This window comes from Lonchura striata, chromosome 5, assembly GCF_050655825.1.
Source record: "Lonchura striata isolate lonStrDom1 chromosome 5, ASM5065582v1, whole genome shotgun sequence".
Taxonomy (NCBI): Eukaryota; Metazoa; Chordata; class Aves; order Passeriformes; family Estrildidae; genus Lonchura; species Lonchura striata.
Genome location: NC_140707.1, coordinates 73,935,744 through 74,007,832, shown reverse-complemented (window position 1 = coordinate 74,007,832; position 72,089 = coordinate 73,935,744). Strand labels below are relative to the sequence as shown.

Genomic DNA, 72,089 nt, shown 5'->3' with positions numbered 1-72,089 from the left:
CCGGTATCTATATGAAGTCCTTTTTAGACCCCTCCCCAAATTTGTAAGTGATTGGTGCTTATAGAGGCAAACAAAATGAACTTTTAAGTTAAGCCAACTTGGGTGGCTATTTGTGTCACAACAGTCTCTGAAAAAATGATGACAGCACTTAAAAGTCACCAATAGTAATAATAATAACAACAGTAATAAAGTATTTTGCTGCTATTTTGGCAGCTTATGCTGCTTCTTGTACTTACTGCTCAATGCCTTGCTATTTCAGTAGTTCACTATGAAGCAATAAAGCAAAAGCCTTAAGGCTGGCTTGCTTAGCTTACAAGAAGCTCTGTTCCAATTTGGAGAAAAAATAAAACTTGGAGCATTATCAGTAAAACAGAGATTCTACCCATACCCATTAAAAATGCAGTATTTGCTCTGCAGACCTGCAAAAACTTACTTTAAAAGGTTAACTGCGACCTTTCATAAACCCAGTCTCATTTTAGCAGAAGAGTTTCCTGCTTCTCTGTGACTGTGAGATGTATCTATTAAGTTCCTTTCAAAGGCCTTGCCTGACCTATTCATTTTGCAATTGAGAGCCAAAATAGCTCAATATCAAATATCTGCAAGCACGTTAGTACTTTTGGAAGAGTGGAACTGCTCGATCAAATCCTCACGCTGACCACACTGTTTCAAAATGCAACAATGAATTATGTCATTATGTCTCCATTTGGAAAGGATTATAATGTAAAATTAAGACAAGAGCCTGCCCTACTCTGAAGGCATGGGGACAATGGGGATTTGAGTCCCCAGTATGTAACTACTGTTGCAAATGGAAGACATCTATCAAGAACAGAGACGTGCGTTTCTGCACGAGATACAGTGCCCAAGTCCCAGACTTCATTAACCTTAATTAAATGGTCTTGAAACCAAAATTTTTCCGTAGCAGTTCAACGGCATTAAAAGGGCCCTCCCTCTCTGTAAACGGTTTTGATACATAAACATGCAAGCACTCCCAGAAGGGCCACATCCTTAAGGACTGCTACTATATATTTACTTTATGAAGACACTGCCCCATCTGCTGGGTCAGCCACGCACACGGCCCCACTGCTACGCTTGAGTGTGGCACTGGAATAAAACTTTTCTTGTGTTCAGGAACAAAACCCCGTCAGTCAAATCCACAATCATTCCAGCAGCAAGTAGGGATGCACCAAACTGCTCGGGTTTCCATCCCTGTTTATTCTGGAAACTGACCACAAACTCCTACGGAGATTTTGAAGGGCACAAGGGCTTCTTGTGAAAGCACAAAGGAAAGAATAAATGACTAAACTGGTATGTTCAGAAGAATCGGTGGGAGGTTTGTACCTAAGCACATAAAGCCACAGCCTCCTTTTTCAACATGTACAATCGTAGAATCAGAGAATGGTTTGGGTTGGAAGGGACCCCAAAGCTTTTCTCATCCCATCCCCTGCAGGGACACCTTCCACTAGAGCAGGTTGTTCCAAACCCCATCCAACCTGGCCTTGGACAATTCCACGGGTGGGGCTGCCTCAGCTTCTCTGGGCAACCTCTGCTGGGGCCTCGTCACCGTAACAGGGAAGAATTTCTTCTGTATATAGGATTTCTTTAAGCTTTAAAGTCCTAAAGCAGAGGCCACCTCAGGCAGGCATTTACAGATGTAAAGGGTCCTTCTCAAAGGAAACCGTAAAACATGTTCAATGTTCATTAACCTTTCATATGCTGCTCACCAATTACAGAGTGTTTTGAAGAATTTTTTAATGAACGTAAATTTTAACCAAAAATACTGCAAAGCCATTATTAATACTGTATGTAGGCACAGGGTACCTGACTTGTAAAGCTGCCAGAAACCAAAACTCTTCTGATAAGATTTGCCACATTTTTTTCTTTAAATAAATACATTTTAAAAATCATCAAATGTCCCTGCTTTATTTCACCACGGCAACAAAACAGACGACACAGTCTCAAGTCTGTGCTTCTGTTTCCTATTACATTAATTTCTCCCACCCTGTTTCTCCCTCAAAGCAGTGAACGTGCAGGCAAAGTAATCCTGCCATTGCTCCAGCTCTATGGAGGATACAAACCTGCCTGCAGCCTCTGTCCCTCTGCTACTAGGCAGTCACTGCTGCGCCCAGGCTCTTTATTCAGCGTTGTAACAGAAACACTTTCATTTTTTTCTCTTAAAAAGACACCTAACATTTCACCAGATGGTATCAGCACTTCCAAATGCCTGTAAACCAGACTCCCCAAGCCCAGCCCATTAGCAGCTGCTCTGTGAGTGGCAAAGGAATCCACAAATTAATCGCCTACCTTACACCGCTTCTCACCTGGTATTGGCTACTTCCTTTCCTCAGGCTCTGGCAAGAAACCCAGACATGAATCAATTCCCCAACCACAATGACAGCCATGAAAAGCTATTTAGGCTGCTGACAGTTCGGCCCGTATCATTGGGCAGTCTGACTGAATTAGGATAGAGAATTTTAGGCTCCCCACACTCTTCTGAGCAGAGGTAGGGTGCGTTATGTTCCTGTCTTGTGGAAACCTGGCACGTGGCAGAATGGGAGTTGGGTTTGTGCATCCTTTGCTGCTTACTCCTCTCCTTACCCCCAAAAACTGGACGTGGAGCTGCAGACATCCTTTTTACCTTTGTACTGGGGAACAAAGAGGTGGCAGATCCCCACCATTAATAGCCTGTGCAGACAGACCAACAATGAAATACAACTGTACTGGGTTTGCAAGGCAAAGCTTTGGTAGCAGGGTGGGGGGCAGAGCGGCGGCTTCTGCAAGAAGCTGCTGGCAGCTTCCGCCATGTCTGGCAGAGCCAGTCCCTGGCAGCTCCAAAGATGGATGTGCTTCAGGACGAGGCTGAGCCCATGAGAAATGGTGGTGGTGCCTCTGTGATCATGTGTTTCAGAAAAAAGAAAAAAATAAGTTTCTGCACAGTTGTAATTGCAGCCAGAGAAGAGTGGAGTGAGAGTACGTGAAAGGAACAACTCTGCAGACACCGAGGTCAGTGAAGAAGGAGGGGGAGAAGGTGTTCCAGGCACAGGAGCCTGGTGAGGCAGCTGTGCCCCTGCAGCCCATGGAGATCCATGGGGATGCAAAGATCCACCTGCAGCCTGTGGAGGAGACCCATGCCAGAGCAGGGGGATGCCTGCAAGGAGGCTGTGACCCCGTGGGAGGCCTGTGGAAGGAGGAGCCCCTGCTGGAGCAGCTTGTCCCTGAAAGGCTGTACCCGTGGTAGGGTGGCCCACGCTGCAGCAGCCTGAAGGGACTTTCACCCACTGGAGGGACACAGACTGCAGCAGTGTGATGGGGAGTGTTGCCTGTGGGATGGACTCGCACTGCAGCAATTCACAGGGATCTGCTGCCTGTGAGACGGACTCATGCTGCAAAAGTTCATGGAGAACTGTCTCCCATGGGAGAGACCCCAAGGAGCAGCAGGGGAGCGACTGCTTTCCCTGATGAACTGATTGTCACCTCCATTGCCTGTGTCCCTGCACAGATGGGGTAGGAGGTAGAGCTGGGAAGGAGGGTGTGGGAAGATGATGTTTTTAAGGTTTTATGTTGTTTCTCATTATCCTGCTCTGACTATTTAGCCATGAATTCAATTAGTATCTCTAATAAGACTCTCTTTTGCCTGTGACAGTATTTGACGAGCGATCTCTCCTGGTCCTTATCTCAACCCTTTTTTGTATTTTCTCTCCTCTGTCCAGCTGTGGCAGCGAGTGATAAGAGAGGCTTTGGTGGGTGCCTTGCATCCAACCTACTACATGGGAGCCTGCTCCTGGATCATGGAGCACCTCCTGCCCCACTGCTCTGGGAATTACAGCCTATTGGAAAGCACTTGCTAGCACAGCACTATGTAGAACAAAGATTAAATATTCCTCTTAAGCGTTTCTGATAGCCACCAGCAGAAGAATGACATATTCACCACCCCATCCAGCTGCCTCGAGATGTTGGCAATTGGTGGGTTACACTGATGGAAAAAATATTTACCCTAAAAATCCTGCAATGCACCAGAGCAGAGAACTAAGCACAGAACTCACTCACAATGGCTGGAGACAAAAGAGCTACAGCTAAAGCTATCACAGCCTCTAGTCATCATGCACACCCTAAAACATGTCTCATCTATGGCAAGAGACCAGAAACAAGCCTGGCTGCTGGCTGTTCTTGCTCTCCAGCTGATTCTCATTGATGTTTGCCTTACATAATCCCACTTCAGGGCCTTAGCTGGATTTCCATCTGGCCATCACTCTCTCATGGCTGATTCCTTCCATTTTAAACCTTTGCTCCATCCCTGTGACATCTGCTGTTTTGTAATACCCCACACCCATCCCGAGCGCCTCCTTCAGTCCGTGGACAAGCCCCCTGTCATCTGCTGAGCTCCTCTGCCACATAAGCCTCTCTGCATTCACCTTCACCAGAGGCTGCTTCAGTTCTGGCTGGACAGCTGCACACACATTGCCTCAAGTAGCTCCTCACTCATCTGTGTATGAGTATCATCAGAAACAACTATTAAGCACCCAAACTGCTTTTAATTGACCAGCAGTAACTCAGTGTTTCGCTCAGTACTTATAAAAGGTCACAGTTCTGTGTTTTCCAGTTCTGACTGATAGCACCTGTAACCCCCAGAAGTGGCAATATTGCTCAGCTGCTTTTCACATCTCTCTTTAGCACATGCTATTAAGAGACCATTTACCTAATCAATTACACATTGAAAAGTATCTCTAGTGTCTAAAGGTACTCTAAAAGCTGGATGCAATGGAGGAACTACTTCCTGAAACTGATGGATGTGCTAAATCAATGACTGGTCACTGATTAAAGGCTGGAGCACTCACCTTGAGCTTTAACACTTCAGCTGATCAGCATGTGCACATGAGTACATATCGATGCAAAGGATTGTCTTCTGCTTCAACTGACAAACTGCTGGATAGCTTTTAAATTAAAAAAATCAAAAAATAAAATAAATAAAATCGGTATTCCTCCAGACCCAGGGGAACAAACAAGCCAGACCTTCCGGACCCAAGCCCCAGGCCCTGCCAGTAACACACACAGCACTAAGGGATGCACAGCACGGCTGGGTGCTTAGGTTACCAACTTCTGAACTCAGGAAAGAAAGGAGGAAAAGGCAAACTTCTGGATTATTTAACAGAGTAATTTCAGCAACGATCACTCTTGGTAACTTAATGGAACAGAGGAGCAAAGTCCTCTGCCCAGAGACAAGAAGTGACTGTGTATGGCTCAGCTCACGGCCACATAACACACTCTGACCTCAGTCTGCTGGAGCATCCTCCATATGGGGACAGCAGGGGCAACCTGGATGGCTGGACTCACCCTTGACTACCAGCAAAATGCTGAAACAGTCCTGACCTGGTGCTGTGCGAAAGGAAACACTGCCAGGAAGCATTGACGGGATCAGTTCTGAAAGCAAAGCAAGGTCCTGGCCTCATGCATTGCCCTGTTTTAACCACACAGGCAAACAGCTAAGAAATGTAACTATTTTCTGCTTAAAAGCCGCAAATTCCTTGGAGAAAAGGAAAACTCAATCTGACAAAAAGAAACACTCAGGCAATGGTGAGAATCTGGCACATACCGGATAACAATCATTGCCCAAACGCTCCCAGAGAAAACTGAAATTAAAAGTCACAAGGCAGATGCAGAATAACATCTGTTGTGAAAATACATTATTCAGCCAGCACTGGTGGCGGAGACTTTTGGTGCAGTGCAATCTGCACACCCTGGTGACCACATATGCAGCAAGATGTGCTGCTTGGCATAGCCAAAGAGAGAGCAGCAGCCTTGCTTGGGAGGCATTTGGGAACCAGTGCCCTTACAGGTCAGAACTACTTGTTATGCCACTCTCACTGCATCGCAGCCTTCTGGAACTCGAGTAACACAGACCAACCCTGCCTCGGGGCATGCAAGAAATCATATGGGGACAAGCTGCAGACAAATGGGCCACTAGTCCTTGCCACATGCATCACCAATGGCACAGCATATGCTCCCGGTTACACTGTGGGTCACATTCTGGATGGAGATCTGCAGTCCTCCATCAGCCTTAGAAGAGACAGATGCACACACTCTACAGCCAATCATCCAATTTGCACCCATCTTCGAGACAAAATCACAGACCACTCACAGACAAACCTATGGCAGCGAAGTTACATTATGGCTTACTTAGTGGAGAAGAGGCCTCAGGAGTTGTCACCAGCTCTCTACAGCTTTTGTTTGCTCTACAGCACTGTTTGCTTGTCTAAGCCCACCCAGCACATGCTCTGGACAAGACCACAGTGGTCCTTGGAGCAGCAAGTGCTGCCAGGAGCTGGAGCCTTCCTGTAGCGCAGAGCTGCTCGGGAGCTGCTGCTCTCCCTGCACCACAGAGCCCTGTCCTGAAGCCTCCTGCTCCCGTGCCTCCATCTGCCGTGGCCGTGCCCAGCCCTCGAAGGAAAAGCTCACAGCTCTGGCTCTTACGGCACTGCAGGAACTCGCACACGAGGAGGAGGAAGCACGGGGCTCTCTCACCTCCAGTGCCCGCCTTGCTCCAGCATGTCAGTCCTGCAGGGACAATTATTCAAAGTAAGGAACTTACTCGGAGGCTTCAAATACAGTGCTTAGGATTCTGCAGAAGCTGAGCAGCCAGTTCATTCAATAAGACCCAACAAAAATAATGGTATGCATTTCTTCCTTTTATAGGTTTACGGCTAGAGGTGTCCAATTCCCACCTAAGTGACTCCCCTGGGCATAGGCCAGAGCAGTCTAATAAGCTCCTGTGGCTTTCCATGAACTGAACAAATGAAACAACACAAAGATGAGTGTACCTCAAGAGCTGTTTATGGAATACATTTGAGCTGGACTTAGTTTATCTGCATCCACAAATGCTTTAGGACTGTCACATTACACTTGCAGGCAAATACACACACGCAGAGAAAGGCATGTGCAGCCCCATGCAGAGATCACCTATGAGCTGCCAAAGAATAAGATGCCATGTTTAATATCCAAGAGAATAAATCTTCTTGTGTTTTTTAGGCTGCCTGCTGAAGTTGTTGCTGACCTATACACTTTAGGCTCATCTAACATTGCTGGGGAATTGATGACTTTTAAGTCTGAGCATTCAAGACTTTTACCCAGCCTTGGGTGTTTTCTCATTTATGTTTTAAGAAAGTCCATCTTATATTTATCTTCAGGCAGCTACTCAAAAAGAAAAAAGGAAGGCACAGCCCTCCTTCAGTGCATCCAGACTGTTTTGAAGAGACATCCAAGTAAAGCTTTTGAAGAGCCACAAACATTAACCTGACTGCTGTTACCCACTTGTGAGGATTTGTGACATTGCCTTTCAGTGACACTTCCCTTTGAAATCATTAATGAGCATCCTCCAAGATGCTGCACCCCTCCAGGGTAACTGAATCTACTCCAAGAATTTTCTCCTTTTCTGAAATACACTCGAATAGACTGAGCAGACATGTCAGCTGTACCTTCTGGAATTTTTTTAAGTTTTACTATTTCAGGTAGCAACACCATTTTCATCACCAGTATCCATCCCTGTGAGCCAGAGAGCAGCAGATCACCTGTCTGTCTTGAAACTTTGCAGCTACTCTCGAGGAGGCTGAGCTGCCATGAGTCCCAGAACACGTGAGCCCTACAAACTGACATCAGGAACCTGGACTGGTGACTTTTCTTTCCCAGGGAAAATGGCCAAAGCACGTCCCCGGGGACCCCTGGCCCTGAGCTGGGACCTAACAGCAAAGAATCCATACATCCGAGGACATACCTGAGACCGAAGTTGTCCCCACCTCAAACTTGTGCTGCCCTGAGAGTCCCAAGGGAGCCCTACAAACTGACATCAGGAACCTGGACTGGTGAGTTTTCTTTCCCAGGGAAAATGGCCTGGGACTTCGGGTGAGGCTGACTGAAAAAAATCCGAACATGGAAGGATATGTTCAGACCCCAGCTGCCCCCACCCCAAACTTGTGCTTCCCTGACAGTCCCAAGGGAGCCCTACAAACTGACACCAGGAACCTGGGCTGCTGAATTTGCTTTCACCATGTAGATATCCCTCATTTATTCCCAGGGCCCTGCAATCCCCCTGGGTTGTCTGGTCCCAGGTTTCCTTTTGCCTCCCTAATGTCAAAACGGCCCAGGATTTCTCCCAGTCCAAATCTCCCACCCCCAAGTACTCAGGGTTTTTTTTTTTTTTTTCATTCCAAATACATGTTGCAAACTGACAGTACTAAGCTTGGGGCTTGATTTTTTCTGTGCTGGAGAAATCTGCCACCATATAACCCTAGCCACAACAACCTTGCTTTGCTCAGAAATCACAACCTTCAGACCAGCATCATGGCACCTTACCCACTGGCCCTCCACTGGCACCTTCCCAAAGCACTCCAGTAATACTCCACATTTTCAGTGGGCATCTTGTCAGACCCTCATCCTCACCCTAAAAATGCACCAAGGAATTCAAAAAATAGCCATTAGGAAGGTATAACAATTCTCTAAAAGTCACCAGAGAAAGCCTTCAAAATTCCCCTAAATATTCCTAATAGCCCTGCAAAAAAAAAAAAAAACCACTCAAGGAAGCCTGCTCAGCCTCCAAACCCCTTCCTGTTGCTCTCTAGCCCACAGATGTCATCCCTACCTTTTAGCAGCGGGTCCTGTTGTCCTCTGAGGGTTCTGGCGTTGTCCTGGTGCGAGGGTCGCTGCCCTGTCCCACTGGGAGGCTTCCGGTGTGGTCTCGCTGTCAGGCTTGCTGTGCTGTGCTGCTGTTGTTGGGGCTGAAAAGGGAAAAGGCTGCTTAGGGTGAGGTACGGGTGGCGTGAGGGGTGCCGTACCTGTACCCTAACTTGCCTCCTAAGCTGTACCCTGTAGCCCTGATCTCCACTGGACTGTCCAGCCCTCAAGGCCTCACCCTTTACCCCTGACCCCTCCCTCTGCCCCCCAGCCCTCAGGCTCTGGCTGTCACCCTCAAGCCCCCTCTCAGCTGCCCCTCAGCTCCTGTGTGCCACCCTTAATCCCTCTCCTCTGCCCCTCAGCCCCCAGCTTCTCTGTGCCACCCTCCAGCTGCCCCTGCCCCCCTCAGCATCTCTCTGTGTCACCCACTGTCCCCCACCCCTGTTCCCCCTGAAGCACAGCCTCCGTCACCCTCAAGGCCCCACAGTGCCCCTCAAGCAGCCCCTCAGCCTCTATGCCATGAAAAGACCCTAAAACCCCATAAAAATGCCCTAAAAAAACCCCTCATCTTCAAAATGCCTTAAAACCCCCACAAAAACATAAAAATAGCCTCAGAACGCCCTTAAAATACAATAAAAATACCCTACTTTAAAACACCCCTAAAAGCCCCCAAAGAAGCTTTTAAAAAAAAATCCCTACATATTCCTAAGAGCTCGTAGAACAGCTCCATAATCCTTAAAACACATCGATAAGACCCTAAAAACCAGCGCAGCGAGGGAGGCTGGAAGATGCGAAGCCGCGCTCCCGGCCCCGGGCGCAGCGCGGCTCCGGCAGGAAAGCGGCTCCTCCGGCAGGCAGAGGCGGCGCCGCGCCGGCAGACCCCCGCCCGCTGCCCCCGGCCCGGCGGGGCCGGCACCGGGCCCGGGGGGCCCCGGCGGCGCCCGAGCCCCGCGCCCGGAGCGGACGGAGCGGCGGCACCGGCCGGCACCGGCCCCGCCCGCGCCGCCTCCCCCGCCCGCCGGCCCGGCCAAAGCTCCGCTCGGCTCCGCACGGCTCGCACCGGCGCGGCTCCGGCGGGCCCGCGGCAGCCCAGCCGCGCCCAGCTCCCCTTCCGCCCCGGCCAGCCCCGGCACTGCCGGCAGGGCTCCGCGCCGCACCCTTCGCTGCCGGGCCGGGGGCAGAAGAAGCGCCCCGAATGCAGCGGCACAGCCCGATCCCCGCCCTGCCAGCGCTGCCACGGCTGCAGCTCCCTTCCTCTGCAGCCCCGACTCTGACGCCACGCTCCGGCGCTCACCTCCCTCCAACAAGGGAAAAGAAACGTAGGCTTCCCTTCAATCGCGTCCTCTAGAAGAGAAGAAAAGAAGCGCCTTGCCTCAAATGATGGCAAAAGGGGGCTTCTTACCTCAATCCAAACACCTTAAAAGGCGGGACCAGAGGACTGCCCCCTCCAATTCAACCTCAGGATGACAAAATCTCAAAGGGAAAGGGGAAAAGTCCCCGCTACAAAGGCGCACCGGCTCACCTCCTTGGCTGCTGCTTCTCGGCACGAAGACTTGTCCCTCGGCTCCACCTTTGAGCAATGCTCCACGTATCCAGGTGGGGATCCAGGTGATCCCCCGGACCCTGTCCGAAGCGCTCACCGTCCTTCCAGGAGACAGCCCCGGGAACCCCCAAAAACTCCTCTCCTCCAGCAGCTCCGTGCAAAAGAGATGTGAGGAAAACCCCCTAAATCAGCCACCGAAGGAGCTGCCCCCTCCTCATCATCCTCACAGCTCACACCTGGGGCTGCTCAGAGCCCTCATCATCCTCACAGCTCACACCTGCCGCTGTTGCCACTCTCCAACAGCGTCTCTCCATCTCCAGCACGCATCCCAATTCTCACAGACACAGATCCAACAGAAATCTGCTACGGGTGTCTGCTTTTCTTAATCCATCTGATTACACAATTAAAAAACATATACACCAAACATCCTGATCCAGTTTCAGTCACAAGCCCAGCCCCAACATCCATGTCAGAGGCATAAAAGGGATGTGGCGGCAAGAACTCCACAGTCCCTGTGCCAGCCCTTCGGATCCTATGGAGTGTGCAGCCCCCTTTCCCAGCCCTGCAGTGATTACAGCAGCCGCCCTACAAATCCCCTTTCCCAGCCCCAGTGATTTCAGCTCTTCACCCACAAGCTTTATTTAACTGCCAGCTCTCTTCTTTAGCTCCAGCAGTGCCTTTCTCCATCTTCAGCGTGCAGGATCTTGGCCTTGGCTCCACCTCTGCAACACTTCAGCTCGTGCTCCAGGGTGTCTAAGCCCACCCCACCATCAATATCCCAGTCCTGCAGTGATTTCAGCTGCCACCCACCAATGCCCAGCCACTGTGCCTAGCCCGTATTATTTCAATTCAAAGCCCAGAACCCCGCTCTCAGCAATAGAATTCTTTTTCCATTTTCAGACACAATCCCAGCCCCACAGTGACTTTGCCCCCAGCCCCACAGGTGCCGTCGCAGACCGAGAGCATATCACTGCATTGCCGGGATTTTCAGGCGCAATGTTAGAGCCCCCACGTGCGCACTACACATCCTGTTCTAGTTTCAGTCACAAGCCCAGCCCCAGCATCCATGTCAGAGGCATAAAAGGGATGTGGCAGCAAGAACTCCACAGTCCCTGTGCCAGCCCTTCGGATCCTATGGAGTGTGCAGCCCCCTTTCCCAGCCCTGCAGTGATTACAGCAGCCGCCCTACAAATCCCCTTTCCCAGCCCCAGTGATTTCAGCTCTTCACCCACAAGCTTTATTTAACTGCCAGCTCTCTTCTTTAGCTCCAGCTGTGCCTTTCTCCATCTTCAGCGTGCAGGATCTTGGCCTTGGCTGCAGCTCTGCAACACTTCAGCTCGTGCCCCAGGGTGTCTAAGCCCACCCCAGAATCAATATCCCAGTTCTGAAGTGATTTCAGCTGCCACCCACCAATGCCCAGCCACTGTGCCTAGCCTATATTATTTCAATTCAAAGCCCAGAACCCCGCTCTCAGCAATAGAGTTCTTTTACAATTTTCAGACACAATCCCAGCCCCACAGTGACTTTGCCCCCAGCCCCACAGGTGCCGTCGCAGACCGAGAACATATCCCTGCATTGCCGGGATTTTCAGGCGCAATCTTAGAGCCCCCACGTGCGCACTACACATCCTGTTCTAGTTTCAGTCACAAGCCCAGCCCCAGCATCCATGTCAGAGGCATAAAAGGGATGTGGCAGCAAGAACCCCACAGTCCCTGTGCCAGCCCTTCGGATCCTATGGAGTGTGCAGCCCCCTTTCCCAGCCCTGCAGTGATTACAGCAGCCGCCCTACAAATCCCCTTTCCCAGCCCCAGTGATTTCAGCTCTTCACCCACAAGCTTTATTTCACTGCCATCTCTTCCGTTTCACTTCCTCCTCAACACCTTCCCAGCAGTGCTACGTAACACTGCTTCTGGCTCTCAGGGCAGGATCTTTGCTTTTGCTTTAGCTCTGTATGGTTTCAGTTCAGCTCTTGAGCCCATATTCCTGCCCCATCCTAACCATCCCTCCCCCAGTAACTGCTCTACACTCTCTATCAGAGCCCTTGAAGCAATTTCAGCTCCAGCCATGCAATTCCCATCCCAGCTCCATATTCCCTATCCCAGCTGCACAGGGGTTTTACCCCGAACCCTACCACATTTCTGTGTCCTCCGGCCCTGCTGCCTCAGCTCCAGCTTCTCAGCTTCCTACTGCCTGCATCTAAAAGCTGCTCCTGCTTCTCACTGCTGCTTGGAGCTGTTGATAAGGGCAGAAATCAGTTACTGTCATAATGTCAATGCCTCTTGCAGCTATCCCACCCACCCTAATGGGATCCCAACTTTAGGGACCCTTGAGCCCTGAAGCCAAACATCTACCTTCCCCCACAGCCTGGGTTTCAGCCGAGCACCTCCCCAAAGGCCCCCTCACCTCCCCCAGGCAGCCCCAGGGGCTGGGAATAGCCACCGGGCCCCTGCTCCCACATCCCAATAGGTGCCCTTGTGCTGCTGCGTGGGCCCTGGAACCCTCCGAGCCCCCACATCCTCAGCCTCTGCTTGGTACCACGGGGCAGGGGCTGGGAACCCCCAGGCATCTCCTGCAGGCCCTGCACTGCAGCTCCATGCCCCTCTCCCAGGGCATTTATCCAACTCCAGCCCCAGCATTTCCACTGCTCCACATTGTTTTGGGCTTGACTCGTGCCAAAGTCCTTATTCCACACCCTGAGCCTTTATGTCTCCGGTGACCTCACAACCCGTGATTCAGCCCCAGCCGCACAACCCTTACTAAATCAAAATCGGAAAAACAAAACAAACAAAAACAAATTAAACTTAATAAAACGAACAAAACAATGAAGTAATGCAATATAGATAAAATTATTAAGTAAAATCAAAATCAAATAGTAAGAAAGCAAACAACCAGCTTTATTCCCAGTATTCTCAATGTTACTTTAAATCCAGAAAGCGCGAAAGGGCTACTCCCCAGTGACAGCAGCCGGTCCCCCCTGCGCCACGCCAGGCCCCGCACCAGCCTCTGGCCGCCCGAGCCGGGCAGGGCGCGGCGCAAACAACTGGACACCGCCGGCCCCCGGACGCCGCCGCAGGCAGACGCGGGAGTCGCGTGCGTGCTCACCAGCGCTCCTCGGATCGGCAGCCGCGGGGGACCCGTCCCGGCGCAGCGGCGCTCCTCCTCGGAACGAGCTTCCGCAGCTCCCGTCGCCTCCAGCCCCGCCGCCGAACTGACGCCCCCGCCTCCCCCACGCACGCTACTTATGCCTCAGAGCCGGGCCAGCCAGCCAATCACAACCCGAGGCAGCGCCGGCCCCACCAATCCGAGCCCGCCCATTCCCGCCGCGCTCGGCTCGCGACCACCCCGCGCTCCCCTCACGCGCCGCTCCCGCCGCCGCCATTGCAGGGGCCGGGTCCGCCCGCTCCCCGCCGTCAGCCCGTTTCCCTGGGAGAAATCCCGGCCGGCGCCTGACGGGGAGCTCCCGCCCGCCCTTCCCGGCCCCAGCGCCTGCCGAGGTTGCGGCAGCAGGGATAGCGCTCCGCCGGCTCCCAAAGCGGCGCCGGGAGCGGCGCCTCAAGCGCACGGGGGAGCGGGGCCAGGCTGAGGAGTCGGGCCGCGACTGAGCGGGCCGAAATCGCAGGAACCGCGCCCGGATTGGAAGGGCGGCCGGGATTGGACAGGGCGGAGAAAGGCGGGCCGGGATTGGCGGGGCTCGGGAGCTGCGCGGCCGGGCCCGTGGCAGCATGGGGCGGAGCCCGCGCTGCTCGAAGGGCCCGCGGGCGCCCCGGGTCCCGCTCGGAGACCCCCTGTCCCCTTCTCGGCCCGTGCTCGTGCCCGGCTCCCGGCGAAAAGGGCCCCGCAGAGCCCGAACTGCAGCCGCCCGTCGGCACTCGGGGCAGGGGAGAGGCGCAGCCCGGCATTGGTTCCGGGCGGCAAAGGCGGACTCCGCGCTAGCAGCTCGGATCGGGGAGCGGCGGCGACGCGGCGGGGAGGCGACTCGGTGGCGGGGAGTGGGGAGGGCGCGCAAAAACAGTGAAGTGCCCGCGGCCCCCTGCCCGCCCTCCGCCTGTTGCGAGCCCGCTGCTCACCCTCTTTCTCCCGACACAGTCGTCGGATGCTATAGAGGGGACAATAATATTGACGTTCACATTCATAGATCAGCCTTTTGCAGCACAAGTATTTCGATATGGTACAACTTACTTTTAACTACTTTGTATAGTATAATTTTTATAATAAAACCCCTACCTACTACCAAATAGAAAATAAAAATCCCCTTTATTCTAAACTATATTTAATTATTTCTATATTTCTATTTTTGATTTTTACAAGTACTTATCTATCACAACATATTGAGGTACTATATTTCGATATATAATATTTATGACACGTAATGTGTTATAATAAGACACATACAGTAAAATATGCATTACGTACTGTATTGATTCCTATTGTTTTGTAGTATTCATATATCCACATATATTAATTATACATTTCTAGATGGATATTTATATGCATATAAACATATAAAATACTCTACAGCAAACAATATAATACCTAATAGTAATGGATAGCATTATTTATGTTACATGTTTAATTTATATGTTTTCCGTTTATATTTAAAATTGAAGTTTTATATTCCCATTTTCATGTTTATGCATTTGTTTTGTTTCATTAGAGTTCTAGTTAAAACACTGCAGTTATAATCGAATTCCTAAAAATAAAATGCCAAAACAAACAGCATCAAATTCCCACCAGTACCGTCCAACAAATTCAGAAAGGCTCCACCAGCCAGCCAACTACCAGCAAAAAAACCCGCACTACACTCCTTTCACTAGCAGCTCTTATCACGTCACAAAAACGAAACAAACATTTTAAAAAAGACAGATAGAAACCCACACAGCAAATCACAAAAACCACTAAAAAGAAAAGAAAACGCCAACTAACTTACCATACTCCAAAACCATACAAGAGACCCCCAACGTTTCTAAAAAAAATAATAACCAAAACTCTACCACTACGCTAACTCATAAAGAGAACCCAATGCTCTATAAAATTAACTAAAAAACCCCACCAAATCATTACAGATATTAAAAAATCGGAACCACGAAGAAACAAAAAAATCACCACCAAATAAAATAAATACCTAAAGAGATCCACCACGGAAATGCCCATGTTCCCAAAAATAAAACTAATAAAAAAAACCAACAACCAAATACATCAAACTACAAAAAAAAAAAAAAAAAATTAACAACAACAAAATAGGTATTCCTAACTCAAGAAACAAAAATTGCCTCAAACCATCAAAACACAAATACCACCTAGAAAAAAAAAACACGTCGCCAAAAGAGCAATGTAACCACAAACAATATTTCCCAAATTCTCTCCAACAATAAAACATACACGGCAACCAAATAAGCCAAATGAACGAAATCCCTATAATATAATAAACAAGAATGCAATCATCAATATTAAAAAAACCTCACCGATTAACTCCAGGACACTCCCCTCAAGCCCACCAAAACAAATACTACGCACTCGCTCGAATAAAAGCCTCCACAACCGTATTAAAAACCTACCCTCTACTACATGCTACGACCCAGAAAAAACATTGGAAGCCTTTAAAAACACATCCTTTAAAAACATATGAACCGATCAAAAAGAAATCCAACAACACTCCACCCAAAAACAAAAACCGTGCCACGAGCACCCGAAGCAAGAACCGTAACAACCAAGAAGCGCCCGGGGCCCTTCTGCTACAGCGACGCCGATCAAAAGCCACCGATCCCAGGAGCTCCTCAGGAGCACCTCAAAACCACCGCAGCGAGGGAGGCTGGAAGATGCGAAGCCGCGCTCCCGGCCCCGGGCGCAGCGCGGCTCCGGCAGGAAAGCGGCTCCTCCGGCAGGCAGAGGCGGCGCCGCGCCGGCAGACCCCCGCCCGCTGCCCCCGGCCCGGCGGGGCCGGCACCGGGCCCGGGGGGCCCCAGCGGCGCCCGAGCCCCGCGCCCGGAGCGGACGGAGCGGCGGCACCGGCCGGCACCGGCCCCGGCCGCCCTCGGCCCGCGGAGCCGCCTCCAGCCCTCCCCTCACTCACAGACACCGTCCCGCTCGCCGCTCGCTCCCGCCCCTCGCCCCTCCCGCCGCTTCGGCCGGGCTCCGGCTGGGGGGCTGCAGTACCGCCCTGTGCCCACAAGGCGGCAGCACTTGTCCAGAGGGTCCGCGACACGATGGCGGCCCGTGGGGACCTTGACGGAGAGAGGCGTTTTTTCGCCCATGCCTGTCGGCTCCCGCCAAAAACCCGCACGCTCGCGGTGCTGCTGACCGCACAGCCCGTGTGCACGGCACCACAACCTCCGCGGAAAATCCCGTCGGGGGGCGCCGGCGTTGCGCGCAATTCAGGCAGTGTAAAAAACAGACACGGGTCCTCGAATTTCAACGTCCTCGTTTTCGCGCCCTCTCGAGAAGGTCAAGCGAGGCCGCGCCACGCCACTCCCAAGATGGCGGCCGCGGGCGGCGGGCTGCAGTACCGCTCTCTGCCCACACGGCGGCAGCACCGCGCCGTCCCCGCCGGCACGGCCTCGGCAGCGAACGCCCCAAAGCGTCCGCGCGGGAAAGAACGGAACAAAAAGCCTGCCTGCGACCCGACAGGAACCGAAAGAAAAAAGCTTTCCTCTTAAACTGCATTGCAACAAAGCTTGTTTTTATATTTTTCAGATTTACACTCACAGTCGGATTGGTAATGGATATTGATGGAAAATTGTATTTTTATCATTTCTTACATTTATTCCTATTCTATTTTATTACATTTTATTTTTTTATACATATCTTATTAGATTGCTTATATATTTCTATAGTTAGATTTAGATTTCTAAAAGGTTTATATTGCTTAAAAAAAAACCCCTGCCTCTATCCAAGTAAAAATCTTTTAAACAAAACCCTTTATTTAAACTCCATTTAAATGTATCTCTATTTTTCGCATTTATACTCAAATGTATATTTTAAATGTAGATTGATGTATGATGCTATCTATAGTCTATCTCTTCCTAATACTCATTTTTATTTCTATTTCATATTTCTATATATACACCTGTAGACATTGATTATATATTTCCATATTTAGAATGATATCAAACTAAAATGTATATTCATATCTTTTCCATTAAAGCCCTGCCTCCAACCAAATAAAAACAAAAAAAGCCCTTTCTTTAAACGATTTCCGAATATTTTTATATTTCTTTCATCATTATAGTCACATTTGAACTTCTACTTTATATTGATGTATTTATGAATATATTATATATATATATGTATAATAAGGTAGCGAGATAGATAAATTATTTTTTAAATTCTATTTCGTACACACTGCTAATACTTATATTTACTTACCGTTGAATTTTCATATAGATCTTAACGTATTTAGGATATATTTCTATACAAAGACTTCTAATTTTATTTTATTTCTAGTCATAATTTTAGTAATAAAACCCCTACCTACTACCAAATCGAAAATAAAAATCCCCTTTATTCTAAATTATATTTAAATATTTCTATACTTCTATTTTTGATTTTTACAAGTACTCATCTATTCTATCACAACATATTGAGGTGCTATATTTCGATATACAGTACTTATGACATGAAATGCGTTATAATAAGACACATACAGTAAAATACGCATTAAGTACTGTATTGATTCCTATTGTTTTGTAATATTCATATATCCACATGTATTAATTATACATTTCTATATGGATATTTATGTTTATAATCGATATTTATATGCATATAAACATATAAAATACTCCATATCAAACAAGGTTATACCTAATAGTAATGGACAGCATTATTTATGTTACATGTTTAATTTATATGTTTTCCATTTACATTTAAAATTGAAGTTTTATATTCCCATTATCATGTTTATGCATGTGTTCTATTTCATTACAGTTCTAGTTAAAACTTTGCAGTTATAATCTAATTCTTAAAAATAAAATGCCAAAACAAACAGCATCAAATTCCCACCAATACCGTCCAAAAAATTCAGAAAGGCTCCACCAGCCAAACAACTACCAGCAAAAAAAAACCCGCACTACACTCCTTTCACTAGCAGCTCTTATCACGTCACAAAAACGAAACAAACATTTTAAAAACCCTATAGACACCCACACAGCAAATCACAAAAACTACTCTAAAGGAAAAAAAAAAAAGCCAACTAACTTACCATACTCCAAACCATACAAGAGACTCCCAACGATTCTAAAAAAAATAATAACCAAAACTCTACCACTACGCTAACTCATAAAGAGAACCCAATGCTCTATAAAATTAACTAAAAAAACACACCAAATCATTACAGATATAAAAATATGGGAACCACGAAGAAACAAAAAATTCACCCCCCAAATAAAATAAACACCTAAAGAGATCCACCATGGAAATGCCCATGTTCCCAAAAATAAAACCAATAAAAACAACAACTAAATACATCAAACAACAACAACAAAAAATTAAATTAACAACAACAAATTAAGTATTCCTAACTCAAGAAACAAAAATTGCCTCAAACCATCAAAACACAAATACCACCTAGAAAGAAACACGTCGCCAAAAGAGAAATGTAACCACAAACAATATCTCCCAAATTCTCTCCAACAATGAAACATACACGGCAATCAAATAAGCCAAACGAATGAAACCCCTATAGTGTAATAAACAAGAATGCATTCATCAATATTAAAAAAAACCTCACCGATTAACTCCAGGGCACTCCCTCAAGCCCAGCAAAACAAATACTACGCCCTCGCGCTAATAAAAGCCTCACAAACCGAATTGAAAAACGACCCTCTACTCCATGCTCCGACCCATAAAAACCAGTGTAAACCTTTAGAAACGCATCCTTAAAAAACCTAAGAACCGATCAAAAATAAATCCAACAATAACACTCAACCCAAAAACAAAAACCGTGCCACGAGCACCCGAAGCAAGAACCGTAACAACCAAGAAGCGCCCGGGGCCCTTCTCCTACAGCGACTCTGATCAAAAGCCACCGATCCCAGGAGCTCCTCAGGAGCGCCTCAAAAGCAGCGCAGCGAGGGAGGCTGGAAGATGCGGAGCCGCGCTCCCGGCCCCGGGCGCAGCGCGGCTCCGGCAGGAAAGCGGCTCCTCCGGCAGCAGAGGCGGCGCCGCGCCGGCAGACCCCCGCCCGCTGCCCCCGGCCCGGCGGGGCCGGCACCGGGCCCGGGGGGCCCCGGCGGCGCCCGAGCCCCGCGCCCGGAGCGGACGGAGCGGCGGCACCGGCCGGCACCGGCCCCGCCCGCGCCGCCTCCCCCGCCCGCCGGCCCGGCCAAAGCTCCGCTCGGCTCCGCACGGCTCGCACCGGCGCGGCTCCGGCGGGCCCGCGGCAGCCCAGCCGCGCCCAGCTCCCCTTCCGCCCCGGCCAGCCCCGGCACTGCCGGCAGGGCTCCGCGCCGGACCCTTCGCTGCCGGGCCGGGGGCAGAAGAAGCGCCCCGAATGCAGCGGCACAGCCCGACCCCCGCCCTGCCAGCGCTGCCACGGCTGCAGCTCCCTTCCTCTGAAGCCCCGACTCTGACGCCACGCTCCGGCGCTCACCTCACCCCAACGAGGGCACAGAAACGTAGGCTTCCCTTCAATCGCGTCCTCTAGAAGAGAAGAAAAGAAGCGCCTTGCCTCAAACCATGGCAAAAGGGGGCTTCTTACCTCAATCCAAACACCTTAAAAGGCGGGACCACAGGACTGTCCCCTCCGATTCAACCTCAGGATGACGAAATTTCAAAGGGAAAGGGGAAAAGCCCCCACTACAAAGGCGCACCGACTCACCTACTTGGCTGCTGCTTCTCGGCACAAAGGTTTGTCCCTCAGCTCCACCTTTGATCGATGCTCCACGTATCCAAGTGGGGATCCAGGTGAACCCCCGGACCCTGTCCAAAGCGCTCACCATCCTTCCAGGAGACAGCCCCGGGAGCCCCCCATAAACTCCTCTCCTCCAGCAGCTCCATGCAAAAGCGATGTGAGGAAAACTCCCTAAATCAGCCGCCGGAGGAGCCGCCCCTCCTCCTCATCCTCACAGCTCACACCTGGGGCTGCTCTGAGCCCTCCTCATCCTCACAGCTCACACCTGCCGCTGTTGCCGCACTCCAACAGCGTCTCTCTGTCTCCAGCACACAGCCCACTTCTCACAGACACAGATCCGACAGAAATCTGCTACGGGCGTCGGCTTTTCTTAATCTGTCTGGTTACACGATTAAAACACATATATGCATTGATGGTCATTGAGAGAAAGCTTCCCCCTGGAGAAAACAGTCCTTTTGCTGGCACACTTTGATACACCTTCGCAAAAAGCAGAATCAGCACCAATTCCTAAGACCCCTGCCGAGGAACTCAGCCCTCCTTGGGACACCCAAAGCAGCAGACCTCGAAAAAGGAGGGGAAAAGTCAAGCTTGGAGGGGAAAAAGAGGATAGAAGTACAGCAGCCTTTAAAAATGCCTGCACGGAGCAATAGTGGGAACCAGTCACATTTCTTCTTTCCTTGCTTTCTGTGATGACATAAATAGGAAGTAAGAAAACATTAAACAAAAGGCAGAGCTAGGATTTGACAGGTGTTTATTTTGGCAGGCTGCATGGCAAACGCCTCTTCCGGTACTGCGACGCCTTTTGGGGAATGGCAGAGAACGGAGGAAAAAGGTGCCGGGAGCCCTTTCTGTTCCCTTCAGCCCCTTGCTCCGCTGGTTTCAGGGCACTCGCTTGGTTCGTTCCTAGAGAAAAACGCTAGGGCATGATTTTCAGAACTACTGCTCATCCCCAGTCGGAGTTTCCTACATTCCTGGGTACAAATGAGTGGATTGAGAGAGGGCTTCTTTCTAAATGAATTTAGCCATAGCTTCCTATTCTTTACCAATAGCTGTGAAAACGAAACACTTGCCCGGTTTTAGTATTCTACACACACCCCTCCCTGGGAATTTTGGGGCAGCTTTGGGTCCCTCTGCGGGACGGCACCCAGCGTGACCCCCTCCCCTCATTCGCCACCCACCCGCTCCTCCACCGCAGTGTGCGTCCCTCTCCTGGGGACCTTAGGGTGCCCCAAATGCCATCAGAGCCCCGAGGCTTCAGCCCCTAACCCTGACCCCCGAAGAAGGCACAGGACGAGTCCAACTGCCCCGGACAGCAGCCCAGCACTCCCTTCCAGCCCTTCCCACATCTCCATCCCCCAGAAAGGGACTCCGCCGCAACAAGAAAGGGGGGGCAGTCCCCAGAAGGCTCGAAGCTCCTGCCCCGCCTCGCTGTCGCGGGCCAGGGGCAGAAAGAGGGAGTGGCAGCAGAGAGGATACAGGAAGAAAAGGAAGAATGGGGTGCAGGATTAAATTGAAAAAAGAAAAGAGAATAAAAGTGACTAAAAGAGACTAAAAAATACGAAAAGAGATGAAAATATATGAAAAGAGACTAAAAGAGACAAAAAGGGAAGGAAAGGGAAGAAAAGGGAAGAAAAACCTGGGATTGGTAGGAAGACAGAAAGGAATTAAAAAAAAAACCAAGAACAGGGAACTGGACACAAGGATATCACAAGGAACAATGGCATGGGGAGCACCATAGAGCCATCAAAATTTAAATGGAACACGAGTGGGACATGGAGAAGGACAGAGAAAAAGCGTGCCTAACACATGGCAAGGACAGAGGGATACAGAGACAGAGGGAAACAAGGAGCCAGAGGGAAAACGACTATGGCACATGTCAGTGGGGAGAAGATGGGCAAGATGCTTCTCCTCCAGTCACTACACAAGTGCAGCTTCCCTGCAATTTCATGTTTAGTGTCTCTTCCAAGCTCAACAGGTGAAGAAACAGGTACTCCAAACATCTCTTTCCTTTGGCCATCACAGACCCACTGGGTGTACCTGGAATCCCGGGATGGATCTAAACATAGGAGTCCCACTTGCTACTCTCTCCACCTTTTCTCTAGCTTAGCCCTGGGCTGGGAAACAAAAGATAACAAACATGTAAAATACATCCTTGAGGTGTCTTGAGGATGCCCAGGCCTGGGAGAAAACCCTTCCCACCAGCCTCTTGGCCTTTTCCCACTTAGAGGACCTGTGCAAAAGGACATCCAAATCCCAGGTGGACAGCCTGGGGTGCTTTCTGTACACCGAACATCACAGCCCTGATTACCAGGAGCCTAAAGATGCTCTGGATGCAATTCCCAGCCTCAGTGAGCCGTAGTGAGACAAATCCGGCAGAGAGGATAAGAGGAGCCCTGTGTCCCTCTGACTAACCCCACGGGCAGGACCAGGGACACTGTGGCGCAGGCCAGCAGGGTCCCGCCGAGGGGTCTCAATCCTCAGTCCTGTCGTCTGCCTGAACCCGACTCCGACGCCGACCCCGCGGTTTCAGCGCGACTGCCCGCGGCGTTTCCCGGTGTGGGGAGCACGGTGGTGCGGTCAGCGGCATCGGGGGCGGGGGGGAGGCGCGTGGGCGGTGTCAGGCAGCGGCGGGACCGGCTCTGCCTCGGCCACGCGGCTCCTGCCGAGGAGTCCCCGGGAAATCCGAGGCACGTCACCGGGGCGCGGGGAGTGCGGGGGCTGCGGGGACGATGGAGCGGGAGATGCGGGCGGTACCCACAGGGCGGGGCCCCGGGACAGCTGCGGGACCGCGGGCTGCGGTTCTGCCCCTGCCCACCCCCGTGTCCGCCGGAGCGCGGCCAGCAGCGCAGATCGCGGGGGTCGCTCTCCTTCGGCCGCCCTGCTCCTGCCCTGCCAGTGGCAGCTGCGCCAGGACGGGGAAAATCCCCTTGGCTCGGGCAGCTGTGCAGTCTGCCTCCAAAACTGCGCACTCTTCGCTAAGACCCTGTTGAGCCATACGAGTGGCTGAGGGTAGTGGGCTTGCTCAGCTGGAGAAGAGATTGAGCTAAGACCTCTTTAGGGGTCTGCGTCTTCCTCCTGAGGGCCAGCTCTGATCTCTGCTCTCTATGAGCAGGGATAGGACCCAGGGCACGGCTGGAGGTCTGTCAAGGAAGGGTCAGGCCAATTATCAGGGAAAGGTTCTTCCCCCAGAGGGTGCTGGCACTGCCCAGGCTCCCGGGGGAAGGGGCACGGCTCCGAGGCTGCCAGAGCTCTAGGAGCGTTTGGACAGCGATGTCAGGGATGCCCAGGATGGGATTGTTGCGGGGGGGCTGTGCAGGGACAGGAGTTTGACCCGATGATCCTTGTGGGTCCCTTCCAGCTCGGGATATTCCAAGGTTCTATTCCGTGACTGCTGCCGGGAAGACGCCGGCTTCAGACGGCTTCCCCTGGACCCGAGGGCTGTAAGCATTGCAGCCCTTTGCCCAGCGAGGTGGCTCAATGGTGGCTCAGTCCGCACGGCTGTTCCTGAGCCTGTCCTTCGGGTTCTTCTCCTCGTAATAACCCCGCAGCGGGACCGGAGCCCGGCTGTGCCCCGCACCCGGCTCGATTCGTTTAAAGCGCAGCTCCGCCCCACCTCGGCCCAGCGCCCGCCGCCCGGCACCTCCCCTCCGGGGCGGGCGGCGCAGGGCCGCGGGGCCGGGAGGAGCGGATGCCGGCGGCGCCGCGGGGCCGGCCCGGGGCTCGGGGATCTCGGGCGGGCTCGGGCGGCAGGCGGAATGGGACGGCGCTGCCCGGCGCGTCCCGCTGCGCTCTGCGGGAGTGCGGCGGCCCGGCCCTGGTAGCCCCGCGGCTCGGCCGTGCCCTGAGGCCGCCCGGGCGCGGCGGGGCCCGGGAGAGGCCGGAGCTCCGGAGGTCGGGGAGCTGCCGGGAAGGGGGGGCGCAAGGCCCCGCTCCGGAGCAATCCTTCGCTGCGTTTTCCCGAGCCTTAGCACGGAAAACTGGGCTGCTCTCGCATTTGTTTATGGTTTGCTGCAGTGTGAGAGTTTTGTGGGGTTTTTTTGAAGATCTCACGCGTGTGTGGCTGCTGGGCAGCATCACCAGTACAACATTTCGATGTTTCAGCCGCCGCAGGGCAGGGTTTAAATTCAAGTGCATGCCAACATAGAGATAATACTGGGAAAGGTAGTGCCATGCTGCTGGTTTTGCCTGTGCAGCATGTGATCTGCCTTTATCCATGTCAGTCCGTCTTGCTTCATCTGAGTCATGTTTGCACTCTCAGTCATGTAAAGTGAATAATGCCCATCAAATGCAGCTGTAACGTAATAGAAAGCACTGTTGGGAATCTAATACAGGAGTGGTGCTGCTTTGCTTCCCTCCCCTGCTAGGAGAGGTTGTTTCATGTGTAATAGTTGGCTCATCTTTCATGTAGTCAGTCCTTAAGTGTAAACTCAGCTTCTCTACTGGAAGATGGAAAGATGCATTTACTAGAGGCCAGCCAAACCATGTAGATTAATGGGAAATGGAATAATCCATCAATGTGAAAATTTATCTCAGAGTTTATACTGCTGTGTATTTTGGTTTTGGTTTGTTTGGTTGATGGTAGATACGCATTCTGACAAGTGCAGGCTGTTATTTCTAAATAAAATTTCCTCTCTGGTTGTAACTGCAGAAGATATTAATGCTACTTCTAAAACTATGTCATTCCCATTTAGGGACTTGCCTGGAAACAATGTACTGTACATATTTTACAGTGAATAAATAGTTGCTTAACATTTTTTTGTCAGTTTTCTGGCTATTAATAAGCAAACAAATATATCTATTTAGATATACAAACAATTTGCAAGAACAAATTTTAGTGTCTGTGTGATAACTTTGGTTCTTACTATTTAGTATTGTTGATGATTTATTTCAGTCATTAATGGGCTCTTTTTTGCTTGAGTATGGCACAGGGAACATGTAAATAGAACAATAGAAAGCACTCTGCTTAAAGGCTACTGATTACATTTATGTTTGAATACTGAGTGCTGAAGGTAAGTATTCTGGAATATTGGCCAAAAAGTGCAGTAGTCTTATTCACAGCAGTAGTCATGAACAGCAAAGAAAAGGGCATGGGCAGAGTCTGATAAGTTTATTCTTACTGGAAATAGGTACCTGCCAAAACTGTTTTTGTTCTGGGGTTGACTCATGGGTCCTGCAATGGTATCACCCTTCCTGGTGTGCCAGGTACTTGTCCTTGCTTTGAGAGGATGACCTAGGTGACAGTGGCAACTGGCATGGCTCACATGCATCCCGATCTCACATCACCAACACCTGGAGAAGGTTAATGTGGCTCTTGCAATTAAGTGACAGCAGCGGCAGTCAATTTGGTTCTCTCTTAGAGAACTGGCCTCTGGCATAAAGGCCAGTGTGGTCACTGTGGCTGCAGTCATCCCTGCTGTCACCAGCACTGTCAGTACATAGTGGCAGTTTTGTACTGGACCCCAGGACACAGCTGCTGTGCTACAGTTGGATCTACATTTTGTGTGTTGTCACATGTGACTTCCATGCTTTCTATCCTTGGGTACACACCAACTGCAGGCACAGGCCACAGGTTCTCTGGCTGCACCCCAAGAGGGCCTGGTGTGCACACAGAGTCCATGTAGAAGTTACTGCTGACTGATTTAAAGAAAAAATGAACAAAACTCCCATCGCTCTTTTTGAAAAAAAGCACTCCACAAAATTGAATTTTGTTTTCTTTTTTTCCCATGGATGGTGTAAAGAATTCATTGTTAATATAATACAGATTGAGCAAAAGGATTGAGGATCAGAGCAAAGCTTTCTGACTTCTGGGTCCTTGCCCTGAGCACCAAGACTATCGCTGTCCCTGTAGGGCCTGGCTGTTTTGATGCCCTGTGTGCAGCACAGCACAGGAGGAATAGTGACCTTGTTGCCTGAGAGGACCCATTTTAAAGGAAACACCAGTACTTTTCCTTTCCTAAATGTCTGGGACCATGCACACAGCCCTGCACAGCTCTGCACCTGCTGCTGCTGTCTGTCCAGTCTAGCACAGGCATAGGCCAGGTGTCCTTGTCAGAGAGCCTCTGGGACTGTCTTAGCAAAATTGGAGTTGAAAGGGATGAACACAGAGAGATGAGAGGAGTGCCTGGCTCCAAACTGAGGGACAATTTCAGCTGAATTCCTATGTGGAATGGGAAGGGGAAGTTAAGAACATGCTCAGTGTCTCATGGAATAGCATGTGTTGCTTTCAGCAAGCATTTACTTGAGCACTATAAAATGTTTTGTACTTCTGGTGAGTGCTGTGGGTCCTCAAAACATGGCTGGCTCCCACACCACAGTTCAGTAATGACAAGTTTATCAGTACCCATTTGCCATTGTTTATTGTTATCCAGGCAACTGAGCAAGAAACATCCACAATGGCATTTCAGGACAGCATGTTTCTTTTTAGTTGAAATCAAAAAGGTCTAATAGAACTTCTTCTTTCCTCTCTCCAGCATCTTTTTTTTTCCTTCCCCTAAATGTTCTGCTGTTCAGAAAACCAGACAGATTCTTATTTTACTTTGCAAATCAGGATGCTTTCCCTGATTTGTCCGTTTTTCCTTCCATGGAGAGTATTCAATGTGGCGTGTCTTCCTCTCTCTGGTTTTGTTTTTTAGTTTAGTTTTTCTTGTTTTGTTTGTTTGTTTAGGAATAATAACTGTGAAAGTGAGTTTAAGAATGGTCCGACATGAAACTCAATGTGTTTTTATTGTGGCTCATTTCCGTAACTAACTAAACTGCTGAAATACTGAGCTTTGGAAATACAGACCAGTGAACTTCAGTTCTCAGGAAAATTGTTGCTTGAAACAACAGTTTACTAAAAAGAGCTTGGAATTCTTACATGTGAGTGAAAATATTCTGCTCCAGGTTGTTTGATTAGCTAATAAAAAATGAGTATCTAAAAGGTCTTCATGCTCTTTTGCACAAGCTTTAAGAAAAGTTTTAGGATGGAGCAATGTGTGAAAGAAGGAAAGGAGGGAAAAACGACCTGCTAAAGTCAGTTGAAAATTTTTTAAAAAAATCCTACTTCAAGATGTGCGAAGCCTCATCAATTTTACTGATAATAAACCTAGGCTATCTCAATGCCTTTTGTTTTACTTCCTTCAAGCTTGCCTCAGTAGGTGAGTATCATTTGCCAAAAAAAGTTTGCTTAACTTTGGTGATGAATATTCTTTCCATTAACAGGAAAACTTAAGAACCTGATTCATGTATTCATGGAATATTTTGAGTTGGAACAGACCAACAAGGATCATCAAAGTCCAGCTCTGAAGTGAATTGCCCACATGTGACTGAACCCATGACCTTGACATTATCAGCACCTTGCTCTAATCAGCTGAACTACAGTTGATAAAGAATGAAACCTGGACATAATTTGTATTATTCCCATACTGTGCCTTATAAAGTACAACTTGATTTGAATCACACAGTTGTCCTATTTCTCCAAGGAGCCAGGAGTGTTTGCGTGGTGTTTTGTGAGAGCCTTAGCGAAGTGGACAGTGTGTAAAACACCGTGCTGGGGTAACGGGAGGGATATGGTCTGAGAGAATACAGCAGTGCGGGATGTCTGATAGCTCTGTTTGGTTACTGACTGCTTTTGTGTGCGCTGATCTGTGCGTGCTGATCTACACGGGCAAGGCAGAAGGAAGCTGGTTTGCCCGGTTGCTGAGCTGGAGATGGCTGTACCCCCTGCGCTCCAGCAGTCTCTGGGAGCACGTGGAATGTGCAGGAAGGCAGGCACAGCCCAAGGGGCTCCCCACAGCAGTTGCTCTGTTGCTCTTGCAGAAGCTGCACTGGATGAGCCAGATGCATGTTGGTGGTGATAGGGATGGGTTTCTGTGTAGTAGTAAAATAGATTTGAAGTTATTAATTAATAGGCTAAGAAAAGTAGACCCTAAACCTAGGATCATCATGCACAACTTAGCAAAACCTTTCATTCCCGTAGTATGAAGTACCATTGTACTGGAAATGGAAACTGAAGATAAGGCAAGGTCTTAGGGAGAGCAAGTGTGGTCCCACTGTGACCAACTGGCCAAACAAAAATAGGTTTTGACAATCTTAGCTCCCTGATAGGATTACTTAATCATCAAGAAGATGTTCAGATTCTCATTCCCAAGAGGACAATTATTAAATTAAATTAAAGGACTTGTGCTTCAGCATTGCATAATTCTGTTTTGTATCTGAGATTTCTTGTTCTGTGATTAAATTTTCTAATAGCTGACAGTTTAAGGAAAGATTTAAAAACAATTTAGCTTGTTTCTGAAAAAAGATATAGTCCTTTTACCTTTACAGTAGGCCTAGTTTTCACTTAAGCTAAAAAAGATGATAAGACACCATCTGCAGCAGCCTTTATTAGGTGAGAATCAATTATATCTAAACTTTTCCTGATAGAGTTTGTAAATTTTTCTAGTGCAAGTTATTTAACTCCATCAAAGAATCAAAGGAGATATCCATAGTTTGAGCCACCTTGAGCCACTGCCTTTCCCTCATGGCATAGCTCCCACAAAATCTGCTTATCCTCATGGTGGATGCTTGTTCTCTGGAGAAGAGAAACAGAAGGCTGTTCTGGGTACTGTTGTCAGCTTCACTTTTTTCACAATTCTAATTATAAAATAGGTCTGAGGGAGCTACAGGGCTACATCATGTCCTCCTGAGCACTCTGTGCAGCCTAAACCATGGCTAATTGGCTTCTGACTGCTAGATCCAATTGCAACCTAAAGGATCAGTTTAATTAAATGGGAGATTAGCAAGAGTACGTTTTCCCCAGAGATTTTAAAATTCTAATGTGATTTTTACACAGTGCATTCTAAGCCAATATAAGCAGCATTAATTTAGCTTTTCTGCTTATTTTTAAATGTTGTCAGGGACTCATTATAGATCAAAAGTAAATGTGTATTTGTAAGCACTGGGTTATTTCTATAAGAACTTTTGTATCAGCTGCTTATTGTTAAACTGTGGAAATTAGATTTTGCTTCATGAAATTTTCATGCAGTTTTCATGAATTTCCTAGGGACTGATCAACAGATCTTTCAATGCGTATCCAGCTGACATAGTCGAGGCTTTTGAGTCTTAAGTCCTATTTACTATCTGAAAATCCACAGCATTTTAAAATAAGTGTTAATATACATTGTGAAAAATCTATAACCTCCCTGAACAAAATCTGGGATAGATACCAAGTGTTTACAATTTGGTAGTTCTGGAAAGGGAAGGATTTTGTTTGCAACTCTATCCCTCCTTGACCCATGCTGTATTTGTCTGCCTGTCTCAGCCTTGTAAGAATTGCCAGCCTTGGCAACAATTCCATACTGCAAAACTCTCTTCTGGGTTGTTTGATAAATTTCTAAACTATCTTGGCACTATTTAAGGTAATATCCACTAGAGCTCTCAGCTGCTTTCCTCTTATGCCTTCTGTCCAGCTTAGTGAATCCTCTCAAACTCACACTGAAAATTCCTGCCACCTGGTTCAAGACTTTTGCTCAGGGGTCCTTTGGTGTGATGCCTGATTCCCTCTGTACACTAAAAAAGGGTCCCAGTACTTGCAGGTGTCTGACACAGCAGAGCTCCCTCTGAGTGCCCAGAAATAACTGTGAACCGGTCATCACAGAGGCTTTAGCATCCAACTTATCCCTGTGGGTTGTGAGTTGAAATGGCACCTTCTCCCATCTCGTCCCCCACACATCCCACTTTGTACAAGCAGCCTGACAGAAAGTATTGCAGCAAATGTGTAAGAGTCTTCTGCAGATGAAATATGTACTGATCCAGGGTCCTTCTGAGTCAGGTGCAGACACCAGCTTTCCAGGATGTGCAGTAACCTACCAGGTTCTGTATGGCAGCAAATTCAACTTGGGGCACCCTGCTCTAACGTTATTGTAAAGGCAGTGAGGGATTTTACAGTTTAAATGAGACTACCTTGAGTAAAATGAATACAAACATTGTGGCTCAAAGCACATAATTGCAAAAGCAGTGTCAGAATCTAAATAGTGCAAACTGTATTGGATTACTATAATATTACAAGACCAAACAATTTTTCTTAAGTAACCTATCTTCATTTTGTATTTTTTCATTTGCATATCTGGATAATTTGCTTGCTTTTTTTGCAGTTGATTTGTCTGCATTTACTGCGCTGCTTAAACTGATTTGTCTTCCTCTCTTTTTTTGTCCCACCAAAAGAAGTCACTGAAGAGGTCACTTTTGGTTTTAAAAAATAGGGGAAAGCAGAGTTTACATATTATTTTGTTGGACTGTGTGAGATAAAAGGGATTGCTTTTTATCTTTCAGTGGTAGATAAATCTAAAGTGTACACTTCAGTTATGTAAACTGCTTTTTCAAATTAATATTGAAATGCATTTTAGAGAGCTTGTATAACTTCTTATCTACCATCAGAACTTGAGGATTTCTAAATATATTAAAGAGTGAATGGTAATTAGGTTGCTGACCTTAAAAAGCAATTATTTCAAAAAAGTAACATTTTCCAAAAACATTTTATTTTCATTATCAAGGTATTTCTTTGAGAGAAAGCAGAGAAAATCTTATATAAAATAAGGCTTACAATGTTTTATGCACATAATAAATACAAAACAATGGCTGAGAACTTACCAATTGCCTTGGTCAATTTTGGTGCATTTCACAAAAGGAGATGCTATTTTTAAAAACACTTTTCTCTAATGCAGATGAGACCATAAGTGTATAAGCTTAGAAACTATTAGACAGTGTTTCTTTAGTCCATGGAAACAGGGAGAAAGATTAAAAGGGTTTTCATATTGAGTTTCATGGTGCTTCAACATGCCACCAGTCACATTTTGATAAGGCTCTTGAAGCTTTGTGAAATTTTGTGAAATTTTCTGCTGCTTTTGAGAGTATAATTCTGTTAAACGATATGATGGTTGCCTTGTCTTTCCTGGAAAATAGATTCCATTTATTTAAACTGCCCCAAACACACATCTCAAACACTGCCTAAATTCACCCTTGACATCCCAGGGTGGCTGCTCTGCATCCTGCTATGAACAGTGCAGCTGCTGCTGTCATGCAGCTGAAGCTCTCCTGCAGCTTTGCATGCACGTTGGGCACATTGTGCAGGATGGTTCTGAATGCAATCTCTTCACGGCTTTGTGCTTGCAGGAGCAGAGAGCACCACTGGTGCTTTGGGAAGGCCAGGTTTGTCCTGCTTGGTCTGGTACCTGATCCTTCTCCTGGTCATCCCAGAGCAGACAAACATGGAGTGTGATATATAGCCCCTTCCAAAGAGGAATCTCTGGCCAAAGGACTGTTTTTTAGACAAGGAATATCACTTTTCACTTTCATTCATCACCTCTTTCACAGCTTTTTCTTGTGTCCAAGCCCTGTCCACTTCAGCCTCCCCTGATGCTTTGATGTATGCCTCAAAGATGTCCAATAAAGGGACCTGGAGCGTATAAGGCCCCAAAACCAAACATGGCTTGAAGAGCCTCTTAAAAGGGCTTATGGCTTTTTAAAAAATATACTCTGAGTTAGACACGCAGGAAAAATACTGACAAGGTATTCTCAAGAAGTCAAACAACAAAAAACTTTACTGGCAACTTCAGAAAACCAGACAACTTTGACAAAAGGTTTAGAGTAGCATTCAATCAACATAAAACACTTAATGGAGCATTAATTTAGTCCATTCAACTTAGCAAACTCCAAACCTATCCTATTTTAAGTTACTCATAACTCTGAGAAGTGGTAATTAGAAGAGCGAGAAGGAGAGACAAGATACAGAAAGGGACAAATATAGCTGCCACTCCTGTGTTCCAGCAGTGTCTCAGCTGATACAAAATCCAAGGAAAGGCTGGGTCAAGACGTATGCTCAACTCCTGTTCTGGTTTAAGTGACCTTTGGCTTTCCCTGGGTCCTTTTCCCTATTTGTTGGAGAACCAGTCCTGGGAACTACCAGGTGAGCTGCTACTTTACATCATAGAATATCCCCATCTGGGAAGGACTTGAGAGGATCGTGGGGTCCCGCTCCTGACTCCGTAGAGGGCAACCCAGAAGTGAAACCCTGTATCTAAAAGCATTATCCTTCCTCAGCCTTCCCCTCCTCTCTTACCATCTTCTCCCAGCTCTTCCTTTTGACAGTTTAAAAGATTAGTAATAATTACATTAATTAATTACATTAAATTACATTAAATTACATTAAAACTCATCACAAATACTTGGCAGGACAATATAAAAATCTAGTTTTTTCTCTAAAGCAGATTTTTTTTCTTCATGAACAAATGCTTTTGACAACAAATATAATGAAAAACCAACACTGTAAAATGATAGCCTGTTCTTACCACAGAAGAGAAGTTTAAGAACTTGGTATATTTTACATGAACTTGGTTTAGTTTGTAGGGAAACTGGTAGCAAAATCCCTCAGACTTTATAGTTTGTGTTAGAACGTTTAATATCTCCTAGCTAGGCTACAGGAAGGTAAGTTGATTGCAAAGCACTGAAGGATTTGAAATTTGTTTTGCCCTTCTCTAGATGCATTGTTTTGTACTCTTCACTTTGACATTAATTGCCTCTAATTCCTAAAATGCAGCCTAGTCACATTGTGAAAGGAGAGAGGAAGGAAAAAGGAGCATGGCTGTCTCTGCTCCAAAGAGCTGGCGAGCAGCAGGTGCCGATGGGCCAGACAGGAGTGAGGGCCAGCAGGGGAGAGCAGCTGGTCCCAGGCAGTAACCCCCTAACCCCAGTAACCCTGGCTCCCCTGCTGTCCTGCCATGGAGGCTGTGCAGCAGGCTGGACTCCGCAGTAGTGTCACCAATACACAGTGCTTTCAGAAAGTCCTGGGATTTTAGCTACCCTGATTATGATAATAGATTAAAGGCAGTAGAGGTATTTTGGGGAAGGGATGAGGTTCTTGCAAGAGAATACTTTAAAGAGAAAAAGCGATCAGCTATGGTACTGCAGGTTTAGGACAAGTTTAGGAGACTTTTAGGAAAAGTCTCCTTTCTCCTGGGGCTTTGTTGATCGCAAACAGAGCACTTTCAGCTTTATTGGAAATGACAGTGCAGTGATTTCTCCTAGTACCAAAAGATAACAGGGCTCCAGACATTTTGCTATGTTTCAGATTTTTGAAGGGGGAGGGTCAAAGCCTGACAGTCTAACTTCCATGTAAAGAGGGATTATAATAAATAACGGAACCACCTAAGGATGAACAGACTATAAAGCAGTGGAGGCAGCAAAGCTTCCTTTAGAGAGAAACTATGTCTCATAATTCTGTTACAATCTGGGGAAAGAGCTGACACCTAGGGTAAAAGCGGCTTAATTTCATGTTGCGCTTCAAAATCCTGAACGTCCAAACAGGAGGAACTTCATAAGAAACAAAAGGACTTGGGAGACTGGTGGTAGACTGATGGAAAACAAAAGCCCAAGAAGGGGAAAAACCATGAACAGTCATTGATAAATGTGTAACTTTACTTACTTTAAAGTCTGCAACTTCCATTTGAATTCTTGTGGGAATTCCAATATTTATATGAAAGTACTTCACAAATCCACATGAAATGAAGTCAGTGCTGGAACATTAATCCATGTCTGTTAAAAAACAGTTTGCAGAAAATGTAAATTCTCACAAAGTCAAAACTTTTTAAAACCCAGGTAACTCACAGAAGAAATCCTAATGTTTGATTGCCTTCTGTGTCTGATTCCTATCAGTCATAAAGTAGATTTAGTCAAAGGCTACCAACCATTTACAGGTATTTCTGCTGCTTGTGGTACAATAGCCTTGCAGCAAATCTGGAAACTGGGGCTCATGCTCTCTTGCCAGATGCATGTTGCTTTGGTGGCTTGCTGTTGACTTGCCATCTACTTAAAATATCTTAATCCCTAAATACATAATTTGCTTTTCAGTACTACTTTCAAAGTCTATGTTCAATTAATTTTATTTCAGTGGAGACCTGAAGAAAAAAAAAAATCTCCATTCATGTAATTCTGTATCTCTCTCAAGATTTTGTAACAGTCAGCAGTAATAAATAATGAAACTCTGGCACAGAAATGTGCAGGCTGATCTACAGACATTATTTCAAAGCCAAACTACATTTTATTAGATTTCTTTCTGTCAGTCTGGACGTAAACTTAGACAGCCTTTTCAGTCTTAATAAAGCATTCTATACATTTTTCCCTTTATCATATTTAATGTAAAAGAAATAAATGCTGCATGCACTAATGCCAGCACACCCCATCAGCAGTCAGGAATATGAGACAAAGCAGGGAGAGGAAATGCAAAGACCTTTCAGTTCAGTATTTTATCAGTACCTTGCCCTCTTTGTAGGAAACTGAATCCCATAATTTTAAAACAGACATTCTGGACCTTAATTCCTCTTTCTGCATCTGCTTCTTTAAGCAGGTACTATATAGTACCTGCTTCTTACCAAAAGAGGTCAGAATTGTAACTAGTCATATGGCAGCTCTGCAAACTGACATAGAGCCATCCTTCCTAGATCAGTACAGTTGATGAATCTGAAATGTTCTTTATTCTCAGCATTCTGGCTCTAAATTTGTGTTTCTCTAGTTTATGAGAACAGAATGTTTCCATTTCTTTCCCGTTTGACCATTTGGATTTCATGGGAGGCTGTGTCAGATGACTTGCTAAGATCAAAACTAGTAAAGTCCACTGCTCAGCATAGAGCCAGGGACCTCAGCACAGAGAGCAGTCAGACTGCTCAGGCATGACTCGCCTTGGATAACTCACAGATCCTGGTCATTTGCAAGGGAAGTGCCTCTATTTTGGATTGCTTATCACGCTACAGACCTTGCTAGACTTAAAACCTGATCTGTAACATCAAAAAGAGAAGACCAGAAATTGGAAATAAGTTGGAGATAGCTTACTAAGGGAAAAAAAACAAGGAAGTAAAATATGATGTAATTTCTTTTCATATATCTTACTTTAATATACAGTGATAACTCCTGTCATTTGTTCATTTAGAAATTAATACTGTGGTTGTAGCCAAAAGAGAAACCCCATAAGCTTTACAGGACCATGTGAAAGGAAGATATTAGAGAATTCTAGGGAGGAAAAAAACAAAAAAGGGTGGAGACATCCCCAGAAATCAGTTAGCTCACTGTGGTCTTGGTCTGCTGAGTATAAACCCTTACCCAGCAAAGATCCAGAGAGCGTATGGTTTAACTGTATTTGAATCATAAATAATGAGAATTAGTATCTATCATGTATTTAATCCATTAAAAATATGATTGCTTTACTATAACATTAATTATATTTTATAATATATTACAGACATTATCTATATGTACATTATGTACAATCTGTAGGTATTATGTGTAATAATAATCTGTATAGTAAAATAAATTCCTAATAGTGTGAAGTGCTCATACTGTGATGTTGGTAAAGAAATCAATCTGAAAAATATATAACATGAGTGGCCTTGCTAAATTCTGTTTAAACCTTCTGATGGCAGAAGATAGTGCTGCTGGTGTTCATTTTACTCTTACAAATGGAGAAATTTGCATAATAATTTCAGTGTAACTAGCGGAGTATAAATATCTCACTGTTAGGTAACAACTCAGCAGTGATTAATTGAAGACCTGAGTTACTTGTTCTGTTGAGTAATCCAGGGTGACAAAAATGCTTCCCACTGGGTAATGTTATACTCAAAGTGTCATTAAATATTAGTGCTAGTTTCAAATACTAGTGCAGTTATTAAATATTAGAGCTAGTTCTCCTGTATTACTTTAAAAAGTAATAGAATTTAAAGTAATATAAAATGAGGTAGTTTAAACAGGAGTATACTAAGACTACCTTTTCAGCTTTATTTATATAGCACGCACAAACACTGATTTTGTTTATATATCCCCATTTAACAAAATGCATTGGAAAACAAAACTAAAATTCCTTGATTTATCCTGACCAGACTCCAATTACATTTCTGTCAAAGAATTCATTTTGCATGGGCTTTTTTTTTCTCTGACTGGTGCTGTGAGAACAAGTTGTGACTATCTCAGAGGTGCATTGTTTATGCTAGAATATTTTGTGTCATATTAATTGCAATTATGCAGCTTTTCAGAAATTCAATGAAAAACAGTTTACTGATGGGGTGGAGAGAATATTTATTATTTCCACACTGTATCTTGATGAATACTGCAAATGTGAAAACTTGAAATACTGCATGTCAAAGGGAGAGTGGGAGCTGCAGACAAAGTTTATTAAAGAAACTTTGCTGTCTGAGGGGCAAAGAGAACTCCTTTGTGTATTTAACCTCTTTCACTGAAAAGGGTTTAAATGAAAGTAAATCCTTCCTTAGCCTCAGATTTTGGCAACAGTTTAAATTTAAGGAAACACTTTGTCCCACAAGTTCTAACAATGCCAAATAAGATATATTGATATAAAATGAATTATTTATTAAGATAAATTAACAGACAAAACAGGCAAAATATCTTTATCAAAATTACTATTACTATATATTACAGTATAAAACTAAAATAACTACTAGTAGATCATAGCATCACTTAGAACAGTGCACTGTATCAAGGTACCCGTATTAAAGCTGGGAAAAAAGTAATATTGATTAGGAGTGGAATGTAAATTCCTGCCGAAAAAGCCATGATGTGCACTGAATCCTTGACTCAGCTGTAGCAGTCAGAGGCCCTGCAAGGCCTCCCTGGCAGTCACTCGCCTAAGATAAATGCCGAGTCACGGTGACTGGACCAAAGCAGCCCCTTCTGCATTCGGACCCTTGTTATCTCTCTGTAAGGCTATAGGTCGTATTCTCCTCAACCCTGGCCACTGGACAATTTCCAACACCCCTGTACCCTATATCAACCCCATCTCTGCCCAGTTCAGCAGAAGAGCTGTCACTGCCACCTTCACAGGAGCTGAAACTAAAGGACACCACTGTGGAACCGCATCCAGCCTTCTCCTGTCTCTACCCCTATATGTCTGCGAGGCACTTGTGAGCACAGAGCTGACATCACTAAGAGCTGAACTCACAGAGCTGAAATCACTCCAGAGTTGCTGGCTAAGTTGCCTGTGGCTGGGAGCTGAGCCGAGGGACCCAGACAGGCTTTGCCTATCAGCCCGGCACTATCTGGACACCCACAGTAGCGGCAGCTGGGGGTCGGACGGACCCCCGAGCCCCAGGCTGCATCACTCAGCCCCTGGTGAGTAACTGTGAAACCATTGTCCCTACTCATGGAAGAAACTCCACGGGTTTCCAGGAAAATGTATGGAAGATTTCTGCTTTGTGGAAGCTTTGTGGAAGTGTGCTGTCGCTTTTATAGCGGTAAAGTAAATGGTTGTCACTCAGAAATTGAGCTTATCTTCCATATCTTACTTCAAAGTAAGGTGTTTTTTGGCAATTGAGAGATGCCAGACCAGTCAACCCTGGTGCCAAAAAAAGATGTCTTTAATAGTTTAATTTCTACTAGCAAGGGCAGTTAAAAAGGTTAAGAAACACTTCATTATGGAAAAGAACCACAATGTAAAGAACCATGGCCATTGGGCTCTCTGTGCCCATCTTTCAGCCTCAGAGCTCTTTAAGCTTTACCATCATTTTCCTGGAAAAACAGGGAAGGGATTCAAGACTTTAGCACTGTAGAATCACAGAGCAGCCTGGGTTGGAAAGGATGTTGAAAGACAATCTGCTCCACCCCATTGTGGAAAGGGAGCATGGAAACATTTTCCCATACCTCCTCCAACTGCATTTTGAACCCTCCAACAATGGGGACTCAACCTGTCCCTGGGGAGGTTGTTCCAGTGAATGATTTTTCTCACCATCCCTTTCAGCAAGACTCCTCTCAGGCCTTGATCTATACTGGATTCTAGTGTTATTCCATCCCAGGTCCAGAATTTTGCACCTGACTTCATTAGACCTCCCACAGTTCTTGCTAGCCCAGTGTCCCAGCCTGTCCAGGTCTCTGTGTGAGCTGCTCTGCCTTCTCATGTATCTTCCTCACCAAACAGTGTAGTGTCAACACACTTGGTGAGAGTGTTTTCCATCCCAAATAATTTATGAAGATGTTGAGCTATGTGGGACCCAGAATCAGTCCCTGGGGGAGCTCACCACTGACAGGCTGCTAGCCTGAGTAAAACACATTGGTCAGTGCTCTGGGTGCAGACTATTTGACAATTTCTCATCCATCTCAGAGACCAATCGTGCAACCTATGTCTTGTCCGTTTGTCCAGGAGCTGTCTGTGGAAAATGGTGTTGAATGTTTTGCTGAAGTCCAGTTAAACAACCACCTGTTCCCCTGTGTAGACAGAAAGGTGTACCATGTTAGAATAGGATAGGATAGGATAGGATAGGATAGGATAGGATAGGATAGGATAGGATAGGATAGGATAGGATAGGATAGGATAGGATAGGATGGGATAGGATAGTTGAAAGGAATCTACCATGATCATCTGGCCCAACTGCCTGACCAAAAGGGCAGACCAAAAGTTAAGCATGCTGTTAAAGGTAGACCAAAAATGAAGCATGCTGTTAAGGATATTGTCCAAATGCTTCTTCAGCACAGACAGGCTTGGAACATCAACTGCCTCTCTAGGAAGCTTGTTCCAGTGTTTGACCCACCCTCCCAGTAAAGAAATGCATTATAATGTTTGGTCTGAGCCTCCCTTCATGCAGTTTTGAGCCATTCCCAGGCATCCAGTCCCTGAATTGCAGAGGGAAGAGCTCAGCACCTCTCTCTCCATGTGTCCCTCTCAGGAAGCTGTAGGGAGCCATGAGGTTGCCTCCCAGCCTCCTTTTTACCAGAGAAGGCAAACACTTTATCTCATTAAAAGGAGCAAAAAAAGTACAAAGTTCATACTTCATTATCCCTTGTGACAGAGAGATGAAAAAAAGGCATATTACATTTATCTAGATTAAATAGAATTGAAAATAAAATACAAAAGATTTATTTTTGAACATGTTATGGTAATTTTATCTTACAGAAATACTGTTAAGAATTTATGCCTTCCAAAAGTCAGCATTTAAACAATAATCTCTGTACTTTAATCCTTTAGTAAAGACAATAAAATCACTGGAAAGTTCTACCTTATGACCAACAATACATTGTAAAAATAAAAATATGCATTATCAGATTTAGCACTATGGATATGATGACATTTCCAGGCTAACAGCACAGTTATAAAGGCCTTAGAAACTAAGAATTAGACTTTGTCATTAACATTCAAAGTGTAGCATTTTCATTATTTGTCATTTTATCTTGATACTGTATGAATATTCATAGACACACACACCTTGATTGCCACCAGTGACAATGGCAAGCATTTCTAAATTATTCAGCTACATATATTATCTGTATTTATGATTCTTGTTCAATCAACACTGGCTGAAAAAATGAATTATTTTTCATAATTCATATATTCATAAATATAATGTTGTACATATTATTACTAGTAATTAACTTTTTTTATCCTCTGTACAAAACAGGAAAAAGAGAAACAGTATTCATTAAGATGAAAGCAATAAAGAATGCAGAGCAGTTCACCAGAATCCCAGCCCTTGATATTTCAACCCCTCCCTGTAACTCAGGGTCAAGGACTGACATGATCAGCAGGAGATAGCCAGGGCCAGAGCCAGGTTTCTTACTGCCTCATTGGCACTGTGTAGCCCTGCTGTCCTTCCTGCAGATCCAGCCAAACCCCAGGAGTGTGCAGGGAGAGCCGCTGCAGCAGCCTCTGGGCGCTGCGGGGAGCAGCAGAGGCTCAGCTGCAGTAGGGTGTGCTGCTTTGCTCCCAGGATGTGGCTCGGTGCTCAGCCAGCTTGTGTAGTGCTGGAGGAAGCCGGGTCCTGAGTAACGCAGATTGCTGCCACAGAAGTTTGCAGAGGAGGAGAAAGACTTGAAGGGGATGGTGGGTTTGAGGGTGGATATGTTCCAGCTGCGTGTGTTGGCAGCCTAGAAACCAACTGTGACGTGGGCTGCATCCCTACAGTGTGTGCAGGTAAGGGAGGGATTCTACTGCTCTCCTCTGTTCAGGTGAGGTCCCACCTAGAGTCCTTCATCCAGCTTTGGGACCTCTGCACAAGAAGGATGTGGATATTTTCCAGCACTTGCAACTTTGTAAAATTCATTGTGAGGTTTTGCATGCAGTTTAGCTGAGGGTGTGCAGAATAATATATGGCCAGTATTTGCTTTGCAATGAGGTAGGTCAGTTTATAAATATCTTCAGTTCTCTGTGATTTAATAAGGCTGAGCAACTCTGAGTCACAAGACATTAGGAGAGCAGTCCAAGTGGGGAAGAGAGTGTGAGGTGACACAACATAGCCTGATGCCACCTGTAACTTGTCTTCAGCAAGGTCCAGCTTCCCCAGGATGCAGAGCACTGGCAGGGTTTCGCTGAGACAGGTGCCTCAGACATGCAATACAATGGTGTGCTGCAAGATTAAGCAGGCTCAGACTGTGCAGATTTGATGTTCCACCTTTCAAGAAATAGACTGGGAAAAGAAGAGGAGCATTTTCATAGTCGTCAGGGGGAGTTTGCCTCTGCTCTGACATGATCTGACAGCAAAGGAATGTCCGGCCATGCGGTGCACTACAGGACTTTGGGCTTTCCAGTTTGTGCGCTCTGCCTGTCGAGTTTGCCTGATCTTTGGTGTGGTTATCACTGACTTGAAGAACTGAGTCAGGTTCTTTGCTCTGCTTCTAGCCTACTTCTGTTGTTTCTTGATAAATGTCTCCTGTTTTTTGGTACGCCTTGGGTTCTCAGTACATGAGCAAAATGCTGCAGGGCTGCTGGGCACCCATGCCGACAGGAGGCAGCTCCCACTGTCCCTCTCAGCAGATTGCTCAGACATCAGCCTGTCAGCTCTGACTGAGACCATATCTGCCCCAGGGAACTGGTCACAACTGGCTTCTTCACATGGAAAAAATGGGGGAACAAGGTGGAGTGAAAATGTTGAGGCGGAAACAGGGTTTGAAGTCCACCTGAGTGGGGAGTAATTTACTCATGATTGCAAAGGAGCAGCCTATGGTAGTTGCTGCTGGACAACCACAGTGGCTTTGACCATCACATTATGTGAAGCTGGACTTCACACATAGAGCAGTCATTGCACTACAGAGCAATCATACGACCAGCACCTTCATACTGAAAAATCTAGAACAAAACAGGGAAGTTAATGGGTTGAGACGTGCAAAGTAAAATCACTGCCAGTCCCTGCTACTGTTACTCACCAGTTTGCATGGGAGTGTTTTTCTGTAGGGATGTGCAATTGCTTCTAAGTAACATGTTCCTAAATTTGGTTTCTGCATTAATAGATCTTATTTTTTTTGGTGGAATGCTGACGTCCGTGTGAAGACAGCATACCATGTGCGTGGTCATTTCTGCCACCTCTCAAGTACAACTACTGCTTGTTTAATTTTTGTCCTCCAATCCAGCACTTTCTGGTCTTCTCTTTATTTCTTCATGCAGAGATTTTTACTTCAATCTTCTCCTTCCAGCGTTGAAAAATTCTGTCCCCATTTTTCTTATCTTGCTTCACTTGCAGGTGCTAGTAAAAAAGAAATGTAAAAGAAACTTCAAAACCCACTGATGTCATATTCTTTTTCTTGCTGACTTCATCAGAGAGGAACTGGAACGCCTCTGTGAGGTTTTGTGTTGCCTGACAGCTGGTCTCTCACCCGTGTGGGTCTGTGGTCCTGGGTGTGCTCATGTAAGTGCATTTAATGGAAAAGACCAAGTGGGGAAAATGGCCTATAATAATCTCATAATAATTCCTCATTATCTCAATCTATTTTTCAACAATGAGAACCTCAGCTCTTCAGATCATTCATGATTTTGCAGATTCCTTTTCATTTACTGTTTTCTTCTAATGCTTCCCTTGCATGCATTTTCAGCTGAAACAAGGCTGTGCACTCAAATAAGAGTCACTGATGCCTTAAAAAATAAGAAGTCTGTCTTCCATGCTAGATATGCTAACAGTGTCATGTACATCTATGGCTTTAAAGTCTATGTGTGTTTTTGCATGTGGCCATGAGATAGTGGGGTGAAATTCTTCCCAATGAGGGTGCGGAGTCCCTGGCACAGGTTGCCCAGAAAAGCTGTGATTGTCCCATCCCTGGAAGTGTCCAAGGCCAGGCTGGACATGGCTTGGAGCAGCCTGGGACAGTGGGAGGTCTCCCTGCCCATGGCAGTGGGATTAGAACTAGGTGGTCTGGAAGGTCCTTCCCACACAATTCTTTGATTTTATGTCACTTGCAGCTCCAGGGCAGTAAAAGACAACAACTATTTTTATAGGAACAGTACAGGCACAAAACCTGGGAATCCCTCCAGGCATCTGAACACCTAGACACTGCAAGAGTAAGATAAATATTTCTGAGATCCATGGGGATCATGAGCCTGCCAGCCTCCAGAGAGCCCGATGCCAGGCTGCCCTGCAGATGGCAATCCTGTGCTGTGGCTGCCTGGCACAGTGGTGCTCAGGGCTCCGGCTCTACACTGTAAAGGTGTATGTAGTGTTACCTCGTGCTCTGAAGCAGACTGTACCACAGCATTTTATGGTTTCCGTAAAACATGCTGGAAACATGATTCATAGCTATTATTTACTTTTGTAAAACAAATGTGCAGATTTACTGTGTTGCAGGGTCATTAATGTCAAAGGTGTTTTGAATACATGACAAAGCATAAATCTTGGCAGTGACCAGGTCACCTGTCAGACCCTGTTGACTAAAGGCTTTGCCTAATGCCCATTATACCCATACTTCCATTTTGGTTCAGGTAACAAGCAGCAAGAAAATCAATGTCACAAAAACACATACAGCTTTCTCTCTGAAATATTTGTCTATACATTTTCTAACATCTTTCCCTTTTAAAATGTCCTACTGGGGAGAGTCATGGGACTGAGAAAGATGGAGATGGATGGGAAGGAAGAAAGGAAATTTCATACTAACATGTGTGTCATTATAACCATGTAGCCCTGTAACATGGTATTGCTTTTGCTAATAACATGCCCTGATCTCCGTGCCGTTTGCCAGGCCTCATCACACCCTCTCTGCCCAAACTGGGTGTGACTTGCTTGCAGCTCCTTCTTATCCAGTTGAGCTGTGACAACAATTTTTCTAAGTCATTGTGTGTCTGTACAGCCATCATTTTTCACAGACCTGGAGCTCTGGATGTTCAGCCCCCACAGCACAGGCTGCTTTTGCTGGAGTACTGTCAGCAAGTCCAAGGCAGGCAGCACACCCTTCTGTCCAGCACTGCATCTCATGTGCACAGGTGTGTGGATCCCAGTATGAAAAGCTTACCAAGGAAGTGGGGAGAGTGTAATAAACAGGATTCAAGGTGGGGCTGAACATAGGGAATGTGAAGAGCAATGGAGGCAGCTGGGTTTGATTAGTTGTGTGACAAGGCTGCTAATGAATCCACCTAAGCCTACAGGTACTTGAAAGTGAGGTAGGATTCTGTGACCTAGATAGGCACTCAGCATGGTATCAACAAGACATAAACTCCCCCTTTTATTGATTTACTGTTTCCTTTTTTCCCCTTGTTTGTCTGTCTGCTCCACTTGCCTTATTCTCATAGTGAACATCTGTACTGATATTTCTGAGCAGAATCCTTTCTGGTCTGTACTTGTGCAGCAAGTTGAAGAATAAGGCTGTAATTCATGCTTGAATTTCCTGGATATTACACAATTAGAGCTGACATCAATAATAATAGACTGTTCTGCACACAATATAAGCAACTGTGTATAAATAACCACAAAGATGAAAAAAATAGCAGAAAATTTGGGAATTTTCACATTACCTAGAGACATACTATGAGCTGCTGTTGCTTGTATTCAGCTCATTAACTGCAGCTGTCTGAGAGAGAAAATAGTGCATGAATGAGCTGTGATGTGTAAGCCATGTGCTGGCTGATGCTGGGCCTGCAAACTTGTGCAGTGATTTCTTTTTCCATGTCAGTTGACACAATTTCTTCCTTTCACACCAGTTTACAAACAGAAAATTACCTTCTGGAGCAGATTTGCACAAGTGCTCTATTCAGCTTTGAGAAGTTTTCAGATTAAGCATTCAGAAATTAATGAATTCTAGACAATTCTTTCCTTCACCCCCTGAACACACCTGGTCTTGGGAACAGAGACCCTGTTTAGACCATAAACACAATGTGACTGGAAACAGGGTTTTAAACAATTTGAAGGATTGTGTCACCAAGAGGTTAGGGGAGGAATTGTTATGCGAATTATGTCAGGATGGGGGCTAAGCCCTCTAAGGGATTTATCTGACAAAAGAGAATAAACCACTTTAAAAACGGACCCTTTGCTTACACATCTGAGGAGAAAATGGTGAAGTAATATTGTGTGTTTCTCTGCCATCTTGGGCCCAGACTCCATGTAGTGTCAAATACATAAAGGTTCTAATAAAATATGATATTGCAAAATTAATGAAAGCATTAGTTTGTTTCCTTCAAATGAATTAAAACAAACAAAAAAAATTTCACATTTTCCTGACCAATATATAATTCCAAGTTTCAGAAAGAATCTTCAAACATGATCCTAGCATTTCAAGTGAGTTTGTATGTGGTGGCATGAGTCAATTGAAAACTCTACTTCCAAAAGTAACCATGAGGGTGAATAAAAACAGAAGCATCTTGAATGTAGAAGGATTCTGGAATAAACCACTTTGAAAGATTTTTTTTTTTTTCTCTGAAAAATCTCCTGCAATAAAATTTAAATAAATAAAATAAACAAGTTGCAAACAGAAATTGATAAATTCATCTACCATGGGTCTTGGGAATATGGGGAGATTCCTGCTGACAGAAAGCTAGCCAATGTTATTTCAGTTTACAATAAGGGCTTGAAGCAGGTCCAGGAAACTACAGACTAATCTAACCTCAATTCCTGGGAAAATTATGGAGAAAATTATACTGGCCACTATTGAAAGGCACCTGAAGAATAATGGTAAATACGCATTAAAAAAACCCCAAAGCCATTAGTCCCTTAGAGTACTTTGGACCACAAAATAAACATAGATCTTTAGGGGTTTTTTATCCTAATAGGAGAACTGACGGCAAGGGAAACATTTCTCTGTCCAGAATCTCTTCTTTCAAAGACATTATACTCCCTGCAGAAATAATATGCTCATTGCATTTTAGGTGGCAGTTCACTTGAATCTAGCAGTGAAAGTTGAGATGATTAAATCTCAGGGAGACTGAAACTGCTACCCTAGGAACGGTGCCTTCCACTTTAGTACACAGATAAAACTGATGGTTTGCATTCCTTAATGCATTCTCTGATTCTAACATCTTTTGCAGACCTGTCTCTTGCAAGAGAAAGGAAGAACATCTGTGATGATCTGTGCATACAGGAAGAAAACAGTAAAAGTAGGGCTGGATCCCAAACTCACACTGGTGCCATCTGTCTCTGCCATAAATCTGTTTGGGCACATGGCCTATGCTGACTTTGATTATGGGATGGAACTACTGAAGAACAGAAATAGGAAGAAGTGGCAGTTATACATAAAATGGTCAGTTGGGGGTAATAATGAGGAAATATATATTCTCTGCATCTCCTATCAGGAAGATGAAGGACACTTGCTGAACAAAGGAAAGAGTTTGAAATGAGCGCAAGGGACTTCATTATGCAACATACAATTAGACTGAGGAAATTGCTGCTGTAGGAAGTTCTGGAGGTCAAGCAACTAACAGCATTCAAAATGTGATTGACTACTATAAAGAATATTTTAAAATATGATCAAACATTTGTAAAAATGTTGGAAAGTATATTCCTTTTTTTTTTTAATGTCAGGCCATAACCTTTATGGGAGATGAAGATGAGTTAAAGAATTTAACACAGTTCATAAATGAAGGGCAGATGACAAAACTGAATTATTTTGTCATCATAAATCACAGCACATGAAATCCTAAAGTGCCTTATATCTCAGAAATCTTTACTGGGCTAAAGCATTTCAGACTTTGGGACACTAGATGGAAAGCCACTGAAATCAGGGAAGGTTTCAATTCCAGCAATTCTGAAGCCTCTGAAAATGCTGTGGAGTAAATGAAGGCTTGAGTATCCCTTGCTGCTGAACTGTATAAATAGCAAGTGATAATCCCAAAGATGCCTGTCAAATTGACAAAGGTTAGTGATGGGGTTTTGCAGGGGGTTCCTCCCTTTACAGCTCCAGGTGCACAGCACAGAGAGAGAAAAAGAGGGATCTTCACACTGCACAGTACAAATACTCATGTCATTAACACCTCATCACCCACTGCAGCCAAGTACTGAAAATGCCTGTACTGCAGAAGGAATTAGGTCTTTCTTCTCTCTTCTTACCTTAATTGCTTGGTTAATTGTACATCAAAGAACATGGGCACCTAAGCATTGCAGTTGTCCAGCTGAAGTGACAAATTTGCCATGAGGCTGCAGCCGTTGCCTCGATGTAGAGTTGAAACTGTTATGGGTCATGCCCATCAAGTGCTTCTGTGTTCCACAAGACCCAGGAGCTGAAGAAAAAGGGAGCTCAGACGCAGCGCAGGGGCCAAGATAAAGGCTGACGCCTCCTCTGAGGAAGTCCCCAGGTGCAACCACAGTGAGACATGGGGCACTGGAGAAGCAGACACCACTCTGGCTCCACTAGGTGGGACCAGAACCAAACCGACTTTCATTAATGTTACCAGAGCAGAATAGGGGGTCCTTTCCTTTCCACATTTTCTCCTGAAACTGGGCTCTGCGTTCAACTATCTGAGGATGTTTAGGCACACTGGGCATCACCTAAGTGATTAGACAGAAACAGAAAACTTCACTCTCTTGCCATTAACTCTCTCAAAGCAATGATCAGCCTCTGGAAAAGAGGAAATGTGCTACTACATGCTGTCTGAAGTCAGTGGTTTAATATCTCTAGAGAAGCAATGTGCCTCCTAAAAATAAGCTCCAGGCTCTATGCTCCTTAAAACTGTCTGGAAATTCTTTTGTGTACAGGCATAAAAGTCAGTCAGCTTCATACTAATCTGGTAGCTGCCTTGCACTTAAATCTGATGTTCAGATATTTGTACCATTTCGTTGTTAATGCATACTAATTTGTCTACAGATTGCATAAATTAAAGAGAATTCAAAAATTATTTGGTTTCAAAATAAATCACATTTTAATGAACCAGTAAGAAGCCTTTTTTCCTGATAATTCTTCCCTTCTGATGAAGTTAGAAAGAAGAATCTTGTGACTGTAGAATGGGTATATAGGCCATGATACGTGCTTTATGATTCTTCTTGTGGAGACTCCCTCAGCCAGTAGGGGAGCTTAGCAAAACGGCAGGTGAGACTTCAGTGTGAGAACTGGGAGTGTACTGTGGCAATCCTTAAAATTAGAAAGTTTTGGGCATCTTCCCATTGTCATAACCATGTAATGAAACTGATGCTAGAAAACAAACAGCTCAAGACGCGTTCCTCAGCTGTCCCATACCGTTTGTGGTTTGTACAGTCCCCCGGCCGGCGATAGGTACAAGTGGAAAAACTCATGGGTTGAGATGAAGACAGTTTAGTATGTCAAAAAAAAATTTCACTTGCCAGCAGAGCAAACCAAGGAATCAATTCCCTGCTTCCCATACCAGGCAGGTGCTCATCCATCTCTGAGACAGCCAGCCTCCAGCACACAACAGTGACTTGGGAAGACAAACGCCACCACTCCAAACATCCCCCCTAACTTCTTCCACAGCTTTATATGTTGAACACAGTGTCCTGTGGGCTGGGACATCCCTTGGGATGTTGGGATCAGCTGTCCCCGTTGTGTCCCCAGCCCCTGGTGTCCCCCTGGCTGTGGGGTGGGTGAGGAGCAGAGCAGCCCCTGGCACTGTGCAAGGGCTGCTCAGCAGGGACTGGCACATCCCCATGGGATCCACACTGCTCCCAGCACAGATCCAAAGCACCATGCAAGCTACTATGAAGAAAACCAATTCTGTCCCAGACAACAGCAGTACAAGGATCCAGATAAATAACTGGATTAGAAATATTTTGGTGGACCTAGTAATTCCTATGAAGGAGGGAAAGCTACAACATGCAGCAGCCAGTGTGGCTCAGAGGAAGGACATATAACTGCAGCCTCCTGAGTCTGTATGCTGCCTCTGTGTCATGCTCTGAGCACCCTGTAGGTTGCTGGGGACTACATCTATCATGGAATAGTGATTTTAACCTGATACTAGCTCTAGCAATGATTCCTGAGAACATTAATCTCTTTCTGAAAACATGTTCTAGCAATATTTAAAGATGGCTAAAAAGATGGATTTGTATAGCTGGCTACAGAACTAAACATAACTAAGAACTAAGTAACTAACTTTCTCCAAAGTAGGCATTAATTTGTTGACTTTTATAACCTGAAAAAGCCAAGCAGTTGTGTTTCTCTGTTAACCCAGGCTAAAGATCTGCATAAAACAAGGGTGCAAGTTTTAGAAGAGACAACCCAAATTTTCTAAAACTGCAGCTTTTCTCTGGGTACTGAAATAGTTGCAAAAAGTACCCCAAAATTGAACTAAACACAGCAGCACTCTTATGTGTCCACCAGTCAAGGTCATTGTTTGTGGGGAATGTTCATAACTCAGTTGTGATGTCTTGCAGCCCTACAACTGTCCTACTGCCCGTGCCACGAAAAATAGCGCTTCTCAGCATGTGCCCTGGCTTGGTGCTGCTGCACCAATGCACAGGTCACTAGTGCACCTTTTTTTTAACTGAAGAGTAACTGCTCATTCAGCATATGCCTTTCCCCACCACATTAGCTCCTTGCAATCTGTAGTTAAAAACCCAGAGCGCTGACCCGTGCACTGGATTTGACAGAGTGTCTGTGCAGCACCCTCTCTTGCCAAGACTCTTCTGACTCTTCAGAATAAGTCTGTTCCTCCAGATTGTGCTTTTGTCTCATCAAAACTCATCCTGAATAGTGTAGCTCATACCTGTTGAAACAGGTATGAATGCCAAAGCATTGATCAAAGATCTCTTAGAAACACTAGAGATTTCAGATATATTTTAAGTGTAAAAAACCCCAGTCTTAATATAATGGTAATTGAAAGTTAAACTCCAGATATAGTTAAAATATGGATTTGCATTCATATGCAAGTTTTGGTATGTGTATGGCAGTGTACAAATTTGCAGAAAGTAGGAAGGATCTAGCAATGATGGTGAGCCTGACAGGCATTACAAGGAGCGAGAATTATATTTTCCTTCCACAGAGTCTTCAGTCCATCTGAATTTTTGAAATTCCCTGAAACTGCCCTTACCTCTGGCAGTTCTAATGAATTATTATTTGCTAAAAAACTATTATTTTCATGAGGAATATAACAACATTTTTTATTATGGAAATACGAGTCTGTCAATGTGTTCTCTTGAGCTCTGGAAACGACCACTTGGAGATGCCTTTCCAAAGTGTCATCTCTGCTGTCAGTTTTGCCCATAGCTCAGAAAAGAGGCAGAGCTGCTAAATCTTTTCTTCCTGAAGCCATTTAAAAAGCATTTGAATTTTAAAAGTGTTTTATAGCTTGCATAAGTACACATGCAGAATCTTTCATGGCATCACAAATATTGCCACATGCCTGGATGCTGACTCTTACCTTTAGAGTTATCTTACGAGTTAGAGATGTCTAAAACTCCAGGTGGGGAGGGAGCTCCCTCCAGACTTTGAATCTGAGAAGGCTGGTGTGTTTTGTTTATTTTAGCAGGTTCTTCAAATATTTTTGTACCTCGAAAAGCAAATAAACCACATCTGTATTGTCTTGTTTTTGTCACTGCCAACAGCCGAAGAAGAGAAGAAAATTAACAGAAGCCCAGGAAGGACCCCTCTCCCCAGTCACTCTTTGCCAGGTCCCGGTCCTTCCCTTGGTGGTTTCCAGCAGTAACTTGTTCTGCAAGGGGTGGTCAGGCTGTAAGGACCATCCAATCCCTGAAAAGCAGAGCAGATCCTTCTCTTTACTCCAACCCTCAGATCCAACCTGCTTTGTGCTCAGGTTCTGAGTTATCTGTTTTATTCCTGGAGAAGATGGGTTAAGCAATTTTTAGTCCACCTCCTTTCATCTTGTCAGCTCTCACAGTGTCCACTCTGCATATGTCACTTGTCCCAGCAAGCTGCTACAGAGGGAGGAGACAAAGCCCTTGTCACTTGTCACCTACAGAATGTTTTCGTGGAATATTTGGGCTGCATTACTAGCTTTCATATACATTCAGAACCACTGTGTGTTGTGAATATCCTTCAGACAAGTCACAAAACCAGCAGTGTTGTTCTGATAGTGCTGTTCTAGACTACTTAGGTCCAGCAGTTTGAGTCCAACAATAAATTAATGATGAAGCAAAAATACTGAAGACATTTAGAAATAATGAAGAATTATTACACTGGCTAAGTTTATGCTAGTAACTACTTTATTGTAAGAAAAAGTGAGAAAAATATATGGTAAATAAATGATTAATTATGGAACTAGAGTGTATCATACAAATTCTTTCATCTTTTTTTGCCTCTACATTCCCATAGAACATAAAAAAGGAACATGCCTGAGACCAGACTATGACTATTCAGTGAAAACCCTAGTTAAATGCTCATGTTCAACACCTAGAAATCAAAATCACTTACCATGATGCATTAGAATAATTACTCACATGGCTGATATGAAAATCTACTTTAATTACTATTATAGTCCAAGCAGTGTAAGTATTGCATAGCATTAGAAATTGTTGCTTTCAGGTGAGAAAGTTTATAAATTTTCCAGCTTCTTCAGACCAGCAGAAGAGTAAAGAAACACATTTTAAACTCTCACTCTATTATTTTGCAAGTATTGGAAGAGCAGACCATATTAGGTTTGATGAATTACTACCAGATCAGAAATTTTAAAAGTAGTTCCCTGACTTTTACAGACTGTCTCAGCCACATTTGTTTAACATCTTTAGATAATTTTAAATCAAAGAGGTCAGTCTTACCCCTCTATTCTACTTTTCAGAACTAAGTAGTGATTAGAAGACTTCTTAAAATTTATGTATGCAATGATCTAAGGGAATTTTAAAATATATTTGCAAGTAAAAACATGCAGTATGAACTTATCAGATGGGTAGCTATGTGTGTATGTTGCCCTTCTGTTCGGAACAACTTCTTCTGCTCACAGAACCCCAAATTTTTTGCTCTTATTTGAAGCAATTTTAGAGTTGTTGAGCTGATGGCCAAATGGAATGCTAAGTGTGCTTTGGGCTTTGGCCTTTCCACAGAGCTGAAACAAGTCCCTTTGAATCCTAAATCGACATGCTTATCTCTGAATTCTCAGTCTTCCTATAAGGCTGTTTGAGCAAGGTCTGGGCTGTTTGTGCTGCTTCGTGGGTACCTTGGCAGAGCCCTGAAAAGATACACCCTTTACTGGAAATGTCAAGGCAGCAAAGAACAGAGTGCATTTTGTAGCTACTTTGGATGAACTCTGAAAAAGCAAGCATGGGTGGCACATAGGAAAAGGAGGAGCAAGAGCCCTGTTTGGATACTTCATCATCACTTCAGATTTATGGAGTGATACAATGCACTTTCCAGTGAAGGGCAGAGCTTCTCTGTCGAATCACAGAATCACAGAATATGCTGAGTTGGAAGGGAGCATGAGGATCATCAATACCAACTCTTGTCCCTATGCAGGACGCCCTCAGAATTCCACCATGTGTCTGAGAGCACTTCTCAAACATAATCTACCTTCCAAAGAACATGTTGAAGTAGTCTTTGAAGAACCATGTCAAAATTGCTGCCCTAGAAAATGATAAAGTGTGACTGAAGTACTTTCCAGTGAGGGAAATAGGGCTGATATTGACTGGTTTGAGTTTGACATGCTGGCAGTGTACCAGTAGAATGACAATATTTATAGCACTGGAAGGGATGCAATGGGTAGATCACCAAGGAAAACACACAACAAAATGAATAATCTTCTTAGTGATTCAAAGTTTTAGAAAAGCAGTTTTTAAATCTGGTATGTGTTACATTACAAGTGAACTCATAATGCAGTAACAAAACAAAGTGTAAAAGCTCATCTTTCTACTTTCATATTTTCTAGGTTCTGTTTTGTAGCATCTTGCCATTACCCATAACTTGTATTTTCTAATTAATTTAAAAATAAATTCAGAACAGTTTTATGACTAAAAGGCTGTCACCAAAATAGTTTTATGACTAATTGGCTGTCGTCAGAACTTGTAATATTCCTGCTTTTTGTGCTTGAATTTTCTTTAATGGTGCTATGAACTTAATAATCAGAAAGATTTTGATTACCACAAAATGAGTAGTAAATTTCCACAGCAATAGTAGTGGGATTAATTTTTTTTTTAAGAACAGGCCTTTACATTTTTTAAGCTATTATAAAACTCCATTGTCTGAAATAGAGCTAATAGAGCAGGATCAGCTTGCATGAAAGCTTGATAATGATTATTTTGCGAACTGTATTACTAATTATGAAAGCAATTGGCCCCTGTATGTAAAGCCATGGACTATACTCCAGGAAATTTTAAGTGCCCATACAGACAGAGCTATACTGCAAATTTTATTTCTCCAAAAGAAGCAGGTTATCCTATTAGGGAATCTTTTCAACTGAAACATAAATGACAGTCATTCTGTCACTTGTAATACAATTCTTTGTATGAGTAATCTGCAGCAAGATTGTAGGATCAGGTTATGGTGCTTCTCTGTAAAGTATTTCTCAGCAAAAAAAGTCCAGGGGTAGGAGCATAAAAAAATCTTCAAGTGTTGTTCCGAGATACATGCAAGAAGTATATTCTTAGAATAAGGGACAAAGAGGTGGTAAACTGAAATGTTAGTATTTTCTGCCTTTCCAGTATTAGCAAGTTATACTGTTGATGTGAGGGTGTAGTTTTCAGATCCTGCTCCTCTAGGTAGCCAGGCTACCACACAGGGAAGACTTGGTAAGTAAAGTGCCAGGGAACATTCCCAGGAACTCAGTTCTCTACACTGCCATAATGCCATGGGCCTTTTGCACAGGTGTCATCTGTGAGATTCAGCATTGTTCCAAATAACTCCTGGGCATGGGTCAGGGATTCGATGAATCAGGCCAAAAATAATAATTACCATGAAAAGGAAAGAGAGAAAGAGAGAGGACTAAAACCCAAGACACAGAAGTGATGCCCAGTACAGTCACTCACCACTCACTGACCTACCCCCAGCCTGTCCCCAGCAGTGATTGTCCTGTCCCCACCAATTCCCCCCACATATACTGGGCAGGGGGTTCTGTGGTGTGGAGCATCCCTGTGGCCAGTCTGGGGCACCTGCACTGGCTGTGCTCCCTCCTGGCTTCTTGCTCCCCTTCTCCCTAGCAGCAGAGCAAAGTCCTTGACAGGGTGAGCACTGCTGAGCAAGAACCAAAGCATCAGCATATTATCAACATTATTCTCATGCTAAATCCAAAACACAGCCCTGAAATATGAGCTGCTGACCTAAGAAAATTAACTCTATCCCAGCTGAAACCAGGACATCAATGAATGTTCAGCTTCTGAGCTTTTAGTTGTGGAGAGAGGAACCAGATGTGCCACAGTACAGTTGCTGACTAACTGCCAAATAGCAGACATATGATGAAAAATAATCCCTGAAATATCAATGTCAAGAGTGTTTTTGTAATATATTCTAAACTTGCAGCTTTCATTGGTTAAAATTTAACACAATATGCTGTGGTATGTCTTCCATTGTGGCATCTTTCTTACAGTAATATTCCTCTCTCCAGTGATTTGTTATCTCAGTCCCTTCCTTCTCTCTCTATTCATTTTCTTCAGAAAATGGAAAGCATGTTTTCAGTCTCACAATCCAGTTTTCTTCAGGGCACAACTGTTCCTATTAATCTCATTTTAATATTGTAATTACCTTTTTCATCAGATAATAAAATCTTATTCATTTTGAAGGACTTTTGTTGAGTTCAGAAAGCAACTGCATATCTTGTAATTTTGAGTTTCAAAGAAATCTTAATAAAAAACCTTGACCAACCCAGCATGATAAGTGTAATTTGTAATTCACTGTGTCTTCTCCAGTTATGCCTAGAAAAGTAATGTAAAACTGTATTCCTCTTGAAATGAACACAATAGCATCTTCAAGGTAAACAGGTCAGATATTAGGCACAAAAAGGATCCCAGATACCACATACCCCTACATAATGCGTGACATACAGGATAAAATTCTGTTTCTGTCAGAATGTCCTGAAGAGCATTGCTCACAGGCAAGTAAAAAAGAGCAAGCCTTCATGAAGAAGCTGTCAGGATGCTTGTCTGGTTCCTTCCTTGCAGGAGCTGAGAACCATTTAATCCTTTCTCATCACCTGCTGACCTTCTCCTGGGCTGCCCCGTGACACCATCCTTCTCCTTTTTGCTGTGTTCATTTCTGCACTGCTTGGGCTCTCCTGGATACCCCATTCTATGTGGAATCAGCCTTTATTTGGTTGTGAATCAACAGTCAACTGAGAGGCCACTTTCATTTTTTTTATATCCATTACTGATATATAATTTTTAAGGTCCACTGTTCTTTTTCAGTTACTAAAGGCCTGGTGGCCTTTAGTAAGGTCAGGATAGCTGACCTTTTATTAGCAGTTTGAGCACTAACACTGATCTGTGGATTACTTGGTGCACATTTAAACATTACTGCTTGACTGTTATATCCACTTTAGCAGTAGTTAAGATAGGCATATGAACAAATTAATGTGGCATAGAGAAGGAGAACCTGTGAACTTGCATTAAAACTGTAGAATAATGTCCTTCATTCAAGGTAAATATGCAAATTACTTCCCTTGAGGAAGAAAAACAACCAAACTACTAGGCTGATTCTTGAGGGGAGGGGATGAGGAGATGCTCAACAAAGCAAAGAATCTGTTCTACATGTGGTTCTGGTGAGCTGGTTTTGTTTGTTTGTTTGTTTGCTCGGGGTTTGTGTGTTTTTTTACTTGAAGTGGGGTATTATGCTTTCAGTATAACAGCTAGCAGAGTTCCATCAAAAAGAAATTGAGGACTATGATTATTCTCCATTTGCCACCTTAAAGTTCCTGTCCAGAGATGTTGCATCCATCTGAAAACTATCTAATCCTAAACCCAAATTGGAGTCCTTTGGGGGTTTTTGTTGTTATTCTGGTTCAAATTTTTAGTAAACTGGGAAATAAATTCTTGCATTCTGTTCAAACTGGCAGGAAAGAACACACACTAGAGGCCAAACTAGAGGCAAAGGTATGTGATGGTAAGCCTAGAATAAACAGGGAGCTCCCAGGGTTTCAGGGTGTGGGTTGGACAGGTGATCCGTGCCCCTCAGGACAGGCTCAGCCCAGCCCAGCTTGCCCGGACAGCCCAGGGCTGAGGGAGCTGCCCTGGGATGGGGGCTCTGCTGCCCTGCTCCAGCTGGAATCCCTCGTGGCTCAGCAGAGCAGGAGCCCAGATCTTGTGAGCCCTGTGCCAGGGGAGGGACACTCACCAGAGGAGGCAAGGGGCATTTTCCACAGATACTGGGTTCTTAATTAGCAATTAGCCTTTGACTCCACCATCCAATTAGATGAGTTATCTGATTAGATTAGATTAGATTAGATTGCAGGATATTAATTCATGTTGTGTCTGGCTGCTCATTTAAATGTATTTGGCTTTATTACATGACTGGAGAATCCCGCCTAAATTTCTGAACTAGATTAGAAACATATGTAGTCTGCCAAGCAGGATCTTTTTAATAACTGACTTTCATGCTTGTAGTTCATTTGTTTGTTAGGGTTTTTGCTTGTTTGTTTTGTTTTTTGTTTGTTTTAAACTAAACTCAGAGAACTGAACTTATTAAATCAGCTAGTTCAAGTCATTTTCTGTGGATCTTATGTATTTATTAGTGAGTTTAAAAAAATTCATAATATAATTTTAATAAGTATATAGATCAGATTTGAGCCAAGTATTTCAGTGCCAGTATTTTGAAGTGTTGAGGTTGTCATCCCACTGTCTAGCACTGTTTGCTTTTTGTTGCAAAGAGAACACATGAGATAAGAAAAGAAAAACTGTATAACAGTTCAAACTCTGGTGGAGGAGCCAATTTTCCTACAGGGCAGAACTTTATATCAAGTTAGAGCAGCTGCTCTGAAGAGTTGTGCTCTCTCTACACCTATCTGGGCTTTCACATCACATCACATCAATCATGTCAATCACATCACACAGATCACACAGGTTTCTGCAGGAACCTGCCTTAGCACTGCCTGTCTAGGAGCCATCAGAGCAGCGACTATACCAAAACCCAAGCTGTCAGACACTAGCTCATAGTGTCAGGAGTAATCAGAGCATCCCAAGGACCTGCAGAGTTTGCATCACACCTATATGTCTCCAAAACCACAAGAAGCATTTTGAGATGTACTTGTATGATTTTGAAAAGTGGTCCTGGTGACAATCAGGGGGCTCCCCATGCATAGGAGTGCTGAGAAAATTTCAAATGCAACCAGGCTTCACTGTGTCACAGTCCCCTGCACCATTCTCAAGAGGGGAATTGTCATTTTACTGAGTCCAGGCCCTTCTCTACATGAATCTCCTGTTCCCACAGAACTCAGCCAGATACAGAAGCAGCTTACTTATCTCTGCTTACTTAGGTACTTCTGAAGACTAGCAGCAAAAATCTGGCATTGAGATTTCAAAAGATCCCGTCCATCTGATACCTTAACAAAGCCTTTTCTGCCATGTTATTCTGTGCAGAATGTTGGGAAGATACAGTCTTGTCCCCTGCTTTAGAAATACACTCTCACCTTTGAGTTAATATGTACAAACTTCTTGACAACTAAAGTGGGGATCTTCTAGCAGTGTCTGACTTATGCTCACATTTAAAAAAATCAGAATGTTCCATGATAGTAATAACAACAGTAATACTAAAAACAATAGCTGTTATTATTGTTATTGTTGTTATTATTGTTGTTGCTGTTATTATTCAGATTGGAATGGAGATAGTACAATTCATTTAATGCAAATAGGCCCAGTGAGGTCACACAGGAAAACCATATGGAGTCAGGGTGGCTTCTTGAACAACTCATTACATAAACAAGTTCACAGTGCAAACTTGAGTACTTCATGTAGGCAGAAAATATGGAGACTGCACTTGGCTTGCTAAATTTCATAACACTACCTGATTCAGACTGCTTCTCAGCCTATTTGCACATTTTAAAAGTTTATTTTTAAACAAGTTAAAATTATCTGTTTGGTTCCTCAAAGAAGAGAAAAATGTATTTCAGTTTTATTAATTAGGAAAATTATAGTATATTATACAATTTTTGAATAATTGAATAATTTCCTCTTGCATTGAAAACATGATAATGAAACTAGAAGAAAGTCAAAAGGGATACATTCAGGCATTATGGGTTTCTTATGTACCTTCAAGGCTTCACACTGTCCATGTGAAGAATCACAGATATGTCAACCTTAGTCAGTAACCCTAAGGAATTATATCAGGAGCAATTTACAAAGTTGTGTCTGTAGAAAGGATTGGTTAGCTTTAAAATCTTCACAGCTTTATTGACTGCATGCAAGTACACTCTGGTTGATCTCTGAAGAACTTCATTAAAGAAGTGCTCAGGAGTTATCTGAAAAACAGAGACACCAGTAAATAAACTTGAAGTATCAAATAGATACAAAAACCATCATTCTTACCTTGTTGCTCTTGACTAAAATGCACAGAAACCTTGTGGGAAACTCTGAAGACTCATAAAGGAGCTGCTGATCAGAGCACAAGGCTGGAGCTGCAGAGCACACAGTTTTAAATATGGGCACACCCTTAAACATCTGGTCTAAATTATTTACAACCCAACTCTGGTTTGGTTTTATTTTTACTGCAGGTCTTATTCTTTGCTATCCCAAAGAAGGCTGTCAGTCTCTGGTGCTCTCTGGTACTTTGCTCTTGGCTCACGCAGCCTAACAGGGGAGGCAGAGCAGAGCTTGTTTCTCTGTGGGTGCCCAGAGAAGTGGGTGTGACACCCAGCTGGGGGCACCCACCCAGCACAGGCAGCCCCAGGACGAGCCCTCCCTGCGGCTGAACCTTGTCACTGTCACTCAGCCACGCAGTACTGGCACCAGCTCAGTACAGAGCTCTCACTCCAGGACTAACTGTGCTGTATCACTGCTTGAAGAGGAATCTTACCTCAGCTTTTGAAACTGCAGGATTTGTGTTGTTTTGCACAGAGAATTGTATTGTCCAGTGAAACTGCAGTTTTCCAATGGAAAATGAAGAAGATAGCTTAAGATATAAAAGATATACAATATCTTATATCTTAAAATATCTTATTTTAGAAATTATTGATTGACGGGACATGAAATTTGAAGCAATGTCTTTCCATATCTCTTTATCCAGTACCTTTCCACTGAACAAATCCACTTATTTATTTGAGTTCCCCAGTAACTCTGGGGTATAAAAATTCATAGCAGTGCTTAATAACTTCATCAAAATAACAGTGGAGAATGATAAAAGCGAATACTACCTGCCTGCCCCCAGATAATGACACCCTTCAAACACATCAGGGTGGGCTGTAACTGCTGAAGCCGTGGCCTGTGATGGATGGTAGCCCCAGCCCTGCTGCCCCAAACACTGTCAGTTCCTGCAAGAGTGATTTGTTCTTGTTCCTTTGAAATAAGCAGGGTTAGAGCTGGTTGCTACATGGGATTGTTTTTCTGACAAAAGCACAGTTTCCTTGCTAGACTGCTGGCATTACATAGTTTTCAAGGGCCCGCATTCATTTTCCACATGAGTGTTTCCAAGTGTAAATTTGAGATTCTACAGTCACTGGTGGATTTCTGCAGCTACAAAGTGTATTCTTTACTATAGACTAAAAAAAGTGGATACTATCTATAAAACTCAGGCTGCCAAAATGAAATCACAAGACATGCTGCTTGGAGCCTGTCAAAACCTATCTGCCTTTTTGGGTGGTATTCAACTTTCAGCAGTAAGAATTTGACAGACCTTTATTTCACACCTTCAAGGAGCCTTGCACAGCTCAAAATCCCAACTGAAGAAAACATCACGGAGAACAATGTAAGCAAGTGTGAGTGCAGGTAAGGAAGAAACAGACACTGGGAAAGCAGGCATCTCTGAAGCTTGGAGGTGTCCAGGGAATTACTGTGGAAGTCCTTTGAATAAACCTTTTGCCACCTGCATCACAGTCAGCAATACTTACCTTGTAACTCTTTGTCATAGGATAGAGTAATTACTGTATTAAAGCAAGAGCATAGGGGTTCTTCTAGTGAAGTGACAGAAATTAAAATTACTGTAGGAATTTAGCACTGATCATCAGTATTGGCAGCTTAAGCTTCTCACTGAATCACTGTTACAAGTGAAGATTTTAATTGTGCTATATAATTTTCCAGCCACAAGTGACAAAAAAGAAATTTCTTTATTATAATGTTTTTTTTGTAATAGGAGTTAATTTAGTTTGCAGTTTCACCTTTAGCAGTAGAAATGCTTTTTATACAGAGCATTTATCAGCACCTTTGATGTGCCAGTATGACCACTGAAGAAGTGACCTGCATTTCACAGATAGGGCTACCCACCTTTATAAATTTTCATTGATATTTTGTGATAGGGTTTTGGATGGATTTGTTTTGGTTTGGTATCTACAGTATTTTGTTTTGCCTTTGCTCCTAAATCTCATTTATAAGCAGAATGCTTCCATCTGAATGAATCATCAAACATCCATGCTTCTATTTTGGCAAGAACCAGCTGGGTCAGACTCTGTCTGGCCCATACAGGTGTTGGAGATAGCAGATATCCAGTTCTGCCCTTCACTGTGAAGCTCAGCAGAAGTCACAAACAAGTATAGGAGAAGCTGAGAGAGTGTGGAGAGTGCACTCTTCCAGAACTGGATTTGGCCTAGTTCTAGTCCTTGCTTTAGGGCTGATGCTGCCGGAACCAGATTCACTTTCCTCTTGTGCTCTTGATGTCCTGGGCATCGACAGACTCCATTGTATCTGCTGTTCCATTGGCTGCTGGTCAGCTGTGTCCAGTGAGGTGTCCCAGTGATGAGGACAGCAGCTGAAGGACAGCAGGACTACAGTTCAGCCCCAGTGATGTGTCCCAGTGATGAGGACAGCAGCTGAAGGACAGCAGGACTACAGTTCAGCCCCAGTGATGTGTCCCAGTGATGAGGACAGCAGCTGAAGGACAGCAGGACTACAGTTCAGCCCCAGTGATGTGTCCCAGTGATGAGGACAGCAGCTGAAGGACTACAGTTCAGGGCCTGACAAAGAGACTACTGCTATAACCCCACTCAGCACAGCAAGGGCTGAGAAGCTGATGAAGAAGGGTGATAGGGAATGCTTCCTCCAGCCAAAATAAAAGTCTGGGAACCCCTTATTCAGTTGCTGATAAAACCTGGGGTTTGAAACGTGCAGGTGTTTATTTTCCTGGCAATATGACTGTCCTGGTGTGTGTAACCTTTAGAGCAGGTATGGCAGCAGTGCTGGCGGTCCCAGGACACAGGACAGACAGGCTGACGGAAATGCCTCTGTGGGTTTGTGATGGGACATTCCTCCTTGCCCGCTTCACTTCTCAGTGCTAGAGCAACTGAAAGGCCTATTTCTGCAGATGTGACACTGGGCAGCCCAGGATGAACCCTGTCAGTGCCCCACACCTCAGGCTGCTGGCTCTCAGGCATTGGAATGGTTCCAGCAGCATAAGATGCAATATACAGCTTCAATTAACCAGCCTACTGGATGCTAATGACAGTTCACATCCTCCTGCTTCATATTGCTCCTAATTAATTTGAGTAACAGATTGCCACGGAAGACTGAATTAAACTATTTATGACATTAATTCCATTTTTGTTTTATGTTTAATGATATAAAACTGCTAACTGCTTTGGAGTTATGAGTGATGGATTTTCAAGAAAGCAAGGCCGTTCCAAGTTTCTTTAAAAAACAAATTAATGGAAGGCTATTTAATGGGACTTTTTCCCTTGCAGATTTAGGTCCTGCCTAGGAATCAGGCGGGGCACAGAATAAGGTGAGGAGAAAAGCTTCTTAGTGCCAAACTTTTTTTTTTTTTCTGATTATTGCTGAGTTGCAATACTACTTTGGAAGAGAGGATGTGCATGCAGGGAACCTGTCTGTGCCTAAAAGCCAGAGAAGAGAAACATGGCCTAACCACCTCATGAGATGTTTTTCTGGCATCACTCCAGCTCTGAGCTGCAAAAGGATGGTCACAAGAAGTAGGTCTTGTCGGTCACCATTACTTCTTAGACAAATATTCACTGCTTGTGGACACTGTCACTCAGCCCCCCAAATTATACACTGACAGTCTATTTAGAGTGTGACTTATTCTCATCAAGAATCTCTCCTGCTAGAAGAAAACAAAAGGGATTGTATATTTACTTTCTTTAATTAGAATCACAAGTGATGATGGCTCTTTATAAAGTACTTCTGAAATAGTGATAAAACCCTTCAGAAATAGTGATGCACTAAAAAGTGGTAGACTGGTTCAGGAAAAAGTAAATTTCTCAAATGACCCATCAAGTGATGAAGTCAAAATGAGACAACTGTTGAAGACAGAGGCTAATAAATGCTCCACAGATAAAGAAAATGATTACCCTTTTGTCTTAAAAATTAAAGTTCAAGAGGGAAGGTTTGAGGCTTTAATTTGTTGCTCTATCAGGGAGTTGAAAAGAAATTGATTTAACACACTGTTGCTATAGTTTATGTTGGATGTAGTTCATCAGTTCTTTGATTCACCTCATACAGTGATATTCAAGGATTCTAAAAGAGTTATGCTAAGATTCAAAACAATGTGGATTGTTTTTTGCTGCTGTTGCATATTTTGCTGCCATAGTGAAGGCTGCAAGACATAGCTTGATGCTTATGCTGCTTTTGAGAGGTTTCTCACACACCAGGGGAGTTCAAATTGTTCACATATCAGTTATTTAAGGTCAGTCCCCAGGTGCTAAGAGGAAACAGCTGTCGCTAGAGACAGAGTGTTGAGATCACTTTTTTGAGCACTACTGAGTGCAAACACGAGCTTTTCAGCACTGGTGGGTTCCCTTGTCTCCCTGGTGCTACACTGCAGCTCCTGGCAAGTAGATGTTAGTGAGAAGGATTCTCTTTGAGAAAAGATCCAATACTCAGATCCTTTGGCATTCATAATTTTTCAAGTATCTTATGTTCTATTTTACATATTTCACTCAAAGTTTCAAGTTTAAATTCAGTCATGCTTTTCAGCTCTAAGACCTACGTGGTTTTGTAAGTTTATTTTTAATTTACAGGGAATATCTACTTTTAGGGATTTTTACTTTTTATAATACACTCTGGAATTCTCATAGGATAGTTGACTACTTTTTAACAGTCAACATAACCGTAACAACATAAACATAAATAGGCCAGTAAGAAACTATAAATAACAGCACTTTGAATCCATTTTCCTAACAAAAATTCTCATTTGTCTTTCCTGGCTAGATAGCTATAGCTGAAAGTGAAGGAGCCTATCAATGCATCAGAAACATAGAACAGAGATTTTTCTTTTCTTTTTCATTTTCACAGAAAGCTAATATTTCAGTTCTGGAAGCAGGCACTCTCAGTGTTGTCATTTTTGTGATTCTGATGGGAAATCTCATGATAGTAGTTTCTTTTCAAAACCCAGCTTCTGGAACTGTGGTCTCATAATGTGTTGTACTTCTATTTCACTTGCTAAAACTTTAGACATCAAAGCATACTTTAAATTCTGCTAAAATACATAACTATTTTAAGCATTTCTGTTTCTTTTTATGCCTATGTCTTCATAAAGTGTGAGTTTAAATTGTGATTTTACATTCAAGGGCTGATTGTACTTTATTGTTTGATTTTTCCTTGTAATGATTGTTCAGAGCTATTTTTCATTTTGACATTATGTTACAGTGTAACACATTATCCAGAATATTAGCAGATCATTTTCTCTGGAAAAATGCCAGCATCTCTTTAAATGTGCTTTAAGCATGCAAATGAAACCTACAAGAGCTTTTGGCCAGGTCATGGTCAGTGACACAAGGAAAACCTCAGGACAAGGGACAGCAGGAGACACCAGAAATGAGCTGCAGGGGTTCTCCTGAAGCAGCTTGTCCTCAAACCAGCAGGCTTTGGTTGTCTCTTGCAAACCTCCTTCCCTGAAGGCAGTTCTTCCTGAGATGCAATATGCCCAGTGGGTTATTATTCTAAATACAATTGAGGTGGATTTCCCCAGGGTCCCTGGAGCTGCAGCAAGCCCAGTCAATAGCTCAGAACACCCGCTGCCCTGGTGCAGGGTGGTTCTCATGCTGGCTCAGCCTTGGTCATGAGTTACACAGCATGAGCTTTGCTGGCACACAGGGATCCTTTTCTGTGCTGAAAAAGGAATTAAAGGTGAGACTGCATGTGTGCAGCCAGGTGAGCCACTTTGCACACTGAGCCTTGCCAAGCCAGACACTACTATCTTCAGTCCTTGATCCAGCAAAAACAGCCTTTACTTTTGTGACAGTTGTTTCAAACCTGGGCGTTGAGGATTTTTTGCAGGACAATGGACACATTCAGCAGATGCACGATCCAGCCTTCTGGTAACAAAGAAAGCAGTTCAAGGAACGGGGTCAGTGAGTCCTTGATGACAGGAAAAAAGAACAACAGTCAGAGGAGTCAGCAAAAGCTGTCAGCAAAATTCAAGAAAGTAAAAAAGAAAACTCAGGGTGGGCCAGATGACTAAAGCAGGACGCGTGAAGAATCGGGTGATCCAATCAGCATTTAATTTTAGACATGTGAACAGTTAGGATTAACCAATCATGTATTAGCTAGAGACTCGTGCACAGCAGAACTTACTATAAATATAGCCTTCTGCACAATAAAATGGCTTCACTTGATCATATTGATCATGGCGTGATGTCCCATTTGCGATCCTCTGCACCACACCTGGGAACTGAGGAAAGTGCAGCAACAGAAACACCCACATCTGCTGATAGCTTGTGCACTCCCACGGGACTTCCCTTGTGCAGGACAAGAGCTGTGCCATGGTCTGTCACAGGGTCACTTGCCTACTGCAGTGACCTTCAAGTGCTCCAGCCACCCATCAAGATCATACTTGTTGTTAGCAAAATATAAAATTGATTAGAATTAACAGAGATAAATAATTTGAAATGGAAATGTAATTGAGATGAGATGATGAAGAAATTAATATTGAATCTAATGAGGCAACTTAAAATACCTCAAATTAAGATTACTTTGATTCCTTATACTAATTGCCAAACTTTAAATATGCATAAGGGTTGAAATTTAGGAAGACAATGTTGGCACTCTTGGGACATCCTTCCATGGTTGCATTCAGCAGCCAGACAGTGACATGCCATACAAGAACTCTCAGCCTCCACAGCCTCACTCAAATGGAAACTCTAGAGTATAGAAAAAAATGGCACCAAAATTTCTCCTGACCTCCACTGGTCCAGAATGTCACTATTCATACTTTAGTGATGACAAAGAAATACCTGCCAAACTTATTCTCCAACTACATGCAGAAATATTTTCTTTTCAGTGAAAGCCAAAGTAGTTAGAACAAGAATGTTTTCTAGAAATCTTTTCCCATAGTTCCTAAAGATTACTTATATAGGAAAGGAATAATTAGGCAGAAGATTTTCTTCAAAGTCACTGTTTATAATGCTGCTTTCAGCAAAAGATATTAATATGATTTAACCAGTTTTCTGAGCATTTTTCTTTAAACAAAGTTAACTACAAAACTCTCAAATTGAACTTCTACATCCCACCCTAAGTAGCTCTGTAGGCAGGTGGTTTACCTCGGTGTCTCCTCAGGGAAACAGAAGGCACAGCTCATCCCAGGACCTGGAACAGCAGGTTTAGCCAGCATGGTGAGAGGCTAGTACTGTAGCTGCAGCACATGGCAGAGCATAATGGGCTCCCAGGGCACAACAGACTGTGGTTGCAGGCTGTGAAAGAGGAACACAGGTGCTTGCCCTGAAAAAACTCAATTCCAGCTGCCCATCACTTGGGGGCTTGCTGAAAGTGAGAAGGGATCATCAGTGTGTGATCTGAGACCAGAGAATAAGAAATTAAGTATCACCATTGAAGTGTTTAATCACTGCTCACATTTTGTGTTTACCTTTACGTTGATCTTTAAAGAGCCACTTGAGCTGCACTAAGTCAAGCTTCTGAACTGGCTCATGGACTCATGGCATGCAGAGCAGCAGAATTTGGCAGGTGTTCCAGAAGAAGCTTGTCACCTTCTAAAGCGTGCGGGGTATTTCTCAGTTATTTTCTGAGATGCCTCATAGCCCAGCAGCAGCAGCAAGACTGAACTTGGCAGCCTCAAGGCTGAACCACTGGGACTCACCTACCTTTATCTCAGGTAAGGGAGGAGCTAGCTCACAGAAATATGGGGAAAGAGTTCATTTTCTTTGTTCTAACTGTCCTTTCATAATGAAAAAACTGGCTTCTTCTCTTGAGAGAATTGTCCCAGAGATTGAGGACTGTCTACACAATATTTCTGTGTAGGAACTCCCTGTCTGGTAGTACTGCATTTTACCTATCATTTTCAGAGATGCAGCAGATTGTTCTTCTTTTCTGCTGTATCCATGGTTCACGTGGGATTTCTTGTGTGATTGCTGTTCTCTGGTCCCCCAAGAGAATGGAGCAGGCAACTTGAATCCACATCACCTTGTCATGCCCAACTTCATGATACAATCCTTTTTCTTTGGGGAAGGTAGAAGAAAAGCAGCCTCTTCTCACACAATGCTCGTGATTGTGCAGGACTTCTCTTGGCAAGGCTCTTGATGGACTGTGGCAGCCACAAGCATTAAAGCAGGAACAGAGAAATGTCTCAAGGGCCAGCTGTGACAGCTGGCACAGCCCTGCAGAGGGCAGCTTGCAGCAGGTCAGACCAAGATCACCTGTCCTGCCCTCATCCAGCTGCATGGGTGGGTGCCTGCTGTGTTTGCTGCTGGTGTCTGTGGCACCCCCAGAAACCCAAGGTGGGGCACACCTGGAACTTCTGGATCCCCTCTGTGCTGCCCTGAGCTGCCTTTGGGGCCAGGCACAACCCCTGCTCCCCCCGTGGCACTGGTGGGGCTTGGTTAGCCTGCCCTGGGGGTGCTGACCATGCTGCTGCCCCCAGCACGTTTCCTATCATTGCTTTATCACAGCTGACTATCTGAAATAGCAGTCCTCATTTATGTTATTAGCTCTAATTGGTCATTAGGCCCCCAAAAGGGCAGGCTGTGCTACCAGTGAAGGGGTGCAGGTGCCCTGACAGCTCCAGCTCTGTGTTCTGTCCTACTGAGGCTGCAATCTGCTGTCCTTTCAATGCCCTGGTCAGAATGCACAGCAGCTATAAATTAATCTCTGCGTGCCTTATAGGATCATCTTCCTGAAGGATTTGCTGCTGCTGGTGGGTTTTACCAGCCCTGCAGAGGCAATGAGCCCCAGAAACATCTCCTGGAGTGCCTGCAGAGCTGCCAGGACTGCCTGGTCTGAGCCTGGCACTGTTATCTGATTGTTTTTCTTTCTGAATTACAAAACACAGAAAAGCTGTCTTGGAGATTTTTTGGGGACGTGGAAAATGAATATGCTTTGGCTGGCACTGCTTTTAGAAAGGTGTGATAGACTTACTGTGGGAAAATAGATTTCTTGTGCTATAATTTTGCAGTTCACTCCAGTGTGATTGTTTGGTTTACAATTCTGACACAGGTGCATGGTGTGGTTTTACACACCTTATTCCTCAGCCTTTTACACTTCTATCCTATATTGTCAGGAGAAAAGGAATGCTCTTGTATATTTTCACTATGATAAAGCTTTTAGTCCACTGCTTCCTTTTTACTTTCCTAACCTAATCCTTTAAAAAAAAAAATAATCAACAAATTACTTTGGTAGGTTTGATGTGACCTTGTTATTTTCACATATTTTCACAATACCCACCCCAACAGTTTGTAATAAATATTTGCAGTCTAAAATCTAAGACAGCTGGCAGCTATGTCTCTATAAATAGCAACCTTTCCATGGTACCTTCCAGACTTAGCTGCTTGAAGACTTTGGTTACAATAGCTGATATTTTTGTCATCTTTCCCTCTGCAGATTCTTAGGGCTGTCCTGCACTTTGCCTCTGGGAAACAGAAGTGAACAAGAGTGATAGAAATTAACAGCTGATAAACCAAATGTCATGAAAACATTGGCTCTTCTCCTGGTGCTTTATTCAAAAATGAAACTTTTGCTTATCTGGAGTTCTTATGTGAAAGACCCCGTAGTCTCAGAGGGATATTGTGTGGATTCAGGCACTGCTGATGCAGGGAGGGTGCTGGGGTCTGCTGAGAGGGACAGCACTGATGCCAAGGAGGGGATTGATCTCTGTCTACACCAGATACAGCTCTGGGGAACTCGGGGAAATTCAGCAAGACTCTCTTACAGCAAGGAAGAGCATGACAATCTAACTGATTTTGTCCTTTGACAGGTTATCACTGAAAATAACTGACCCAGGGAAAGAAGCTGACATATACAAAGCAGTAAGTGTGCCAAATGCCATAAGGGGTCCCAGGCCCAGCACAGTCTGAGCTCAAGCCAGGGAGAGCTGTGCTGCTGTGCTCAGAGCAATGCAGCTGCCCAGCTGCCTGTGGGGTGGGCTAGTCTTGCAGGGCTGGCAGGGATGTCAGCACCCAGCTATGAGCCTGTGAGAGATGTCAGGAGCCCAGATGTGACCCTGGGAGATCAAGATTGTTTCCACAATTGCCTCTTCTGTCAACAGCTGACTGCCCAAGTGATGAGCACAGGCACACCCTGGTCTCAGCCTGCACTGCTGAGGGGTTTATCAGTTTGCCTCTTCTGAATGACCTCCCTGGGAGAAATCCTGGGTTCAGGCCCGCAGGTGACATGATGCCAGTGGTGCAAGAGGGACAGGTCAGGTACACTAAGGTGCCCGTGGTGTGCAGGGGACCTTTCCACTAGCCCTAGTGCACAGGGTCAATGTCAACTACCTTCGTGCTGTGCTGGTAAAAATAGCAAAAAAAAAAGTTCAAACCCATTACAGGCAGTAATGTACATCTAAACATACATCTCATTTTACACTTTCGATGTTACACTCATTGACAAATACAACAGCCTGTAGGTTGTTAAACAATCCAAAGTTAAATTCAGATTTCTTAATTTTATTTTCCAATAGAAGAATACCAAAGGGTAAGAGTTACATGAACTTCTTTTGATGTAAAAAGCAGAAATAATTTTTTACTAAAGATTCCAAAGCTTAAAAAATGCACTTAAATTTTTGTTTATTGCCATATTTAATCCTAAATTTCAAAGAAAGTGATATCATGATTTACACCGGCTTGTATTGTCTAGCATTATTCCCAGAAAGACTAATCAACAGATTTGATGTAAAAGATTAATTGCAGTCCTCTCAGGAGACAGTTTGTTTACTAAACAATCAGCCATATGCAAATTCCTGATTTACCATGCCATGTTTAATGGCTTCTTGAGGGAGTGTAACAGTTTGTTTTTGTTTTCACACAATTACTTCAGCTGAGAACTCGCTTTTAGGGAAGAGGTGGAACTTGAAGCTGGTTGAACTTTATTGTCCAATGCACTGAAGGAAGACTCTTCCTGCGTAAACCAAACACAGCTGGCTTCTGCATTCACTTTTAGGATAAAAAGCCACAACAACCCCTTTTTTACAAGGTTCCCAATGAGCACTTTGCTGCGCTGATGTTGTGTAAGAGCCCGTGAAAGGAATTGCAGCTGGGAAGCTGCACTTGATGTGCACAGGGTGTGAGCTGGCTGGTGCAAACCGAACATGCAAAAAACAACACAAGGGAAAGATGGCCGTGTTGCTCGGAGGTTGCTTCCACACCCACTTTATGGGGGGACTAAGTGATGAGCAGTGTGCTGGAGAACAAAGATGGATTTAGGTTGTGGGTGCTGGGAATGGATGTCCTGCAGAGCCCTGTGTGTAGACAAAACCTGGAAAGTCCAGCTGAGCAAAGAGCCATGCAGGAGAGTGAGGCGTCAAGCCTTCAGACATTTTTCAATTTTTTCCCCCAACTTTAGTTTCCTGTACAATTAATTTCAAATTAATTTTCATATAAAAAGACGGCTCATGGGATAAAAATGGCCAAGAACTAATTCCCTGTGAGAGTATGGGACTATGTAGCAGAATAACACCCATTTAGAATAAATAGATTCAAAAATGAATGCTTTATTTACTTGTTTTTATTTGTAATTCATGGTCTTACAAACCATTGTATTGTTCTGATTTAGGTCACTGCACAAATGTTTGATTGTACTTTTCAGCCTCCTGGAGAAAAGAAACACTCCAGTGTTTTCCCATGTGGAAATGTGCCACTTAGTGCTGATGAGATAATAGAATGACCCAGAATCTCGTGAGGGGAAAGAGACCCCCAGGGATGATCCCAGCCCTTGTCCCTGCCCAGACCCCCACCAATCCCACCCTGTCCATCCCTGGCAGCGCTGCCCAAAGGCTCCTGGAGCTCCGGCAGCCTCTGGCTGTGCCCATGCCCTGGGGAGCCTGGGCAGTGCCAGCACCTCTGGGGAAGAGCTTTTCCTGAAAATCCAGCCTGAGCCTCCCTGGCCCAGCTCAGCTGCTCCATGCTGCTGTCCCTGGCCCAGAGCAGAGCAGAGATCAGAGCTGCCCCTCTGCTGTCCCTTGGGAGGAGCTGCAGCCTCCTGACCTCAGTCTCTTCTTCTCCAGCTGAACAAGCCAAGTGTCCTCAGCCTCTGCTCCTATGGCCCTTTCAGACCCTTCACCACCTCTGTGTCCTTCCTTTGGACACTCTCTAATACTTTATGTCTTTCTTATATTGTGGTGCCTCAAACTCTGGGGACATCTTGGTACTGACAACTCTGTTTACATGTATATACAATGAACACTGCATGTATTCATTAAATAATTATGTAATATTATATGTTCTTTACATGCATATAAAAGATATACTCTGTGTATGGCCTATGTGTGTCCATTTGTGGAACCATCTACAGGAATCTTGTATAGTCAGAGGTGTTAAACTGTAAAGGAAAGGTAAAAGCAATCGTGTTGCATAATCTAGTAACAACAGCCAAATAAGTCAACTTTTATTGCCAGCCTTCTTTCTTTGTATGTCTGGAAACATATTTTGCATAACATTTAAAAAGCAGGACATTTATGACAATTGTCATTAATCTCAAATTGCTGAAAGTGCAATTTCAGTGGTTGAACTTAACATTTACAGCATCACAAGTTTCCTATGCTATTAATTTCTTAACATTCTCTACCCCACCAACACAAGCAATATTGATATATGGAAACTATCTGGAAGTCTGTTAAATTTAATGGTGGAAAGGAAATTCAGGAGGCCTGGAGAACAACTTTAAAAATACCTAATTTTTCAATAAATTAGGGAAGTAAACACTGTTTAAAGGGTAAAACCATTTATTTATTTTTTGATGCAGAAAATTTTAAACTTTTTTTATTAAAATTAGTAAATTTTCTGTGATTTACTCTGTGACATAATACCAACAGACAGGATGCATATAGAACTAAAGCTCTACAAATCCAGGCTGAGAACCTTGACATGACATTTTCAACTGATGCTAATGGCTTCCCACATCCAACTCCCATATTCAGGACGACTGACATAATGTCATAAGTAAAAGAGCTGCAGATGAGAAATTAAAAGTAAACTTGTGAGATCCAATAGCAAAAAGCCTGGCTGTCCTCAGCTGTGGAGAATGAGTGTCATTAGTGGAAAAATGCAAGAACTATCTTAAGAGATCCCATAAGCTTTTTTCAGAGGTCTTTTGGGAGATGTTGCAACGGGTACAAGATGTCCAGAAGAGCTGCAGGTCACACTGCAGGTAGCAGCAGTGCCCTTTGCTCTCCAGGTCATGGCTGAGCTGCAGCATCTCCCCGAGGACATGACGGTGTGACAATGTGGCACAGCCCTGTCAGCACCAGTGCCTGGGGTCCCTCACCCCTGGGACCCTCCTGTGCCCAGTGCCCATGCTGGGGTCCCTCACCCCTGGGACCCTCCTGTGCCCAGCCCTGACACCAAGGCTGTGTGTTCAATCCCTGTATGGGCCATTTTCTTGGAAGCTGGATGCTGTGATCCTTGTGGGTCCTTTCCACCTCAGAATGTTCAGTGCATCTAGACTCTGTGATGTTCCAAACTAACAGACTGGGCACTGCAGGGAAGCACTCCACCCTCTCTTCTTTGTCTGTACTTTGTATCTCTGTGATTCTTACTCCAGAGGATTCTCACACAATTACAGCCTTTGCAGTTGGTACTCTGTCTTCCTGTTTTAATAAAATATAGATAAGGCTGGACACTTTTTAAAAAGCTAAATAAATTATATGAGTTATTGGAGCAGTTATGCTGGCACTTTACACAGCAGTTTTATTGCCATCTCAGCAAGTGTCATTTTAGCATAATTGCTTCTCAAGTAATACAGAATGGGTACAGATACATGTTATGTAATCACAGAAAAACATTAATAAAGAAGCTTTTTCCAGTCTTTTGAGGGATTTCTTTTCCAGGCAGTGATGCCTCACTGAAGCTAAGCTAATTAATGTCAACTTTATTGTGGAAAATATTTTTATCAGTTGCTTTGATACCAGGAAACGTAGGATGATTTTTCTACTTAACCCTGAAGAAAAATAATTAGCAAACGAGTCAGTCAGAGGTAGGGCGCTCTTGTACCAGTATCGGTATTTTGGATAACAATTTATGAACCTGGATATCTATAGGTGTCTTTTAGAGCATTTGTTTGATATATTTCTCATTGTTCTCCCACATCCAAGAGACACTTGCCTCAGGATCTGCCCAGCTTGGTTCACTCTCCTGGAATCCCCCATCACCTCAACAGGTCCTGGAGGAGGTGGATCCCTTCCATGAGGGAAATTGATAAATTTTAACCACATCATCATCCCTTTTAAACTGGTACCAACTAAGAAGTAGCCACCAAATGACTGAAACCCAATGTTTGGCTAAGGTTTATTTATTGTGTGTAGAGATGACAGAAAACCCAGGCCTGAATAGCATGGAACTGGTGATGCAGCATAATCCAGGTGTCAGGGAACAGCATTACTGAGTGAAAGGTAACATGTCAGTAAGTTTTGGGTACTATTGAGCACAAATTACTGGATAGTTTGTTATTATTGTCAGCTTTATTCCCCTCTTTCAGCACTTCACATCAATCTTAGTGCAAA

The 72,089-nt window shown here is 44.5% G+C and overlaps 1 long non-coding RNA gene across 1 annotated transcript; it reads right to left on the bottom strand.

Annotated features, from left to right (window-relative positions):
* Positions 1-55,276: 55,276 nt before the first annotated feature.
* Positions 55,277-65,740, bottom strand: LOC146767458 (uncharacterized). The gene is made up of 3 exons (XR_014955881.1): positions 65,010-65,740; positions 64,687-64,836; positions 55,277-63,505 (listed from the first exon to the last, which is right to left on the bottom strand). It is a non-coding gene; the product is annotated as an uncharacterized LOC146767458 (long non-coding RNA).
* Positions 65,741-72,089: the final 6,349 nt, after the last annotated feature.